General features: G+C 37.7%; 1 protein-coding gene across 3 annotated transcripts; it reads right to left on the bottom strand.

Moving 5' to 3' along the window:
• Nucleotides 1-12,977: 12,977 nt before the first annotated feature.
• Nucleotides 12,978-67,915, bottom strand: GABRA1 (gamma-aminobutyric acid type A receptor subunit alpha1). Of its 3 annotated transcripts, none has more exons than XM_081957410.1 (10): nucleotides 67,685-67,915; nucleotides 65,426-65,514; nucleotides 61,074-61,186; nucleotides 40,324-40,391; nucleotides 33,786-34,006; nucleotides 32,676-32,758; nucleotides 32,064-32,207; nucleotides 27,526-27,678; nucleotides 19,660-19,862; nucleotides 12,978-15,988 (listed from the first exon to the last, which is right to left on the bottom strand). In XM_081957410.1, exons 2-10 carry the CDS (start codon nucleotides 65,491-65,493, stop codon nucleotides 15,674-15,676), a joined length of 1,368 nt encoding a protein of 455 aa, XP_081813536.1. In that variant the 5' UTR covers nucleotides 65,494-65,514; nucleotides 67,685-67,915; the 3' UTR covers nucleotides 12,978-15,673. The 3 variants fall into 3 exon arrangements, with proteins under 3 accessions (XP_081813536.1, XP_081813537.1, XP_081813538.1); XM_081957411.1 differs by lacking the exon at nucleotides 67,685-67,915 and adding an exon at nucleotides 66,440-66,566; XM_081957412.1 differs by lacking the exon at nucleotides 67,685-67,915 and adding an exon at nucleotides 66,355-66,372.
• Nucleotides 67,916-72,089: the final 4,174 nt, after the last annotated feature.

The raw sequence follows: 72,089 nt of genomic DNA, 5'->3' as shown, positions 1-72,089 counted from the left end.
ACAGTCACCGGGCTAAGAGACTGATGCCATGAAGACCTAAAGCTTACCTCTGTCCTTCAAGAATATCCACTTTACTCATCCCAGCTGTTACTGCTGCTAAACCACAGCCACTTTATATCCCAGTGTTCACTTGGGCTCAGTTACTGAAAAAAATTATTTTTTTTAAAAAAAAGCAAACTGTAAGACAACAGCTTCCTAAAACAGCTAAGTAACAAACTTGTGATGTTTGATTGCAAGTTATAATTGGGGCAGGGGAAGTGAATAAATTACTGGATTATTTATCAGATTGTTTGGTGAATGGAGAATGTCAATATAAAAAAAGATAAATAGCTTCCCCAAATAGAAAGAATCTCTTCTGGATATAGCCTGAATTAATTCTCACTGAAGCATGATGATTATGGTTTAGTGTTCATTGGCTATGGCTGAAACAATAGTCCTTCAGCAGAGCTTTGCAGAACTTTTCAGCTAAACTTTTCCTGACAGTGCGGTTATCTGCTAAAGCAAAGCAACAGGTGAATGCAGCTCATCTCAAATCTATTTATAGCAAGTGCTCGGGCATTTTTATTAAAGGGGGATTCAGGCTGCCAATAAAGCATATTTTAAAACCTGTGAATAGATGGAGATTGATTTTTATAAGGTAGGAAAAATTGTTTAAAGAAATTGTTTTTTTTTTTTTTTCTATCTTGGAAAATGTTTCAGAAAGAATTTTTTTTGCACGGCAGAATATAATGCAACAGATTATGTAGTTGAGTGTGAAACCCAAGATGACAAGCTTTAGTTCCAGAGTTCCTGGTAGGGAGGTATATGAAGGTTACCTAAAATGCCAGAAGAGCTTTTTATGTAGGGCTGAGAATTTGGAATGAAAGGTTAAAGACCTGCCACACCTATCATCTGGATTTCACGCAAAGGAAATATAGTGCAGTATAGTGCAGGGGCAGGTGGGCAGACCCACCTGATCATCGCAGCAAACCGGTTCACTCTCAGTTGATTGTCAGAGCTACCGGTTTTCCAGAACCTGTCCGAACCAGCTGAATCTCACCCCTGAATAGTAGCTAATCTGATCTGCAGAATTGGTGTTTCCTTCATTGCAGTAGGAAAGATAGAACAATTGATTGACACCCATTTTTATGTACAATGGAACACATATGCAGATCCAAAAGGAGAGAAAAGATAATCAACAAGTTTTCTTGTCTAATCATCTACAGCTATGAACCAAAGGAGCATCATACAAAGCCCTTCAGGTTTAAGGCAGAACCTGATGAAGACAAGGTCAGATAATCTTATTTATACCATAAAGAGCATATGGCTCAATGTTACAGAATGTATCCTATTGATATCCTTGTAGCTTGGCTAGGGCTACAAAAGGAAAGGAAAAGAAATAGCCTAGAGAAATAAGAATTGTGAAAAAGAACCTTCATCTAGGTTTTGGACCAGGCTCATTAAGCATGTCAATCAAATAGTACAACCACTGTACCACTCAGAAAGACCTACTACACTGTATAAGAAATTTCAGCAGATTTTCTTGAAGAAAAGTTAGGAAAATGGGACACAATATGTATGTATATGTGCATACATGTTTGTGTATGTACTACGCCAGCGGGTCTGTGTGTATAGGTTGTAAGAGGTAGTTGTTGTACCTGCATATATTATATTTTAATGCTTTTAACTTTGTTTATATGCATGTGATTTAAATTTAGTTATATATCCATATCCATTTCTTTTTCTAGAAGAGTATTGTGGTCTGGTGCCGGCCTGCGGAGCTGGCAGCAGAGTCAGACAGTGAGGAAGTTGGGGAGAACAGGGGCCAGTCCTGAGGGTGGAGGAAAGCTCAGATGAGGTCTCTTCTTCAAGAGGGAACTAGACAGAAGTAAGGCAGAGGAACAGCTGGAGCCTATTCCCAGTGTGTGCATGCCCAGAAGACAAGAACAACTAAGAAAGCAGGGTCGATTCAAGAGTAAAGCCACACCCTGGAGGTGATTGGCCCCTCCGATAGGAAACAAAAGAGGAATGAACAGGGTTTTGCAGGAAACAATTCGTTCATTGGTCTGGAAAGTTCTCTTTGTGAGAAACTCTGTCCAAGTTTTGGGTTGCTCCATGTTTGGACACTAGTTATCAGGCAGCGCTCCTAACGGGATAAGTTGCTTGTGGAAAAAAATCCTTTGAAAGACTGTTTGATAAGCCTTGCTGACTGTGAATGAAAGGAATTCACAGACATGTAAATAAAAGAGGTTTTATTGGGACTAAGACTTTGCTTTTGCTTTCTAAGGAAGCCTGGATCAGAACAAAGAGAAAGTTGAGAGGGTACACCAGCAAGGGAACTGAAAGATGGTGGTAACCTGTAGTCTGGATTGAAGCCTTTCCAGACCTTGGCAATAGCCAAGGTGTCTCCGACCACAGCCCTAAGGTGTTTTGTTTTGTTTTTTTGCTTAGGGCAACAGTGGCCTATGGGTTAAGTCTTCTAAGTAAAAGCTACTTTCTTACAAGGAAGCCTTGAAAACATTAAATTCCACTCTTTTCCCCCCTCTTGTTTTCTAATGCTAAACTCCCTGAGACTTTTGGGGAATTTACTGATGAATTCATATCAATAAATACATAATACTTCTCCCAAAATTATTGTGTCTTGGGTTTTATTCCTATTACTTCATTTGCATCCATGCAGTAAGAAGTTTGCAGATTGTATGAATGTCAGATGGAGAAGCTGATTTAAACTTTTTCTTTTCGAAAAACTATTCAGTTTAGAATTGGAGTTTTTTCTGTTGCATTCTGACCCGGCACGTAATTCCAGGGTCAAATTCCATTCATTTAGCTATTGTTGTTTTATGGAAATCAATCTTCATAAATCTCAGGTTTTCTTCTTTTCTCCCACAGTAATGAATTTCAAGTCTCTTGCATTCTCATCTTCACAATGTTTTGCCACTTACTCATTACAGCAGTGATGCCAATAACTAGGGTATCAACTCTGCAGTCCTTTTGCAGATGCTGTGTGGCCCTACAAAAACTCTATCCCATGCATTCACTGTCTCTTTCCTTTTGGTTCAGGGGTCTTCTCTGCCATGGTCAAGAGAGTCTTCCCCAGCATTCCTTTGCTAAAGTTGTCAGCCTAAATCAGTGCCATCTTTTTCCTCTCAGCTGAGTTAGAAAAACAGTTAATGAGATGTCCCCTGAGCCCATCTACTGAGTCAAATGATTTATCCTCAGCTGCTGATTTATTCAGCAACTCAAGGAATTGTGAAGGGATTTTTCTTTCCCAGAAGGAGAGCTACACTTATATCCACACAGAACTTTGCAGATGTCCTGCTGCATTCTGTGGGACCAGTTTCTAAATAAAGCAGGCAAAGCAAATTGGATTCTGGGCTCAGACAATAAGATGAACTTAATGATGTTGGGTGGCACCAAGCTGGGTCAGTGAAGATAGAAGTTTGTGCCTAAAAGGAGCAGCCTGTGCATTTAATCTGCAACCTTTTGGAAGCTCCCCTTGAGGCAGAAGGAGAATGCAGTGAGTGAAGCCAGGATACCAAATAGTTGTAGCTTGTTGTCATGTTAAACATAGCTTAAAATATGGTGATTTAGGCTAGCATTGTCTCCATGCTGCTTGTGTGTCTGAATCCACAACCACGTTTCAGCATGCCAGTCACTTGAGCATGCTGCCACTACTGAATTTGACCTGGTGTCTTTGCTTTCTCGCTTTCTTATCTGCAACCTTGACTTTCCCTTACCATCAGTAAGATCCTTGGGTATTAGCTTGAAACAGCAGACTTGGAACAGTTGAGTGTGTTTAGTTTGAAAAGAATTAAATGAATGGTTGACCTGAATGGCTGTACAACCCCCCGCCTCACCCCATCAAAAAAAGCCTAGAATATAGGACACAGAATAATGGTATTGTTGTTATTGCATCAGGAAATCAGAGTCTGGTTAAATATTAGGGAAACTAATAATAAGCATACTGAAAATGAAGCCAATTACCTAGAGCAGGGGTGTAAAACTGACAGCCCATGGGGCAGATGCATCACACACAGGTCACGCCTACCCTAGCTCCACAAAGGCAAAAATCAGTGTGATGTGTCACATGATATCACATGATGTGATCAAATTTGACACCCGTGATCTAGAGAGTTCATAATTTTCCTTTCATTGGACAGGAGAGACGAGAGAGAGAGAGAGAGAGAGAGAGAGAGAGAGAGAGAGAGAGAGAGAGAGAGAGAGAGAGAGAGAGAGAGAGAGAGAGAGAGTGAGTTGAGGTAGATGCTTTGACATGATGTTTGCACACATCAAATCTCCAAGGTTTCACTTACGAATATTTCTCAGGAATATATAAAATCACCGGAGACCTAGTCTTGGACCATCAACATGCAATACAAGGCAAACCATTCCAAACCCGATTGCAGAAAATATGACTTCAGCAACAGAATGGTCAATGCCTGGAATGCTCTACCCAACTCCATTGTTATATCCTCTAACCCTCACAGCAACAACCTTAAACAGTCTACCATGGACCTCACCCCATTCCTAAGAGGTCTGTAAAAGGGGCGTGCATACGCGCACCAGCATGCCTAACGCCCCTGTCTTACTGTCTTCACCTATTTGTATTCATTTCTTTCATTCATATCCATGTTTATATTTATACCTGCTATCTTGTACACGTTTGACAAATGAATAAATACAAAATACAAATATATTTGTTTTATCACAACTCTCCCCATTAAAGGTGAATCTTTCTTGAACGGTTTAATGCTGATGTACAGATTGTCCTTGACGTATGACCACAGTTGAGCCCGAAATTTCTCTTGCTAAATGAGACAGTTCATAAGTGAATTTTGCCCCATTTTACAACCTTTCTTGCCACAGTTGTTGAGTAAATCACTTATCATTATTAAATTAGTTAGAGGATTGTTAAGTGAATCTGGCTTCCCCAATTGACTTTGCTCATCGGGTGTCACAAAAGGTGAACACATAAGCCCCGAAGGACAGTGTAATTGTCATAAATATGAATCAGTGGTCAAGCGTCGGAATTTTGATCAAGTGACCATGGGGAATGGATGCTGCAATGGTCATAAGTGTGAAAAACAGTCATAAGTCACTTTCCTCAGTGCTGTTAACTTTAAATGGCCACTAAATGAACTATTGTCAGATGAATACTGCCTATAATGAAGCTCTGCCAGCCCTTGGTATCCACGTCATTTTAAGAAGCAACAGCTTCCCTGGATCTTTTCGTTTGCAACTTGATCAAAATCTTGCAATACTTTCTCAGATAGCCTCCCCTACTGGCTATCCTGATTGGGAAATAAGGTGAGTTGTAATCCACTGTAGTCTAACCTCTTAATGATAATTTACATTAAGTCAACTATTTGACTTGTGAGGATAGAGGAACTGAGTTTGAGGTGATTTGGAATCTTTGTTGCTTATGTTCTAATAATGATTGAGAGCAAAGAGAAAGAAGATGTTTATGTCTATTAATTTTATACTTTGCATCAGTTCCTTTCTACAGCACAGCTGTGGTTTAAAAAATGGTTGATATTAGCCCACTGAGTCCTTGTAAGTTAAATTCTGAGGCATGGCTGTCTCCAAGCGAGAGCTTTCTGATGCTGACATAGGACCCCTTGGGCAGATTGCTCTTTGCCTGAACTCATTTCAGCTTTCAAGCCCCTTATGGCACAAACAATTATTATTTCAGTTTTACGTTTTGCCTGTCTCCTGACTCATAACGATCTTTGGCAATAGTGGCAGATAGATAGGTGTATGTAGAAGGTTTGTAAGATTAATCTAGGGACAAATCATCATGGATAAAATCTGTCCGTGTAGTCTTGATGGAACATAATCAATCAATCAAAGACAATGTTGCTGATTCTGCATTTGCTATTTGCTGCACTGATACATTCCACACGATGCATTTAAAGTTTTACTCACAAACTTTGCACATTAGGTCATAGCTGGTCATTGCTGCTGCTAGCAGGACAATTTCAATATTTTCTATCACAAGATCCTCAAAATCTTGTCAATTCTGTTTTTCCCATCAGGTAAATTTCCATTAGTTAATTCATTTTAAATTAATTGTAGTGTTTATAATGCACCACATATTTCAAAAGAGCCACTTTGGTGTAGAGGTTAAGGCATCAGGCTAAAATGTGGAGACTCTGAGTTCTAGTCCTGCCTTAGGCATGAATCCAGCTGACCTTGATGCCAATCATATGCTCTGGGCCATAAGGAGGAAGCAATGTTAAGCTACTTCTGAAGTCTTGCCAAGAACACTGCAGGGACTTATTTAGGCAGTTTCCAAGAGTCAGTCCTGACTCAAAGACACCAGACAAACAAACCATATTCCTCAAATTGACTAACAATTATTTAAAATTGAAATATTAAAAGTATTTAAATAGCTAAATAATTGACAGTCAAGTATCAGAGTAGTTCTCTTCCAAGTTAAAGATGCTCTCAAGTCAAGTTCCTTTCTTGATGACATGTGGGCAGACTAGTCACAATGACTAGTCTTCCGCGGGGAGGCGGAACCAGACGGTCCCAGATGGTTCCGCCGGAGGGGGTCTGATGGAACCAGATAGGTTCCAGGCGGAGTTTGGGCCACCTCCTGCAGACCTGTCCCGCTCCCGGGCAGAGGACCTGGTGGCCGCGTGGAACAGTGCGGCCGCCGGAGCCTTGGACCAGGTGGCAACGATCGACCCGGGCCCCCTGGTTTAACGGGGAGCTAAGGGCGATGAAACGCCACAGGAGATGCCTAGAGAACAAGTGGAGATCCTCCCGCTCCGAATCCGATCGAACACAGGTAAGAGCCTACTTAAGGACCTACCTTGTGGCAATAAGGGTGGCCAAACATCAATATTGTGCCACCCTTATAGCATCCGCAGAGAACCGCCCTGCCGCCCTGTTTTCGGTGACCCACTCCCTGCTGTCGCAGGGACAGCGGGACCCCCCATTGCAGGGCAGGGCAGAGGAGTTTGGGGAATACCTGCAGGATAAAATTGATCAGATCCGGAGGGGGTGGACCCACTCCAGTACTCCAGAGGGGGCGTCCGAGGCTAGTCTTGAGATTCCACGCTGGGAGGAGTTTGACCCTGTTGTCACCGAAGATTTGGACAGGTTGCACGGGCGACTGCGAGCCACCACATGTTTACTGGACCCGTGTCCCTCCTGGTTGGTACTGGCTTCCTGGGAGGGTTCACGAGGCTGGCTACTGGGACTGGTGAACACTTCGTTGGGTGAAGGCCTTTTACCAACCGCCTTGAAAGAGGCGGTGGTGAGACCCCTGCTCAAGAAGCCTTCTCTGGACCCAATGGAGCTAGCAAATTATCGTCTGGTCTCCAACCTTCCTTTTTTAGCGAAGGTTGTTGAGAGTGTGGTGGCTCAGCAGTTCCCGCGCCACCTGGAGGAAGATGATTATCTAGACCTGCGCCAGTCCGGCTTCCAGCCCGGTCACAGCACGGAGACGGCCTTGGTCGCATTGGTGGATGATCTCTGGAGAGCAAAGGATGGGGGTTGTTCCTCCATCCTTGTCCTATTAGACCTCTCGGCGGCTTTCGATACCATCGACCATGGTATCCTATTGTGCCGTCTGGAGGGGTTGGGGATCGGGGGCACCGTATTGCGGTGGTTCCGCTCCTACCTCTCTGGCCGGACGCAATGTGTGTTGACAGGGGAGCAGAGGTCGACCCCGAGGCCCCTTACTTGTGGGGTCCCACAGGGGTCGATCCTCTCGCCTCTCCTGTTCAACACATATATGAAACCGCTGGGCGAGATCATCCGTGGTTTTGGGGTGAGATATCATCTGTACGCTGATGACACTCAGCTGTATATTTCCACCCCAAACCACCCCAACGAGGCTGTTGAAGTGATGTCCCGTTGTCTGGAAGCCGTGCGGGTCTGGATGGGTGACAACAGGCTCAGGCTCAAACCCTCCAAGACAGAGTGGCTGTGGCTTCCGGCACCCCGGTACAACCAGCACATTCCATCGCTGGCCATCGGGGATGAACAATTAGCCCCGGTGGAACGGGCACGCAATTTGGGCGTCCTCCTTGATGCCCGGCTGGCTATGGAAGATCATGTGGCAGCCGTGGCAAGGGGGACGTTCCACCAGGTTCGCCTGGTGCGCCAATTGCGACCCCTTTTGGACCGGGAGGCAATGCACACAGTCACTCACGCGCTGGTGACTTACCGCTGAAGGTAGATGTAACTCAAGCTTCAGAAAACTGGAAAAAATATTTGAAAGGAAATATTTGCATGTTTGAGTAATATGAAAACTAAACTTACAATTCTTGATTACCCAGAACATTTAAAGTATATTCGGATTAATATTGTGAAGGTTCACCTATTGAATTCCCACTCAGTATAGGATTTTGGCTGTAGTGACAGCAATAGGTAGATTTATGGCAAGACTAATGTGTGCCATTCAGGGAGGTCTTGGACTATAATTGCATCATTTCCTAGTGAAATAACATAGCTGCTACTTTTTGATTTGTCTGATTTATATGCTTTGAGCAAAAAGTTACATTCGTTGAATAATATTCCCAGTTCAGCTTATTATGTTATAAAGGCACATGAATTTTCATTTCCTATCTGTATTGAACTTGCATTTCCAAGCCCATAAATTTACCTTATCTATCAAGTGAACTTTCTTGGTTAATAGAACAGTAATGATAGTAAAATAAAGTAATAGTTGATAAAACCCTTTGTGAGTTGAGGATACATAGGGATAATAGCTTGTCTGACATTCTTTAGAGCCAATATTTACCTTTACAGCTACTTATGGCCTCCTGAGACCCATCCATTGTGTAATTCCCATTAAGAGCTGGTAGTAAAACAGCCTGTTGTCTTACTATTTTTCCCATTAAGAACACCAGTAGTTATAAATGTCTTACATTTAGATGTATAGCAGGCATATGTTTTTATTCTCCCTAGAGGTTTGTCACTTCTTGATTTATCGGTCACATTTTTTTCCCTTTTTTAATTGTCTTTTTCTTATTTCCATTTTATTTCACTTCCTTCTTTGCACTAGACATTCATGACAAACAAAAGCTTGCATCTAACCACGTGCTCACCCATCTCTTTTAATCCATTTTTTTATTATCAACTTCAACGTTATATACGTACTTTGAGAATAGTATTTTGTGATCCCTAATTTGTAAAGAACTATTTCTAGACTACTGGAGTTCTGGTGAACTGACAAACTTCTAGGTCAGATTCTATAAAAACTTTCCTGGCTGGGAAAATACCTAGGAAGTGTAAGTTTATGGCAGCAATAAGTGAATCACGTATATAATGATTATAATAGCAGATTTTGAAGAAAAGGTATCTCCCTATTCTCTCTACTTTGGTAAACATATTTTTCAGTTGATGAACTGAAAATCCCTAATTTTCTAATTCTGGCTTCTTCTTTTTCATCCTATTATTAATCAGATTCACCATGGATGATGTTAATAACATCCAAGACCATTCCTTTCCCAAGCATTTCATTTGTTGGTTTCTTTCTGCTTATTTCAAGGCCTGAGTTTCTCATGCATCTCCCCGAAGGCCCGTTGCCAATTTTCCATGGTAACTACAGATACAGACTCTGGAGTTTTCAGTCCCATTCAGCAGATTGGGTGCAGGAAAAACAATAATGAAATAATTGAGGAAGTTCCTTCATCCTGGATCCCAATTTGCATTAATCCATGCTTTACCAGAAGGGCTTGCTGACAAATGTTGAGAGAGCATCATAGCCCCCAAATAGTGTCAATACAAGCCCATTTGCTTTTGACTTCAATTGCTTGGTATTACTACCATTGATGAATGTCCATGAAGCTTCTCAGTCATCCAGGTCATGGTTGTCCCAAAAGTGCTTTTTCAAGAGGCAAACCCAAGACGTTTCTTGGATGAGAAGCGAAATGTCTTCAATGAAAAAAACCATTAAGTCCAGTTGCCTTTTGAAAAAGCACTTTTGGGACAACCACCATTGATGCCCTCCCAGCTACAATTTGGTACCAAGGACTGACACCCTTGATGAGCATCCCTTCTGTAGGTTCTGGGTTTTGGAGCCCAAGTTTTCTATTATGTAAAGGCAAAGATAGAAAATGTGACAGCAGTTGTTACTGCTGGCTCCTGGTGCTGTACATGGATACCAATTGAACAATGAAGCAAAAAATATATATTAAAAAATGTGATGCACAAAAGGAAGGGAAGGAATGAGGTAAAGTCTAAGGATGTGCTTCAACAATTAAAACAAATTAATATTTTATTTTAATTATTAATTTTTCCTTAGATTGTATGCCTGGACAAAATAAATTAAATAAAGAGAACACTTCAACCTGCAGAGTTATGGCTACAGCTAGTGTAAGACAAAGGAAGAGAAGTTTTCTGAACAGTTAAAGGAAAGATTAGAAAAGAAAGCAGCTAATTGGATCTGGAAAATTTCAGCTCTTACAAAAGATGGAAGGACTACAATTCTCCCTTTAATCTCTGAAGATGAAAATGGTCCTTAACCTTTTTGGTGCACAAGGCAGAATAGGATGTTCCATCTAGCCAAGGGTCATTGCTTGTTTAGTAATGATTCATAATTATGCATTTATGAGATTTACAATGTTTGAAAACAAGCTTTGAGATTTATATGAAAAAAGCTGCACAGTGTCAAAGTGTCATGAAGCAAACAACCAGCATTTGAAGAGGGCAAAAGTATGCCTACCAAATAAAAGATACTTAAATCAGTATGGGCAGTTAAACTTGACCAGAGAAAAAGAAATACTAGTTGTCCTCCTTCTAAATTCATTGCCTAGAGGTTACCAAGCATGTTAATTTTGTGATTAATCATTTACAATTAATTTACATAATTCTGAAGGAGAGGATTGCAGTTCTCATCTGAAGAACCTGTTTAGGAAAAAAGAAAGGAGGTGCTTCATTCATAATGGCTCATTGGCAACTCAGAAAAGTTGAAGAGCAACAAGGCAAACCTGTTTCCAGCATATTTTTTTTAAAAAAGTCAGATAGAGACACGCCAATGAATGGAAGAATGAATCTGAGGGAAGAGGGGGTGGAGAGAGAGAGAGTGTGTGTGTTTTGAGAAGAGAAAAAGGAAGAAACCTGGAAGATGTACTGGAAAAAGCCAGGGGGGAGAAGGACTGAGAAAGGGAGATATCTTGGCACCTGCAAAGGCAGAGACAGTGTTCTTCTGAGGCAAAAAAAAAATGCTGTGGCCATAAGAGAAGTGACAATCCTAATCCAGAGGTGGAATTTAGAAACAGCTGCATTCCTGATCCAACTGCAGTCTCCTGAATTATCACCTCTGACTAGAAAGGAGTATTATCTTAATTAAAGCCCCATAAATTTCACAAGGTGCATTGATGTCAGGCAGGCTTGTCATCTGACAAGAGAGACAGAAGGACCTAATCATAAGTGGTTTATTCACGGGTGAGCACTACACAAAGGTTGTATTTTTTAAAAAAAACAACTCTTCACTTTTTCCATTAATTTCCGTATCAGGATATATCCAGGAGTCTGGATGATGCATTTTGGATGGGTTTTCTTGGCAGTATCTAAGCCTCCCTTTGAGACCCAGCCAGAGTATCAGTCATCCAATTTTGAGACCAGATATTTTGGCTGGAGAGAGCACGCCAACATACCCTGTTATTTTGTTAGTTTCTTTTTTCATATGAAAGGATATCTTCATTGGTATACCCACATTCAGGAAGTACCCATGTCATGAGCTAATATTTTTGGCCAAGGCCGCAACTGATGAAGTAGGAAAAACCGCTTAAATGAATTTCTTCATATCTCTAATATATATTCAGTTCTGCTGCATTTTCTTGATTTTTGGCACAAAACTATTTTATGTATTTGGTCAAAGGACAAAGCAAAACCTATTTTTGCCTGGTTTGTATAATACTAGATCATAGTTCCTCTTGATGGTTAAGCTTAGAATGCATCATTGGTTTTTATAGGGTGCTCAGTAATCAGAACTGTCTCATACCTACTAGACAATATTATAAAAGGAAAAAAAAGTAGAGATTTCAGTGTTTTGTTGAAAAGTCTGTAATCAATAGCTATGTTGTGAATACAAAGCGTAGTCTGATGTTTTAAAATTCCCACAGCAGTTCAATCAAATGAGATTATCAGCATCAGTGATGTTTTAGTTTGTCTATCTCTCTGCAATGAGATGAAAATCCAGGCTCTGACATCTTTTAGAAGCTCTTAGTTTGACCATTTCATTTGAATGGAAGAATTTGTAATTGGATGTACTAAGACAATGATAGGGTAATATTACTAACCGCCACAGGAAATCTTAAGAACTCTTATGCCATTCTATTTTATTGAATTAATTTGATATTTGGCAGTGCCAAAAAGTGTAGCTTTTCACAGTCACATGTTAGGTTTTTTAAGCAGTTTTGAGGATTATTTTAAAATCAATGAGCATTAGGGAAGAAGCTGCAACACCTGGAAAGAAGGGAAACAGAGATGTGTGGTTGGAAAAACTCATGTGGGAGAAAAGGATGAAATATAAGATGATTGATTATTATATTTATGATAAGCCTTCCATATCTGCTTCAGCTTTTATTTTTATTAGACCTTATGAGAATTATATGTAGTAGATAAGAAAATGTCTTCAAGTCGTTCACTGCTATTGGATTGGATGTGAAAGGCTGGAATCAAAGCATCTGAAGGAACACTCACCCGTGTTTTATGCTTTCATTTGGTTGTTCTCTTCTTGGGTTTACTATGCATTTAATAGTCCATCTCAAGCATAAAGCATGGGTCATAAATCAAAGGAAACACATCAAACAAGGACTATGTTGTAAAAAAAAAAAACAGAATAATGCTTCAAACAATATGTACAAACAGCAGGAGCTGCTTTTTTCTTTTCTTTTTCACATCTCTTGTCAAATTTTCTCTGACATATAATCTTAATCATTCAGTCTTTCGTACATAGCAGAGCAAAAGGGACATTGGCCTGCATGGTCATTTATAGACATAAATAAGCCAAGTAAAACATTCACTTGTGTTACTCATAGTTTTTGTTTTAAACTTTATTAGTATAATAGAATTACAGTTCAACATAAAATAATGAGATTTTGCTAAACTCTGTAAAGCATTACATGCATCTGCCATAAACAATCTCTGTTATAGATTTAGGTCTTATTGCCACATTGCTGCACTGAAGTGCAATAAACATTCAATGTCATCTTGTTTTAAATAATATCAGGAGTAAACAGAAACTGACCTCTATAAGAGTGTATCATTATTTTCAAGGAAGACTTACTATTATTACATGGTTTAGCAAAGCATTGTAAAAAAGCTACACAGAGAGTACCTTGTCTTTGATAACTGTGCAATCAGATTTATACAGGATACTGTTCACAGAGACTAACAAACTAAGAGATGAAAGAATGCAGAGCAAAATTGCAGAGCAAAATAAAAAAGCAGACTAGTTAAGTAATATTCATCTCTAATGTGCCAAGTGCAGGCTGAAAGGAGCCAAATGGATAACTCTGAAGGTCAAATGCCCTTTATGAACACACTAGATTAAACGCCAAAAGAACAAGATAAACAAATAATGAAGTGAAATTCATATTTTATTTTGATTATTTTTCTATACATGTATCTACACATAATACCAGAAGATAACACATCCTCTTTAGAAAGCTTCAGTCAGATTAGCTCATCAAGTTTAGACAGGACTAAATGGTAGACAATGAAGCATTAGGGTTTTGTTTGTTTTTAAAGTCACTTTTTCTAAGGAAAAAGTAAACTATTTCATTTGTAGATACTTACTGGGCAGCAACCTTTTGATTTATTGAGAAATAGTATATAAAACATTGCCTGTAACATACATAGATATCAATCTCACGATTGTGTTAGCTATTTTGACTGAAGGTCCATACAACTTTTTTTTAATATGCATTCATTACCATGTGTTATGAATTCTGAACCCTTATATTAACACTTTCCCAAATCCATGCTTCCACTCAATTTTTTTTTCTTAAATATTCATCTTGGTAATTTGATTTCTCCCCCTCTTTAAAATATTTTTTTCAGCAGAAATAAATCTGGGTAGAATTATTTTGGGAATACTAATAACTTGAAAAATGGACATTTTGTATTTAAAGCCCTTACATATTGTTCCTACAAATATATTGCTACAGTAAAAATGAAATGTAATAAGTTTTACTCAATAAAATGTATTTTCCTGTACATTCGTTTGTGTATGTTTTTTTCTGTATTTAATGCTACATATATTACATCACTTATTGTTAACAGTTATGTTTCAGCAAATATAGCAATAATATACAGATGACGTTTGTCTTAAATATTTTACCATTTTCCTACCAAATATAATTCCATATTTTTGTATTCACGCATTACCTGAGCATACCAGTCGTTAGCCTAATAGTATAACTAGATGATAAATTTCAAATTGCAAGCTATTGTACAGATAATCACTTTACAAATGGAATATATCCTATTCCAAACTCTCTTCCTTGTCTTTTTTTCTACCTTTTCTTTCAAATGCCACTGACTGTTCTTAAAAAAAAAAGTGCAGGTTCTAAATGTTTCTTTTAAAAATGCAACCTATTAAGAGTTCAGAGAACTAACCCCCACATGGCATAATATGAACATAAAAAAGTAAAAAAAAATGTACAGTCTCATGTAGTATATTTACACATGTTGTTGAAATAATACATTTCGTCTTTCTTTTTGCCATGTGTTGCAACCTAAAACTTTCCAGTGCAATCTCTCTACTTATTGACTTGAAGATATGGCCCCCCACAGTCCCTGGATAATTCTCAGGTAAGGGTGCTCAGGACTGCAAGCCTCATGTACCATTTGATAAAATAATACATTCAATGTACCTAGAGATTGTTAAAGATTGTTTTCCTTCGAAAACAAACAATCAAATCAACAAAAGCCTTAATTTCAAATACAGAAGCAAAAAAGAATCGACCCTGTATTGTTTTTATCTAACAGAAACGAAGAGATTTAGATCTGCACTGAATGTGCCATTGGTTGATATTATCAAGTCAAGTGACCGTCTGATGTTTAAAATAAGACTGAAGTGAGAGAGCATATTAAAGCATTCATTATATGAATCGATGTGCTATTCTGTGAGAATATCTACCATTAGGAAATAGACTGTTTTGTATGTAAATATGAACATTTAATTTGCTTTAAAATTGGTGGTTGGGAAGTTCAGCAAATAGGAAATCTAAGAAAAATACTATATTTTCTGGAATCCAGCACTTTGGATAGATGCATATCCTATAAAAGAATTCAAATAAGCAGCACTCCAAAAATGGAAACTAGAATACCTTATGTGCAACATGAACATATATAAAGACAGTTTTACCTTCTATCATTTTGCATAAAAATATTTCTGCTCTGACATGTACAACATCCCTTCTGGGAACATCCAGTGGTAAGCTATTGACAATTGATTTGGATTTATTTTATATTTCCCTCTCTTGTTCAAAGTCACGGTTTAGAATCTGGTGTCTACATCACATTATTACAGCCCTAGAATACAGAGTTTAATATCTTTTCTATTATATATATGTATATATATATAATATACTTTTGCTTTATAAAATAAGGACATTTCAATTTCTTTAAGACAGAGGCAATGAAGCAAATGAGAACTGCTGTGTGTTTAGAACCAAAAAGCAATTCCCAGTGCAAAACAGATGGACAACTCTTATGGATGATGGGGCTAGTGTGGAGGGTTTTTGTCCTTAAGCTGGGGCTCTCTATTTAAGTAGGTAGCCCAGTACACTAAATTAAAAATCCCAAAGAGCAGTGGGAATGCTATTCTTGATAGTCGATCAATTTTGCTGACACTGTTAAAAGTTTTCTTGGGTTCAGGTGGCTTTGTTTCCGCTTTCACTTCTTTGGGATCTATTGTTGCGCTTTTAGCAATGGTAGCTAGTCCAGGGTCTCTTGCAATATTTGGGGTAAAGCTGGTTGCAGGTGCTGGTGCTGTGAACGAGTTGTTTTTCATAATGAGAGGATCCTTCACTTTCTTTGGCTAGGAATAAAGAACACAGATTTTAAACGACACATCATTTCACCCATTTAAAAGTATTTCCACTCTGGAATGTGAATACTTGGTTCAGCTCAGATATCATTCAGATAGCCACATATAAACAGACCCCCCCCCCCTTTGTCCAGATATTGTATGTTGTCAAATAGGCAAGGAGAAAACAGAATCAAGAATATTCCATATTTTCTATTGAGAAACCAGTGTTTGTTCAGCTGTCATCAAAGAGACATTTCATTAGGTCAAAATGGTTCCCATTCTGGCTTATCATAGTTCTATATCTATAAGTTTAGAACTATAAGTTGTGAAAAGTTATATGAATGGAAAAGTTGTGCTGTCAATCAAAAGACCATTGTGAATGGTTGATGCAGTGAGTTTTAAAAATTAATCAAATTAAACCAGAATTTTTCTTATTAGAGCCTATGGACAGTCCACTAGAAAAGGTTCATACACGATATGACATATATATAATGTAACAAACTATAATGTAGCTATTATAGATACAAGGACGGAAGAGTGAAGATCCATAATGGAGGAATGGATCATGAAGATGGCAGAGCTGTCAGAAAAGGCTAAACTATCTTGTTTTGTTTTATTTTTTTAAAGGAAGGACTATTGCCTTTTGAAAGATTGGAAACCTTGAAAAGATTGGATATTTTTCTGAGAATGGGTAAAAATGAATTAATTATTTCAGAATGCATTGATTATAAAGTTTTGTTTATGAGAAGAAGGGGAACTTGATATGTACTTTGGGAGAGTAAAATGGTAATTACTATGATTGCAACTGCTGCAAAGATTACAAACCATTTCTCTCTCTATATATATATATATATCTTTTTGGTGTTGTTACCTCGCATTTGCTTTTATTCTTTCACATTTCACATTTTCTCCCTTTTCCTTTATTTTTCCATAGGTATTTTTTTCAATGTTATGCCAAATTTTCTTTTAATAAAAATTATATTTTAAAAAAGAGTTAGGAGTGGCATGCCAAATAGGTGACAGGGGGACCCTTGTCCAGAATACAGCTTGACTAGCACAAAAACAAAGCATCAAATGTGTTAGATATTGATTTGTATTTTAAGAGAGGAGAGGGAGGGAGGAAGGGAGAGAAAGAGAGAGAGGGAGGGAGGGAGCACAATATTCATCTTCAATACATGGAAGGGCAAACATAACCTAACACTGTAAGCAGCATATACAATTTCTTTTTAAAAAAAACTTGCCCTTTCCAACTTTTCCCTCCCACATACTTTCTACACAACAAATCTTTTTGTTTCTGGTATTATGCTTGAACCTGTCAGAGGACATCTTTAGTAGCAAATTCTGTACTCATGGAAGTTCTCTTGTCTACTGTCAGCAAAGATGGATCCTAAACTGGTTGTGTATTTGTTTTTGGAGTTTCCAGTGATGTATTTTTTTCAGATGGTTTGTAGTCCCCCCCCCCCCATATTAATATTTATCTCTGGAACTGCTGAAATTAAATATTAAATACATAGATGTTTAAACAATATCTAAACAAATCTATTTCACCAAGCTTTTAATTGTTAGCTGTATTCATGGTTGATTTTAATTTTGGTTTTTTATTTAAATTGTATTAATTTGATATGTTTTATATTTCTTTTGAAATAAATAGAAAGATAGAGGTAAATGTCAGTAATAAATGATTCACTGATATTGTTGAAGTTAAATAATACATGAATAGAATAAATCATTTAGAAGTCTTTTGGATAAAAGGTGCAGCCTCTTTTCATCTGATAAGCAAAATAAAGACTGTTAATCCTGTTTGCAGAGCATGATTCAAAAATCGTTAAGGTCAAGGATACTTTCATTAACTGATTTTGTGCAGCACTGCTTTCCAAGTTCATTATTATTATTATTATTATTATTATTATTATTATTATTATTAAAAAATCTTCTAATATCCTTATAATCCTACATCAGGTAAAAGGACCCTAAAACCTTGTCACTTCATGTTAATTCTTATAAATGAACTTCAATGGATGAAGCAATATGTCATTGAGATCATTACTGGGCATCTGGGTGTCCAAGATATCATTCACTTCTTTCATAGATCTGGGGACTGGAGTGTTCTTTTTAGTAGAGCAACATTGATCTATGGTCAGATCTTGAATTTGGTCATAATTCCTTGGCAGAAATAGGACTTTGTTTTGCAAAGTTTAATTTCTGATGTGTCAGACTCACAAGCTGTGCTGACAAACTTTGTGAAGGAATGTAGAGTAAAAATTGAGAAGGAATGAGCAATCAGGGGTGGGGGGGAGGAATCTCAGAGGCTGAGATTCCATCCTGAGAAATAGGAAATATGAGGGGAAAAAACCCCAAATGATCCTACCTAGATTTTGTTTAGTGTCAGAAAGGATAGAGAAATTTGGATAAGCTTTAAGGATTCTGTTATTCTATATTGCTACAATGAAGATATTTCTTGTAATCTCTGCTTGTGTCTATTTCTTGACCTGGACTACCATGAATGATTGAGCGATGCCTACACACTTCTGTTGGGATTATTTTAAAAGCCAAGGAATAGTTTCATTTCCAAAGCCTTCTTCTGAGGAGGATGTGATAGGGAAATCAGACCTCCTGTGCTCTAGGTTATCAAGTATTGCCATATTTCACATATGTGTGAAATAGCCAAGTTCTGCTTATTTCATTTTTGGCTGTGTTCTCAGAATCCCTGCTTTCTGCAATTCTTCTCCCCCGCCCAAACTCAAGAGTCTGAATCACACATGCATATACATCACTTCATGTCCTATGGCATGATGAATCATCACTCAACAACTTGCTGAATGTCTATTGAAAAGTCTTATTTTTAGATGATAATAAGTGGGTGGTATAAAAATTATTTTTGGGGATTCTGATGAGTGATAGCTGTTTCATATACATCAGCAGTTGCCTGATAATCCCTGAGTAAATAGCATGCATGTGTGATTTTGTCCTCAACAGCAATCTGGACAACAGCCCAAAGCAATGAAATGTCCATATAGATTTAACTATGGTTTTAATTATCTAATGAACTAATGCATTAATAAATTCCTTGCTTCTTAATATCTAAAGTGAAATTTTATCTTTTTGATTATTTCAAAAGTCATTGTTATTTCTTCCCTTGTGATTGTGAAAATACAGTTGAAAGTAGTTCAGTACAGACATATATCTAAGCCAATGGTTTGAAACTTCAATAGATTTGCTTTTAAATAAACTTTTATATAACAGACTGCAAGTCTGAGAACTTTTTTCAGTAGGTTACTATTAATATAAACATGTAGTGTTATATAATAGTTTGTTTAGTAGGTTTGTACTTGTGAAACCCACTAGGTACATGAGACCATGAAATCAACTCCATAGGAAGATTAAAACTACTTTTATTGAGATTGCTATAGTAACAGCATTTTGAAAAGCCGACTGTGCTGTATCTCTTTGTTCTTACAGTTCAGGGACTTAGGGGGTATCTGAGCTGCTTATGAATGTCATTGGAGCATTCTGGATTTAGAAAATGCTTTGGCCTCTTTGCCAAGCAATAGTTTTTTACTATCTCTGTCAAAGTCATCTTCCTTACTCTTCATATGCTATGTTGTCCATAGCATATGAAGTAATAACAACGAGCAACCCTTTCAAATACAAATAAAATATATGAAGATCTGTTTTATTACCTTTTCTGGAACTACACTCTTGCCATCCCATGCATAACCTCTCTTTGTAAAGTAGTTCACTGTGGCAAATTCGATCAGAGCTGAGAAGACAAATGCATAGCACACGGCTATGAACCAATCCATAGCGGTAGCATAAGCTACCTTGGGAAGAGAATTCCGTGCACTGATGCTCAAGGTGGTCATTGTTAGCACAGTTGTTACACCTGAAAAAAACAACAAAACAAGTTTTTTTCCCCGATTTTCCCATTTTGTTGCTACCTTTCGCTTCAAGACAAAGAATTTTCTTGCGCTTGTAGATCTCTGAAATTTTTTTTGGCAAGCCTTTTCAGAAGTGATTTGTCATTGCTTCCTTCTTAGGGCCAAAAGAAAATGACTGGCCCAAGGGAGGCAAAGTATTCGTGGTTTTCTAGTTTCTACCCTGATGCCTTAACCAACCTTAACCAAACTGGCTCTCTTTGTTTTCCCGAGCCTGCTAAAAGTAACTAAGTGATTATGTCAGATGGAACCTGGGATAAGTTGTGAATTCAATCAAATATTCTAATCAGTAGTAAAACACATCTTTCTGATTCCAAAATGCTATTGTAATAAAGCTATTGCAATGGGAAAATTGAGATAATTGAGATCCCATTCACTGATAGAAAGCAATAGAAATTTGAAAATTGTAGTCTACAAAAGAATATGGGTTCAAACTAGATACTAGTTTTTCATTTGGTGATTTCTCCTCGGTAAATGTATGTAGACTTATTATTATTGATTGATTGATTAGCCTATAGGCCATATCAACATACAAGGTTCGAACATGTGTTACCAATAAAATCCTATATAAATAATTTAAAATAAGAGTAGGGTAAAATCCAATTGTTATAGGATAAAATACAATAATTTAATACATAAATATGTGAAATAGAATAAAATGACATAAAATTATATTTCTATATCACCCCTGCAATCTACCTCAATCAAGGCCAAATATGCCGATTTCACTGGGACCAATTCAGCTGACACAATTTCTGTGTCATTTTCACATTCTGGCCACACATGGGGTATGTTGTTTTAATATTGACCTCCCACTGGGCTATACGTTTAATATATGGATCAAGGTACTTATCTTTCACCCCTTTATACAAACAGCAATTGAATAATATATGACTCAGATCTTCTATTGCTTCAGCTCCACAAATACACCTACATTCATTGTATGGGATAGAATGGAATCTCCCAAATCTAAACATTGTATCAAGCTGTTCAAATCTTGCTTGCATAAAGGTCTCCCTGAGATGTTTTGGCATTGTAATTTTAAATAGTTGTCCATTTGGAAGGTGTGCTTATATTTGCTCAGTCATTTCAGGCTACCAGCCTTACTAAGTGTGGCTATGTCATTTTGAGCTTCTATATCCATGATTTTTTGGAAAGTCTTTTTTTTTTTGTTCTTCTGTTACACAAGGAGCAGTAAGACCACAATTCTTTATATAATTTGTCAATTTAGTTATCTGTATGTAGACTTGAAGATTCAGAACTTAGAGTAGAGGCAGACTCTTACTACTCCTAGATAATAAACTGTATATAAAGGTGTTGTGGTCCAGCAGTGGGTGGCTGAACTGTTGGTGGACTCTGACAGCGATGACCATTATGGGACTGCTCTGGAGCATGAGGAAGACTCTGGAGGATGTTTGGAGTCAGAGCAAAACTAGAGAGGCTTGTTGGCCACCAGGTGGCAACTGAGTCAGGGAGCAGTGAGGAGGAACAGAGGGAGGTTGTCCCTGATGTGCGTGTGCGTAGAGCTGAGAGGAGAAAGGAATAGCTGTGGAGAAGACGTCATAGAAGGAAATAGGGACAGCTGGCTAAGGTTGTGGCCCCTCCCAAAGAGTTTACAGGTGGAGTGATGGGAGGAGAATCTTTGCAGGAAAAAACAGTCCATTTTACTAGCCGTTGAGAAAGCATTCTGTAAATCTAATCTTGGTTTCTTGAAGATAGCGCTCTAGGCTCCTAGCTAAGGGGTGGTTTTATCTCCGTAATTAGTTGTGGAAGACAGCCAAGCCTGTGTCTGCATATTCATTAGAATCACGGGACAGAACAGTTTGTTTCCTGCCTTAAAACAAAAGCTGTAAATATCATCACCATGGAGCAGCTACATGCCGAGAATGCCCAACTTTCGCAACAGGTGGCTGTGTTGGCTGCCCAGGTGGCACAGCTACAAGCTCACCCTTCTCCACCCCCACCTCAGAGGAAATGCCCGGTTGCAGTGCCTAATAAATTTGATGGCAACCAAGCCATGTTTCCAGCTTCCTTGGGACAATGCCAGCTATTTATCAGCTTGAGAGCAGAGGATTTTCCCACTGATCAAGATAAAGTGGGGTTTATGATTAACTTATTCTCCAGCCTCGCAGCTCATTGGGCGATGCCACTGCTGGTCCAGGCTAGCCCTTTGCTGGATGACTTAAGGAGGTTCTGTGACCACCTCCGGTTAATGTATGAGGACGGAGAGTAAGACGGAGACGGCTACCCAACTTCTGAAGACTCTGAAACAGGGCCCGGATTCCTTGCAGGACTACATCAGTGAATTTAGGCTACTAAACCAGGATTCGGCTTGGAATGAGGCAGCCCTTATGGACACATTTGATGATGGGTTGTCAGAAGAATTGCAGGATGAGCTGGTGCGTGTGGATAGGCCACCAAATTTCAACGTGTTGGTCCACCTGTGTGTTTGGATTGATGCTAGGTTGCAGAGGCGGGGAATTTGCCCCATGTCCCAGGAGAACAGGGTGGTTCCGGCCATGCATGAGACTCCAATTCCATGGAATAAGGTGCAGCCAAACCCCGCTCGTCGATAACGGAGAAAGACAGACGGTGCTTAGGGGGGGTTGTCTTTTTATTGTGGGGAATCTGGACACATGGCAGCCTTTTGCCCCAAGAAGAGACGAGGGGCATCAGTTATGGGACCTACACCTAGACCCAGAACAATTTGTCAGGAAAGCCCCCCCCCCCCCGATCTAAAGAAGACCTTGGGTCAGGCATGCATCAATTCAGAGCCATGTTCAGAGACAGTGACTTCCTGACACCTGATCCTGGCATCCCGAATAGTTCTGTCCATGCAAGCCTTGCGCCTGGTCATCGGGACTCATGAGGAAGCGATCCAGTTCTACGTTACCTCTGGCTTGCATTTCCCCATGGTCTTGGACTTGGCTTGGCTTCGGGGACACGACCCACAGATCTACTGGTCCCAGAACCTTGTCACCTTTCCAGCCTTGCAATGTGTGGACCACACCCGTCATGTCTGTGCAGGCCAGCTGCTGAGTTCACCCAGGGTATCCTTGCCTTTTGACATAGCAGATTTTACAGACGTGTTCAGTGAACAAGAAGCAGACCACTTGCCACCGCACTGGCCATATGATTGTCCCATCGTTTTGATTCCGGACACGCCGCTCCCTGTGGGTAGTTTGTATTCGATGTCAGACCTGGAGGTGGCCGCATTACGGGACTTTTTGGACAAAAACCTAGCTCGGGGTTTTATCAGACCCTCATCTTCGCCATTGTCTGCCCTGGTGTTGTTCATCAAAGAGAAGATTGGAGATTTGAGACTCTATTGTGACTATTGTAGACTCAATGTGATCAGGGTGCGCAATCAATATCCTCTGCCCCTTATTCCTAAACTGTTGGAGCGGCTCAGAGAAGCTAAGGTGTTCACCAAATTGGATCTCCGTGGAGCCTACAATCTTGTCCGGATCTGACCCGGGGATGAATGGAAGACAGCATTTGGCACCAGGTATGGGCATTTTGAGTACACGGTCATGCCTTTTGGGCCCACCAATGCCCCTGCCGTTTTCCAACATTTTATGAACGACATCTTCTGGGACCTTTTGGACCAGTTTGTTGTCATTTATCTTGATGACATCTTGATTTACTCGTCCTCCCAGAAGAGCCATCGGCAGCACCTATGTCTGGTCCTACAACAGCTCCGTGAGAATCGCTTGTATGCAAAATTGGAGAAGTGCCAGTTTTGGCAGTCCAATGGAAGGACGGAGAAAGTGATTGGGATATTGGAGCAGTACTTGCACTGTTTTGTGAACCAGCAGAAAAATGATTGGGCAGACTACCTGGCAATAGCAGAGTTTGTGTTCAATAACTCACAGCACACATCCACACAGACAACGCCCTTCTTGGCCTATGTGGGGTATCATCCTCAGTTCTTTCCCCTCACATCCATCGACTCACTGGTTCCTGCAGCTAAGGACTTCCTGTTGGAATTACAGGTGGTCCATCAAGTGGTGCGGCGATATCTGGATAAAGCCAAGGAGGACTATAAGAGAGTCGCGGATAGGTCTCGGCACACAACGCCAGCATTGACTGTGGGCAATCGAGTGTGGCTGTACACTAGACACCATCCATCAAACCAGCTGGTCAAGAAGTTAGACCACAGTTACCTTGGCCTGTTTCCTGTTGAAGCAGTCATCAATTCGGTCGCCTATCGCCTGACTTTACCACGTTTGATGTGAGTCCATCCAGTCTTTCATTAATCTCTTCTTGTTCCTGAATGGCCGGCTTGTCCTCTTCATCAACCCAATCATCCCCAGCCAGAACCCTGTGCTGATAAGGCACTGGCTGAGTACAAAGTTGCCTGGATCCAGGATTCCCAATGGCTGAAAGGACGGTTCCAATACCTGGTGGAGTGGAAAGGCTGAAAGCCATAGGATGTTGCCTGGGAGGATCCGACCTCCGTGCACGCACCTAGTTTGGTGCAGGCCTTCCATGAACAATTCCAAGCTAAGCCACACCCTGAGCGTCAGACCTGGAAGAAGGGCCCTGCAGTGAGGGATAGTGTTGTGGCCCAGCAGTGGCCGGCTGAGCTGTTGGTGGACTCTGACAGTGATGACCATTATGGGACTGCTCTGGAGGTTGAGGAAGACTCTGGAGGGTGTTTGGAGTCAGAGCAGGAACTAGAGAGGCCTGTTGGCCACCAGGTGGCATCTGAGTCAGGGAGCAGTGAGGAGGAACAGAGGGAGGTTGTCCCTGATGTGCGTGTGCGTAGAGCTGAGATGAGAAGGGAGCAGCTGTGGAGAAGACATCATAGAAGGAAATAGGTACATCTGGCTAAGGTTGTGGTCCCTCCCAAAGAGTTTATAGGTGGAGCGATGGGAGGGGAATCTTTGCAGGAAATAACGGTCCATTTTACTAGCCATTGAGAAAGCATTCCGTAAGTCTAATCTTGGTTTCTTGAAGATAGCGTTCTAGGCTCCTAGCCAAGGAATGGTTTTATCTCTGTAATTAGTCATGGCAGATAGCCAAGCCTATGTCTGCATATTCATTAGAATCACGGGACAGAGCAAAAGGGATTGGGGTAGTTGTGGCTCAAATGGAAGAGCAAGTTGTTTGTTCTCATCTTAGACTAATCTGCAATGATCTTTCTATGCCATATTTTCCATTCTGTCTGAAAACTAATAATGGGTGGGGAATTAAAATCACACCCAGAGGGGAATAAAAGTGAATGGAGTGGGAAATTGGGCAATTCATCAGACAGGGTGAGATAGTCTATCAGTGACAAGTGATCATATTGCACTCAAAATTTGGGACTGTATCAAGGTTTTACTTTACTACTTATTTATCACTGATGGTGTGTCGTTTTGTTTATATCTGTTAGGTGGGTTTGGTTTGACAGAAAACCAATTGTTTAAGATGAATTAAAGTTACAGTGTGATTTGCTGTGATATAACAATCTTAAAGAGAAATGGAAGGCATTTTCTGTTCACTAGATCATTTCTGAAACCTATCTTGAATTCTCCAGCTGTTTTTTGCAACTGGTCGACTCAGATTCAAAAGCTAGCTATTAATATTGATTGACTTAGAAATGAGGAAAGATGCCAATATAACAATATATTTTGCATGTTCTATAGCATTGCCCCTCACCTGCTGTTGAATAGTTTTCTTTTAACTAAGCACTGAGATTTTACTAAGAGTAAAAAGTCTGCATCTTTCTACCGTTGCCTTAAATCACTACCCACCAGTTACCTTGACAACTGCAGACATCTCATGTATTAAATATCTGCTAGAGTATATTTTCACTGTGTCAATTGTTAGCCAAAACTTACTGCAATCAAAAATATCTTGCACTACCCATATTCAGAAGCATTATTTATAGAAAATAATCTTATTTTTTCCATTTTCCATCAGCTCTGTTCTGAAATGGCTCAGACTGCTACTACTGCTACTACTAATACCCCCTTTACAATTCTACTCAGAGAAAGGATTTTAAATTATTTCAATTTAGTTATATAATTGAGATGGATCCAACCATTCTCATAATTGTAAGCAATTTGATCAACTCTATTTTCCATCTCTCTCGTTTCAGGTGCTTACATAAAATATTTGAAATATTCTTGTTGGGTAACTTAAAGGGGCGGGAGAAATAATCTCCACCCAACTATAAATGTTCACATAGAAAGACCAATGAATTCAATACAACAAAACAGAGAGTTGAGGGAGAGAACAATTGAATGAACTGAAAATTAATGAAGGGCGAATTTTAGCACCCTATGCCTATATGTAACACTTTTAGGAAACCTAGGGCTGTGATGGATAAGATAACAATGGAAACAATAGGTATGATCATGTCACACTCACATTTGGGCAGGGACTTTTCTCAAATGTAAATGAGCTATTCCTGTAATTAGGTATTGCTGAGTACCCTAATGAAGTTGTCACACAGATATTACCAGGAATCATTCAGACAAGCCAAAATTAAATCCAGACAGAAGCAATTTTGGTAAAAAAGAAAATTAAACTTTGGGCCTGTGTTGAATGGTAATGAGTTTGTCCAGAAGCCCAGGTTCTTACTTCGAATGTTCTACCTGGTACTAGGTTTGCAGTTGATGGGTTAAATGTTGGATGCCCTTACTTAACTTCAGGTAATATATCAACCTCAGTTTTCTTGGGCTTATTGGAATTAGTGATGGTTATCCATGGTGCAAAATACAGCAGCTAGTTTACCAATATATGGATTATATGACTATTTTAAAAATCTGGTTGGACACCATTTGTCTACCAGATGTTTTAAAGAGTTCAATGTTGGCCTTTAAATCCCTAAACAACTTAGTGTCTGACTATCTGAAGTATGGAAGACCTGTTCAAAGGTTCTCCCATTGCCAAAAGCTTACCTATCTGCCTCAGTATTTCAGATATGAAATATACTTGTGAAGGAAATGTGCTTAGCACTCAATTTACCAATAAAAATAGTTTAAAAGCCTCACCAAACTTTTGTTAATTGAACTGAATTTCAAAATATCAATCTAATAAATGAATGTATGTTAAACAGAAATTTTAAATCAGTTTTTTTTATCTAATTCCATGCAGTAATGTTTCGTTCATACAAAACACTAATGAATAATAGCAGTAGATAGTTAAACAACAAACCAATCAATAATACTATGCTTTAGTATTTAGTTATTTATATTGTACAAAGCTTCCAATTGGTTCCTTCCTTTCACAAAGTCAGTCTCTCTCTCTCTCTCTCTCTCTCTCTCTCTCTCTCTCTCTCTCTCTCCTCCCTCCCTCCCTCCCTCCCTCCCTCCCTCTCTCCCTCTCCTTCTGTCTCTCTCTCACATAAACACACACAAACATGCACACCACCTACCATTTGAGACAGATTTCTTCCTTCATTCGAAAGCCTTGCCCAGCATGTCCGAATACCCTGATGAAGCCAATGCATCACCTCACCAAGAAATATTATCTCATTTTTTGCGGTACAAAATGCCTCACTGAGACAAAGTACTGCTGCCACGGACACCTTAAGTGTGATATTTTAATCAAAGAGTATTAATGTCACATGCATTAATGCTTTTGAACAATTCAAACATATTTGTGCAAAACACTCACCAAACACAGTTCTTGCTGGAACAGATTCTCTGTTTAGCCAGAAAGATACTTGGGATAGAATTACTGTCATTATGCATGGCAGGTATGTTTGAATGACAAAGTACCCGATTTTTCTCTTCAAATGGAAATGGGTGGTCATCACAACATATTCCCCTGTATTCAAAAGGAAAAAAAAACAGTGACATTTCTTAGGATATAAATAAGGAAGAGGGGAGGAAGAACTCCTTGGAAGTCTTCCATCAGAAACACAGAAATTCAGAAATTAGTGTACCTTTGTTGCATTAAATTATTCTTATTTATTTCCACAAGCACTGACCTAGATCATCAAGAATGAGTCCACATTCTAGTCTTTTAGAAAGAAGCAGTATCCTGCAAAAATAGAAACAGCCCCTCCCCCCCTCAATATCCCCACAACTCCTTACCTTTGATTCTAAAATATTCTTAGGTGTAGACGTAACATAGCCACTTGTGGCAAGATGGGTGGCAAATATATTTAATAAATAAAAATAATAGTCGTTAAATAAATATTTTCCCTCAGTTCAATGGATTTTGCTAGTGATCCAGGATTTTCTCTCCTTTCTACTGCATGTGATTTATTTGACTTCCATAGTACAGCTTGCTACTCACTGCATTTGCCAGTTAGGACATTTAGAGGTAAAGAATAATTCCCCAATCATCTGTTCTTTTTTTTTTTTTCAGTCCATATCATGGCTTCCTTGTCTACTTGCTAGTCATCAGGATGAATATAGCTCATCTTCCTTGCAGTGGTAGGGGTGGTGAATCTCTTGTGAATTAAAGGAACTACTTGGCCCTTGAATGACATGTTGAGAACTGCACTATGAAAATGTGTGAGTGAAAGCCAGCACTTGGATTTCATATCATTTGCAGCTAATTAAGGAGTTACACTGTTCACATGATTATTCTCCTTTCACTTAAAATGTCAATCTGGTAATTATTTTTGGAGGTACCTGGAGATTCAACCAAAGTTCCTGTTGTTATATGTAGGCCTGAAAGCCATACATGTGATATGATTGCCTGTAACATAAAAATAAGATTCTCTTTTGATACCCAGAAAGAATGCAAAACTTAAGATCATGGTTTTTTTTAATGATCACTAGCCTTATACAAAATTTAGGAGGACATTGTACTAAGCCATCACATGGTTTGGCTGCTTGAAGTGTGGAAGCATCATTCCTCGGCATGCATGTTGATGTTGTATTTCTTCGATATCAGTCCAAATGGCATCCCTTTTTTATCAAGAAAAGGCCATAAAGTAGTTGGATGACCTACAAAACAGACTATGACTTTTTGATGCTTCATGCAATGTCTTTAAAGGATTAGCTTTCTTTCTTTGTAGAGCTCCTCTTTGAATGGTTTTATGCAATTCTAATGATGATCACACTATCTAATCATTTAGTTTCATAATTGAATGCTTACAGAGCTTGGCATAGAACTATCTGCAGGAAGGATGAATGGGCTGACATCTTTTAATGAGAAGCAATTAATCTACAGCTACTTTTGATCCCATTCTCTTTCTCCTCACTGTGCCACTTTTAGATTTCTTGTTTATGTTTGTTTGTTTTGTAAATCAAGGAAAAGTATTCAGTCAAGCATTGGTGGTGGCTGTTCACTATTTAATGGCTTTTGTGAAATGAGTGTTTTCAACAAATTAAACAAGCATTTTTATTTTTATCTTCTATCACTATTAGTTTAAAATTTAATATCTTGAAAATCAAATTCCTTAGGGTACTAGTAATATGGCATTACATTCAGCACTGACAAAACAGACGCAAAACAAAACAAATGTTAGCTAAAAAAGAAGCGAGAAGATTGAAATCAAATAAAGAGTCTGCTTCCAAAATTAGAACTGACATATGAAGTAGTCCTGGGGATTCGAAAAATCTAATTTCAATCCGGTTCTATTCAAGATCAGGCACTGGTGTCTAGGATGAACATGAAGAATGATGTCATCATCATTCTTTTGATGCTGACAAAGATGATTGTTTAGTCTATCCTTTGGGAGCATTGCAAGGAATATGACGGTCTTCTCTCTTTTTATGCCCACAGTCATAGTCTTGTGAAGTATACCACGTTCACATGTATACATTGCTCAAAGTCATCTGGTGAACTCTATGTTGAGGAAAAACTGGATATGGATCTCCCTCCGCCCAGTCCAAAAATTTTAATTATTTCAGTGTTGGGATATTGCAAGTATACTACTGGAACTTTAAGTTCTGTTTGATATTTGCTGGCTTGGAAAGTTATCATTTGCTAACATTTGCTTATAACACTTGAGCATAAACCTAAAGAGGAGTCAATGGTACTCTATGAACTTGATTATTTGCTTTTACTGAGCTAGGCCCATAACAGCATCATTGCCATAATCCTAATCTCATTCCAATTCCCCATCCATACATTTTTGTTAACTCATGGAAGCAGTCTTGGGTAAGACATTTCAAGGTCTTGAGGTAAGCAAACTAAAAACAAGTTCCTATATCCTGCCTTAGGAACCATTACTTCTAAATCCATACAACAGAGCCATTTTATCATGATTTCAAAAAACTGTACTGACAATCTCCCATCACAAAAGAGGTCTCACCAGCCACATGGGAAAATCTAAATAAATGTATTCCTGCTCAGCTTTCATTCATTTCAGTGACGTTTGATGGGTAGTGTTTTGTCCAGCTTTCACTGAAGAGTACAGCAAATCCTGTTAAGTGTTCTAGCTTTCATTTTGTACAAGTTTTGAGAAATTTGATTCAGATTGTCCTTCTTAGAATTTCATTTTCATGATATAATATTTGTTAGCTGACTTGATAAAACATCAACTACCCAAGTATTAAGTAATTTTCAATAAATTTGGAGGTTAATTCTACAAATTACTTCAATTCAACAATATATGAGAAAACCATAAATAATACAATTATAGTACACAAACTATTGTATTTTTTGTTTGTATTCCATTCACAAAATCATTAAATTGTAACCCTAATATCTATAAAGTATTGGAAACCTTTCAGACAGCCATATTCTGCAAACCAACTAAACTAGTATCGATTCAGAATCTTAGTTTTTCTGAAACCCACTGTACTACCTTAAATTTCAATTATGTGTCAGTGTCTATTGACACATAGTCTTCCTTTTACCCATTTTTCTTTCCTGTTTTGTAACTTAATTTCATTTTTCTTTATTTTGTACTATTATTACCACCACTATCACTGCTACAATTCAACACCATAATCATGCTTTAAATGTAATTATTGAAATTGTTCCTTTTCTAATAACAGTGCTTCTAGTGGTTTTACTGAATACTTTCTGTTACTAATCAGTGCCAACTTAATGCCGAACTTGTCATTAACCATAAATAACCATGATTATTGTATTTTAGGCTATGATGCTAATTTTGTTTTGATACCTTTGCAATTCTTCCCACCCACCCCTGGCTGCCTCATATTTGACAATATGTATAAAATGTTGTGAATAGGGCTGGAATGCTAACAAGTATCTTCCATTAAGATTACTTTTGGGAGGTGATTCTGTAAACTAGTTTTTAATTTTTATTTATTTGAGGGAATTTTTTGAATATGTAGATTGCAGGTCTATGTAATTGTGAAATTTTTGGTTGCCTTTTCATTCGTGACTGATGGAGGAAAATTTTAGATACACGTAGGCATGGTTTGGGCTTACTATAGTGGCTGTACGGTTTTGCTATAGTAAACTAGAATAATATTCCTTTATAGAATAGAAACAAAAATAGTGTTGTAGAACGTAACATTTCTGAAATTTATGTTATCAAAGAGACTTCCAAGGATCAGTTTATTAAATATTCATATTGATCAATATTCTAGACATTACCATATGTTAAAGGTCCATATCCATGTCCGTACCATGCCAATGCCTCAAAAGCCTACATATATTTGTGTACCTTCAAAGGATTAAGGCATGTACTTTGAGAAGCTTATGGTTTTTTGGAGGGAGGGGGCATTGATTAAGTTTATATTGCTGAATATTCGGTCTGAGCAACATCTTGCCTATTGCAACAGTCCCACTGTGTTTTTCTTTTCAGACTCTTCCTTTTTTGTGTTATGAGAAAATAAACTAATTGATTGCTTTGAAAAATCCAGTGTCTGTGTAGCTATAAGCATCATGTGTTGAGCTTTACTGTTCACGGAGGATATCAAGCTGAGCAAGGTGTAATGAACCCGGAGGAAAGGTGGAACATTCTTACGGTTTCTTTGCTGGGTTTAATGAGATCTGAACTTGGCGAGAACATTATTTGAGTACAGCCAGTTGTTTGTTTTGTTTTTCAGGGGCACTGCAAAACTAAGATACATTTAAATAAAATATGTTATGTGTGACATACACAATTTTTAGAATACAGATATTTAAAGAGCAAATTACAAATTGTTTGCTTTAAAAAAGAAAGAAAGATGGGCCTTTAAAAAATGCCAAAGTCATCTAAGACATTATATTTTTGACGTAACACTGTGCTGTCGTATAAGCAATGGACATGTAGCAGCACTGGGGGTTTTGCTCACCTGTGCTGGATTGCACAATTCCAGAATCCACTGTTTGTCCCATGAGATCATATTGATTCAGCCGAGAGCCATCTTCCGCAACAACAACAGAACGTGCAGGTTCATGGGTCCATTCATACATTACCTCGGATTTCGTGTAAGCATCTAGTTGGTTAAAAAAACAAATTTCCAAAGTTTCTTTAATATCCCTGGCCATGTCAATTTGGACAAATACTTCCCCCCCCCCCATTGTTGCTGTTTAAAATATCCTGTTCATCTCTATTTCTTATATGCAGTTCAGAATGTCAGAAAACAATTGAGCTAGCATACAGATTGACAATAAATCAATCTTGGAAGTAAATCCTATATTTTCTGTATGCAACAATGAAGTTACTAAAATATGTTTTCTATAATAAGATGTAATCACAGGTAAGCAGAATTGAGGGATCACAGTGTCCTCCTCAAATTTCTTCGTGTCCACGTGAAATACTGTATTATGTTTACCCATGTAGCTATCTACAAAAAGCTGCAATAATTGGAACGTATCATAGCTATAAGCCAAGGCCCTGTTCTAACTGGTCAATGGCCTACAAAAAGGGAAAAGCTGGGAAATAATGATCAAAGTCAACTTACAGCTTCCAAATTTCAATGGGCAAGCATGTGCATCCATGGGAAAGTCTTCTAAATGCATTGGGCATTCTGCTCTCACTGTAAGTCTGTAAACAGGCCAAAAGCATTAGAACAAATTTAGAATATAACGTGGCTTTGATGGAAATGGTAATAGAAGGTGTCTATTTTACTGCATTTGGTTAACAAACTGTGTCAAATGATTATATGCAGCAAGGTTAACTAGAAAATTTGGTTCACTTGGTTTAAAAGACCATTTGTTTGTTCTATACAACAATTCACTAAAAGAAACCTCAAAGTTTATGCTACTTTTTGCCCTAAAAAGCAAGCACTTATTCCAGGATCCATATCAACTCCCATTTATGAAAACAGGTAATTGCAATGCGTAATTCAAAAGTGTTTCTCTGTGATGCATAATATGCTAAGATAGATTTATGCCATGGTTGTTATATGCCTCCACAATTGTCCCACTTTTTTCACCATTTGAGCACAAAGAATACATTTTTATAGTGTGATTATATTAACCTTCTTAAACCAAACTTTATCTAATTTCCAAGTGTCACCATTACACAAGATATTCATTTATTCTATTCCACAGTAGGGACTTTGTTTGATCTTGGCCAAGAAGACTGGAAATGTCCCTCATCCTTGTCCAAGCCAATGTGTATTTTACTTGATTATAAAAGGAGCACAAAATCAATCATTTCCCTCCTTGAAATCAATATGGTGAAATGAAGTCCTACTTTCTATTTGGAAATAATAGGTTGATAATATATAATTGTTTACATTACACAAACTACCACTCTATAAGATTGAATTGTAATCTCCAAATTTCTTAAGATAAAATATGATGTTGTTGCTTCTATCACAATGAATGTAGTAAGCTCAACAACAAATGAAAAGACGAGTACAAATTAGAAGAAAAATTGCTTAAAACAGCTACATTCTATTGATTCCTTTAAAGAGATTCATATTTTACTATCTAGTGCAAGTTGTGGAAAAATATATAAATCATTAAAGCAAAAGAACATTTATAAACAAAAACAAAAAACATTTATCTTGAAAAGTATGTAGGATTTTTTTTCATAAATAAAATACCACATCCCTGTCTCTTACCTCATTGTGTAAAGCAGTGTCCCATCTTCTGTAATCCGCAAAAGTTTGTTAGGCATAGTCATGTTGTGAGCGACTGATTTCTTTCCATTGTGGAAAAATGTATCTGGTGTCCATATTTTGCTAGCCATTAAATTATTCAGTCGGAGTACTTGCATTGGTCCTTTGAACTTCAGCCTTTCATCTTTCCAGCTTTGTCGGAAAAATACATCTATTGTATATTCCTAAAATTAGAGAATTGTGAGCTTTGAACATACTTCATTTATGAATAGCCCCATTGAAGAGCTCAAGGCTTTCTGAACAATACTGAGCTTTAAGAGGTTCATACTGTACATCTGTGTTTTGTCATTTGTCAAAGTCATAAAACAGATGAACAGAAGTATGAATAAAGGTAGCCCTTTATTCTGGGAAAATAATGGATTCCTAAAACTTCCAACAAATTTTGGTTAGCACAATTATGTCTTGTACTTTACAAGTATATATATTATTTCAACAGCTTGCAAAACCAATTCTATTTTAAGATAGAATTTTCAAGCTCTAGGTTACAACTCCAGGGAATCACAAGCAAATTTGAGGGAGATTCAAGTTTAAGCAGGGCTTTTTCATTTAGAACAAAGAAGAAATTTAAAAGAGTTATTCAGTTAGAAGAAATAGAAATGACACACAAAAAGCAGAATTTTATAGTCTTCACCTTTGCACAGAGAGCATAGTCTGGAACAAATTCTGGTAGGGCTTCCACATTTAACATGTTCCCAGTCTACCTTTCATACAAATGATTATCCAATCTCTTCTTAAAAACGTCCTGTGTTGGAGCATTCACAACTTCTGGAAGCAAGTTGTTCCACTGATTAATTGTTCTAATGGTCAGGAAATTTCTCTTTAGTTCTTCTCCTTTATTAGTTTCCACCCATTGCTTCTTGTTCTACCCTCAGGTGCTTTGGAGAGTAGTTTGACTACTCCTTCTTTTTCATGGCAACCCCTGAGTTATTGGAACATTGCTATCATGTCAACCCTGGTCCTTCTTTTCATTAAACTAGACATACCCAACTGTTCTTTATATGTTTTAGCCTCCAGTCCCCTAGTCATCTTTGTTGCTCTTCTCTGTACTCTTTCCAGAGTCTCAAGATCTTTTTTCCATTATGGCAACCAAACTTGGATGCAGTATTCCAAGTGTGGTCTTTCGAAAGCATTATTAAGTGGTATTAATGCTTCACGTGATCTTGATTATATCTTTCTGTTTATGCAGCCTAGAACTGTGTTGGCTTTTTTTGGCAGCTGCAGCACACTATTGTCCACTGTAACTCTCTGTGAGATCTCTCTCACAGTTACTGCTATTGAGCCAGATACCTCTATACTATATCTATACATTTAGTTTTTCTTGACTAGATATAGAACCTTACTTTTTAAACCATTGAACAGAGCCCAATGTTCAAGTCTGTCAAGATCCTTTTTATCTTAAGCCCATATTTTGGAGTGTTGGCTATTCCTGCCAGATCCCCATCAAATTTGTTGAGCTCCCCATCTATCCCCTCATCCAAAACAGTGATAAAAATGTTGAAGAGTACCGAACCTAAAACAGAGTTTTGGGGTACTCCACTGCATACTTCCTTCCATGTAGATGCAGTTCCATTGAGGACTACATGTTGAGTGCGGTTGGTCAGCCAGTTGGTGGTGATAACCTATATTTGGTCAGCCAGTTGGTGACTGTATAACCTATATTTTTCTATCTTATCAAATAGTAGGTTGTGGTCTACTATATCAAATGCTTTATTGAAGTCCAAGTAAATTATATCCACAGCAGTCTTCTGGTCAATTAATTTTGTCACTTTGTCAAAGAATGCAATATGTTTTGTTTGGCATGATCAGTTTTTGACAAACCCATGTTTGCTTTTGGTTATGGCTTTGTTTGCCTCTAGGTGTTCACTGATTTGTTACTTGATTATCTTTTCCAGAATCTTCTCAGGTATTGAGGTGAGGCTGATAGGTCTGTAGTTTCTTGGATGTATTTTTTTTTCCTTTTTTGAAAATAGGAACTACATCAGCTCTTTTCCAGTCCTCTGGCAGTTCCCCAGTGCTCCAGGATCTTTGAAAGATATAGTTCAGTGGTTCTGAGATCACATCTGCCAGTACATTCAGTACCTTAGGGTGTAATTCATCCGGTCCTGGTGAATTGAACTCATCTAAGGTGGACAGGTGCTCACTTACCATTTTCTTGTGTATTTTAACTTGTATTCCTAATCTGTTTTTTATGGTACTGTTTTTGATTGGACTGTTTTTTTTTCCTTTTGTGTAAAAACAGATGAAAAAAAAACCGAGTTAAGCAGTTCTACTTTCTCCCTATCGCTTGTCACCTTCTTGCCACTTTCACCCATTAATGAACCAATCATTTTCTTGTTTTTTTCTCTTTTTACATGTTGAAGATTTCCTTTCACTTATTTCTGACTTTAGTCTCAAGCCTTAGTTTGACAAGCCAGCAGACAGCTTGTCCTAGCCAAATAAAGGTAAGGTCTGAAGCACAGTCTGATGGCTTACATATGCAAAGCTGGAACACTGGCTGAACATGTCCCTGTGGTGCTCAGGCAGCTGGCAACAAATTCAGGATTTTCTGAAATTGTCACTATAAAGAACCAGCAGAAATTCTAAATGACCAAGAGACACCGTCTCCAATCTAAAACTCACACTTCAGAACTAATGCAAAACTAAATATAATTTTAAGCTTGAAGTTTATTTTTCATTTCCAGCTAAAAGGTTTGATTTTGTACATTTTTAGAGTTCAATTATTGTTTTATTTGATATATAGAGTAAAATTTAATTATTATAAATAAATGGCATGTTTTCTCCGGCTATTCCTTGCTTCTATTGGGGAGAAAAAAATGGAAGAGAATGCAGAGATTTCATGTTAACTCGCCATACATTACATGAAGATGGAAAAATCCAAGTTTCCAAGATTCCCCATCAAGCTGTGAAAATACTGTACTGAAAGCCTTGGTCTTGCCTACTGTATGGCAAATAGCTAATTCTTCCCGTCTCTCTGTCTCTCTCAGAGAGCATATATCTATGCAAATTGACTTGAGAAGAGGATGGCTGGGCTGCTTATGTCATGTGAACTGTAAAATGTGGCTTGTGCAGCCATTTATGTAAATGGCAGCACTCCATTTGCTGCTAAGGCTTGGGTGATACCCAGTTTTCTCCTCAAGCCATTTTAGATTCAGAAAGTAATTTAATCACATATCTGTCAGCAGAGTTCACTGACTGTACTGCAGTTTAGACTAAAAGCATCTCCATCAAAGTACCTTGCTGCTGATTGGGAGCACTATACATAGACTAATCTTATAGCAACAGTATAATAGGATCTTAAAATCAGGACTGCGAATAAGGCATTAGATGGGAAACCAATGGAGGATTTCTGGGCACCTGCTTGCTGAAATTCACATTGTATATTCACCTGAAAGTTCCCAGGTCCTTTTTCTGAATAACGTTTGCTGTGCAACAGTGAATAATTTTACAATGACTATTAATGAGTTTCAGAAAGTTCTGAGGAGTTTGACTCTTAGTTCAAAAGATTGAGAACTAGTTTTCTGCAAATGACATTTCTTGAGAAAGAAGGGACAGACATATTTCTAGCTACATATCTGTGAAGTCAAACATTCTCTTGAAAATTCCAATTTCTCCTGTAAAACCCTGTCATTACACCCTAAATCCCAGCTTATTGTTATTGCAAGCAGCATTAAATGTTATGGCATAACTACAAAGTAGGAAAAAAAACAGTATTGTTATTGAGAAAGCTTATCTTTTTCTTCTTCTTCTGAGTCCATCCTGAATCAGGCTACTAAGAAAGTTGGGGTTTTCTTTACATTGTATATTATGTAATACTCTTCATGAAGTCTCTCTCTCTCTCTCTCTCTCTCTCTCTCTCTCTCTCTCTCTCTCTCTCTCTCTCTCTGTCCCTCCCTCCCTCCCTCCCTCCCCCCTCTCTGTGTGTGTGTATTATGTTCCTTTATATGCTGAGAAATTTCTTGTGTTTAATTCCATTGCTAAAAGATTATTACAGGAAGATAGAACATCCAAATCCTTTAGATTAATAAAGATATATATGTCATGGTTCCAAGTAACGAACCCAATTGAATCAGGACTCTGAAGCTTCAAGCAAGCTCAAAAGACCTTTTATTGAGTATCAGCACATAGAAAGGTGAAGCTAGCTCTAAGTAATTCCCATGCTTTAGGGTAATTAAAAGAACAGAAATTCCCCTTCCCTCAGGTGTCCAAGATCACATTAATCAATCAGCCTGGTAGCTGCTTTTCCCTTGATCTCAGCAGATGTTCATTGCCATGGCCTTGGTTCTGATGCTGAATCTGCTCCATGTTTTTTCTAGCAGGGTTAAGGCACCACATTCCAATACCTTCTGACTTCCCCCTTTCCCCAAGAGCGGCATGGCTAAAATCCTTTCGAAAGTTGAATATGATTATTTAGAGATATAGATTATATAGAGATATAGATAGATAGATGTCATATTCATCATCATTTTAGTCATTATCTATCTGCTAAATGCAGGACTGCATGATGAAGGCCTCTTCCACATGTTTCCAACCAATACAGTCCTGAGCTTTTTTTTTTTGCCAATTGGACCTGATATATATATATACAGACAGACAGACAGATAGATGATAGATGATAGATAGATGATAGATAGATGATAGATAGATGATAGATAGATGATAGATAGATGATAGATAGATGATAGATGATAGATAGATGATAGATAGATATAGATATAGATATAGATATAGATATCGATATAGATAGATAGATAGATAGATAGATAGATAGAGATAGAGAGAGAGAGAGAGAGAGAGATAGATAGATAGATAGATAGATAGATAGATAGATAGATAGATAGATAGATAGAGATATAATCAAGACCATATTGGTTGGAAACATGTAGAAGAAGCCTTCATCCTGCAGTGGATAGATAATGGCTAGAAAGATAATAATGATGATAGATGTAGATGTAGCTATAAATATATGAATTAATCTAAAGCAGGTATATCAAACTCTATTTCACTGAGGGACACATCAAGGTTGTGTTTGATCTCAGGGGCCAGTGTGGGCCAGAGTGTGTGTAGCCAGCTCATTGTCACTCATGTTGGTGGTGCCTGTGGCAGCTCAAGAGCTCTGCCAGTGAAAATGGGCTCCCCAGCTCAATTTTTAGCTGCCACGGCCTCTTGCAATGGTCTGTGAAAATGGAGCTTGGGAGGACCACATGCGACCCTCCCGAGCTCCGTTTTGCTGGCAGAAGCACCCCAGGCCAGTCCTTTTCTGTTTCTAGGGTGGCCCCTTGGTCCAGTTCTAAGTACCCCATGGGCTGGATTCGGCCCCCGGGCCCTGAGTTTGACACCCCTGATCTAAAGGATCTGGATTCTCTGTCTACCTGTAATCATCCTTTAGCTTTGGAGTTAAATCAGGAAGATTCTCAGCAATTAAAGGAACATAATAAATTTCCAGAAAGATGTACATAAGGTAATGCCTATGCTGTCACAGTGGACAGAAAATTTCATCAATGAAAAATAAGGCATTTAATTACTGAGAAAAAGCACATTTGCAACAGACATGCCAGTTTAAATTGGAGAGCTGCTATAGTTTTGGGAAATGGGGCTATAGAAGAGAATATCTTATATGTAATTCAGGATTGAACTATGGAATTCTTGGTGCCCTCTGAGCTTGATTGTTTGTTTAGATGTTTCATTACCTGACCAGGTAACAGTAGTTTGCCCTACCAGTTTTTGTAGGTGTTTTCTATTACTTGTTTGAGTACATTGCTTCTTAAACCTTTCATTCTTTTTTTTTTGCTAAGAAATCTTATATAATAATGTTTGTTCATCAGCAGCCAGAATGTAGGAGAATTCCTTTGGACTCAAATGTGCTTCCTTGTGGCTTCGTTCCAGCAGATAATATATAATGAAATTCCTCAGAATTAGTCCTAAGCTGGAGCTTTAATGCATCACAATTTATTGCCAAGCATTTAAAGACCTGAGTAATCAAGCCTGACCTCAGAATTACAAAATGTTTACAAGGGGGAAAAGAATTCTTTAGAATCAAAAGATATAAGTGGAAGATCAATCTTTTAAATATAACAAACGAGAGATAGAGCGATGCAGAATTATTTTATTGCCATTTTTGATCACTGGCCTGAACAATCATAAGAAAACAGTATTTATTCCAATCTTTATTCCCCCTAAGATGGTTTAGGCTCCAAACGGCCCATTCTCATGTGAGATGTTTCCCTTCCATTTGCTGCTCCTAGGCCATGGAATGAGCCAAATATTATAAATGTTTCAAATGAATTGAATCATTAAACTGTGGATTGCATTCAAGATGAATGCCTCTGTGCACTCAGAAACTGTCAATTGCAAGGCTGTAAAACTGCTGGAGATGTAGAAAGATTTTTGGACACGAGCAGCGATAGGTACATTCAGAATTCCACACTGTTCCTGAAGGCTAAACAATTCTTAACATACTGGAAGGCAGTAGAGCATTACTTACCATATCATGATCTGAAACAGGACCAAAGCTGGTAACAAAGATGTCAGTCTTCACTGCAGTTACACGCTCTGATGAAGCAGGAAATTGGGACAGTGAATGCCTATCATTAACTTTCTTTAAATTCAAGCAACATATTCTCTTGTTCCAGCAGAAAACACATTTATTTTTATTAAAGATACCAAAAGGAGGTGATAACTCTGTATTAGATGCTTTACATGTGCAATCTCTGAACTGTCCATCTAGACTTATGAAAGACTTATAAAACCTGCCTCTGGAGAGCTGTTACTACGTGACTACATGGGTACATCATACAGAATCAGAGAGACCAATAGTCTGATGCAGTTGTAGCTGTCCATAGTTCATCCATATCAATATTTAATTGGTTAAGTTTAAATCCATTAAATCATTGGCAAACTATATGTGATCTTCTGCATACTATACACATTTCTTCTCAGAAGGAATTCCATTTCAAAAGAACCTCAGAAGGAACCTTCAAAGCTTTGTACAGGTAGTCACACCTGATCATAATTAAGCCCAAAATTTCCACTGCTAAGTGAGGCAGTTGTTAAGTGAGTTGCACTTCATTTTATGACCTTATTTTACCACAATTGTTAAACACTGTGGTTATTGAGTGAAACACATGGCTGTTAAATGAATCTGGCTTCCCCCATTGAGTGTGATTTTTCAGAAACGGGATGGAAAGGTTGCAAATGGTGATCATGGGATCCCAGAATAGCACTACCATCAAAAATGTATGCCAGCTGCCACGCACCTGAATTTTGATCAAGTAACCATGGGGATGCTGCAAAAGTCGTAAGTGTGAAAAATAGTCAAAAATCTCTTTTTTTCACTGCTCTTGTAATTTCAAATGGTCCTTAGATGAATAATTCTAAGCCAAGGACTACATGTACAGTCCTCTAAATTTACAACTCAATTTGATGATTCAGAGGACCATCGTATAAAATAAAGGTCAGTGGTATGTATACAATCCTTTCCCCATAACCGTCTTGGAAGAGAAAAAATAAGCAGACATTTCATAGTTACCATCTGGTTAGGAAGGCGATAATAATGGACCAATAATTCAATATGCTATTATATAAACTGAAAACTCGAGATAGTATAGACTTCAATATCTATTTTATCAATCTGTCTAAACATTAAAGAAAGATGCCAATATAGCATTGCCAACTGTGACTGTAATATATTGTTTCTGTTTTGCTTTATTGCTCCCAGGACCAACAGCCATAAGAAGGATGCTGAAAAGGCACTGTGATGGTAGAATCTCTTAATTAGTCATCCAATAAAATTGGCATGGTCTAACCAAATCTCCCTATGAGGATATTAGAGAATGGAAGGGGTTTCTTAAAATTTAATTAGGTTGTGATGTAATGCTAAAGACTGTCACAATGAGAACTAACCTGTTATTGTTAGTCTAAGGTGATTCCCCCCGAAATATATTCATCCTGGGAAAAAAATGAATCTTTTCTGAGCTTAGCAATCAGTACCAGAACTTAGAGTTCTGCATGATTTCAATGCGAGCTGGTTAGACTTTAAACTGAGCCAGCAATGGGTACTTTCCATTTCAGATAGGGTGAATTGAAGCAGAGAAACAGAAGGGAGAGAGTTTTTAACGCTTCATTTGACTCGCACTGTCTGTCTCAAATTATTCTCCATTTAAAATGCTTTTTACTGAAATATATTTTTAAAATAAAACTATAACTAAAGAAAAAAACTTGGGCTTTCTGAATTTAGCTAAAAAGATACAGGGATAACCATAGTCTTCAAATGGGACACCAAACAGGTTCTCATTATTTCTAGTGTGTTGTTATTCAAGTTATAAAAGAAAAATTCTTAGGTCTAGTAAAAAAACACTTATGACTATGGTCTATTCTGAAAATAGTGAAAGCCTAGGAAAAGAAAAGAGTTTGATAATTTGCTATGGTTTTTTAAAAAAAAAAACTATTTTGAAGGTGTTGTAGAGTTTCCCAATTATTTCAAAATAGAGCTGGATCTCATCCCAAGTCAAGGGGAATGTAACAGGGACTCAATCTGCTAGGATCTTTGAATGAAAATAGCTGTAAGCTAACTGTAATGGTTGAAAAGGGTTTTATTAAAAAATTAACTGTTGCTACTGATTTATCCTCATGGTCTTTTCCCATTCTTACTGAAGCTGAAATCTGACTATACCCACTATTCAGGTATTTGCATTCGAAATCCCTATCTAATCACCCCATCCCACCATGATGCTGAAATTTTTTTTTAATGTTTTAATTATTTCTCTTTTGTGCTGGATTCAACACTAGAGCCTTTCTGCAGCTGAAGAAATGTTCTGGCTTGGAGAACTGGAAGCAGCAGCCAGTGGTTCAATGCCATTTTTCAAATATTATTATTATTTGTGTAACCTTCCAATAATGTAGATTAAAATGAAACGGGTATTACAGAGTTGGAATTGGCTATCTCATAACCAGACCATCCATAAATTTCTTCAGCTAGAGGTTCAATTGGATACAACAATACTCACTTCCTGGAAATACACCTGTATCATCAATTTAAGCTTCTCTTTTGATGAGGATGATAAGGTTTTCTGCAATTCCAGAAAATCTCATTTTCTAAAAGGAGTTCTTTCTTTTTACCAACTCCAAATATATCACTTTCCTTAAAAAAATATTTTCTTAATCCAACTGTTCTTCTTTTTCAGTTTCTGATTTCTCTTTTTCTTCTTTTTAAAAAATATACATTATATTGCCAAAAGTATTCGCTCACCCATCCACATAGTCAGAATCAGTTGTAAGCGAATACTTTTGGCAATATAGTGTATTTCATTCGTTATATAAGGCAGCTCATTTTCAAACAAATATTTTTTAAAAAATAAAAATGAGCAATGCACTACTCAAAAAAGAAAAAAAAAATACAATAACACTAATAAATTATTCCCAAAGACAAAAAATCCTATAATTAAAATATATCCCGTGCACCCAATTTACAAATCTTCAAAAGTTGAAACAGCTTTCAAGATTTCACCCAGCCTGTACAATGATTTTTTTTTCCAAAGGGAAAGATAATGTGACATTTTCCGATTGTCAGAAAATATAATTTTCTCAAAAATTGCTGGGTCGCACATCTCTAAAATCAAATCCTTTATATCTGGAGTTATGCTATTTTTTCCATCTCCTAACAATTATTCTTTTTGCTGTTCTTAAAGCATGAATAACCTTTGTTCAGAATATGTTAACTTCCATGAAGAAGGTATATAATTTAATGCAATACACCTTACTTTAAAAATCAAAGTTTTCCCAATAGTTTTCGTTGCCTATTACAGTGGTGGGCAACCCGCGGCTCGCAAGCCACATGCGGCTCTTTACACCCTTTAATGCGGCTCTTCTGTGTGCCGGGTGCCCGCTCCCCTCCCTCCTCTCGAGCTTCGGAGGGAAGCTTCTGCAAAAGCCCAGGCGAGTGACAACCAATTTTGGTCCTATGACTGCAGAATGCTGCAAAATACCATAAATGCAGGCCAGTTGTTGAGTGTTTCAAATATGATTGGAACACTCAACAAGGTGACCACAGTGTGTGTGTGTGAGTGAGACAGACAGACAGAGAGAGGAACAGAGAGAGGGAGTGAGGGAGGGAATCAGAGAGAGACTGACAGACAGACACACACACAGACAGAGAGAGACAGAGAGGGGGAGGGAGGGAGAGAAAGATAGACAGACAGAGAGAGACACACACACAGAGTGAGTGATTAAGTGAATGAGTGAGAGACAGACACACCCACATACACAGAGTGACAGAGAGAGAGGAAGGGAGGGGAGAGAGACAGAGGGAGAGACAGAGACACACACACACACACACACACACAGAGTGACAGAGATGGGGGTGGGAGGGAGAGAGAGACAAAGAGCCAGAGAGAGAGAGAGAAAGAAAAAGAAAAAAAGAAAGAAAGTGGGAGAGAGAGATGAAATTAAAAACAACAACATACAAACCTGACTTACTCAAACTATCCAAGGAAATGCAAGGCCAATGTTCACATTAGTGGTTGTGACTTTGTCAGTCAATGTCAGGATGTAATTTTCTCTACATTGTAAGGCAAATTTTATGGAATTTAACGTTATCGATAAATAATATAGTTCTAAAGTTTTTGTTTTATTAGTTGTGTTATTTGTATCCTCCCGACCTATGTGGATACTTGCATGCAGAATATTCTCAATAAAAACTTATTGAAACTAAAAACAGTGTACCATCCTATGTATTTTCAGTTTTAAAAATGTGGCTCTCAAAGTAAATTTCAATCGTGGTTTTGGCGAGATTTGGCTCAGTTGAAAAAAAAGGTTGCCCACCACTGGCCTATTATATAACATTATGCAAAAGGGATGTGTAGAAGAACATTAGAACTTTCTAATTTCTGATTTATACTCTTGGGGGCTAAAATGTCATAACAGTGAGGTTAGGGGCAGGGAGGTTTTGTTTATGGTTTGTTTGTTAAGGCACACATTGCCCACTGGTTTTATCTGCATTGGTTCCATCTCTTCCTTCTCTTGCACATCCAGGATGAGTGAAACCAACTCTTTCCCTCTTGGTTCTTCTTTGTTCTCACTTCCTTTCCTTTCTGAATGCAGAGTTTATATTCCCTGGGATCAATCAACTGGTATAGCCTTTAACTTATGCTGGAAAAGATATTTGTGGCATTTCAATCTAACTGCCATTGTAGATCCGTTAATTTCAGCCATAATGTACAACACACTTTGTTCTGACTATTTTTAACATTGCAACAAATTGTTTTTGAAACAGCTGAATTTCTTGTTTTAGGTGTATAAGAGAGTGTATGTTGAGTCCCAAAACATGCAGGTTAACTGCACTTAGATAATTGAAGAATGGGTGGGGTTTCCATAAACAAATGCTTTTTCCCACTTCAGTAGAACTGCTTGCTATTTTGCAATTCTAAGATCTTCTAGACCAGCCTGCACTGGACAATAATACTTCACTATTTTGCTGCTTCACATACCCAAGGCAGCTGAAAGAGGAAGAGTATACATAGCACAACCCATTGACAGCTGCCTGTCATCCTCCAGAAACCAAATTATAGGGTTCTCTTTGCTCCTGCTCAATGGAGTCATGAACGGGGAATGCCAGCATTGTGTCCAAATGATTGTGCCATGTTGAAAAAATCAAGCAACAAACAACTTTTTGAAAGAGAAGATTAAAAAGTTATTATAGCATATTGGTAAGATTCAGATTCAAGTCCCCACTCAACCCCAGGAGAATACTCGGGTCAGCTTGGGCCAAATTATAGGTTATTTCTTTCAGCCTAAACTCATTCAAATGTGTGAAGAAGAATGACAGGATATTAATTTTCTGTAAATGGTCAAAGTTGGAATTGTTACCAATAGGTAAAAATCCCTTCATTAATTCATAAAGCAATTATAAGTTCCTTATCTGCAATGATTATATTAACTATCTTGGGTTTTTTATTTCACAGATAATTAATGTAAATGTGAACAAAATATATTAGGAAACCTCTTTGCATCTTGATAGATAGTAGTCTTTAAATATTACCCTTTAGGCAAGGTTAACCCTCTTAAAATGAATGTGTTTCCTAGAATGTTATATACAGTATTTGCAATGGAATTCCTATACCCACAACTGCAGACTATTTTCAAACCTTTAATGCAATGTATGATATTTTGTGGAGATTTTAAAGATACTTTTGGGAAAAAAATGCAGATATAACAGATATAACCTTGGAGGTCTTCTAGTCCAACACTGCTTAAACAGGAGACCCTACACCTTTTCACACAAGTGGCTATCCAGTCTCTTCTTAAAAACCTCCAATGATGAAGCACCCTGGAGGCAAACTGTTCCACCGGTTAATTGTTCTCACTGTTAAGAAATTTCTCTTTATTTCTAGGTTCCTCCTCTCCTTAATTAGTTTCCATCCATTGTTTCAACACTCTATTAAATAGGGTGGGTAAGATTTTGTTTTCCAGATCTTGAATTACATCATCTTGCATACTTATTGGTTAATTCCAAATTATGAACAACTTCACTTACTGGAGATTTTCTGTCCTGGGGTCTTGTCTATAATACTTTTAGTCAGATGGGTTGTATTGGAATCAAAATATAACAGACTTCAAATGGTTCCTCTCACTGGCATAGATTATTTATAAGAAATGGCATTTTGATTCCTTTTTTTTTCATGCTAAACTGATGCTATATGATTACCAAAATCTCAAGATTTAATTTAAAACAACCTCTGGGAAATGCAGGTTTAAGTCAGGAACTGAACACAGTGGAATGAAGAATTAAGGATTTCTATATTGGGATGAGCTTTAACATCAATCTCAAAACCTTTAACACATTTTAATGTGTCCTACTCAACAAAAAACAATATTTCAAAATTATTAGTTTCCCTTGCATTAAGTAACACCGTGAGTAAAAGATCCCATTGTTAGGGAAGCAATAAGATCAATTCTTTCAAACACATTTGAACTGTATCCTGTAGATGCTCTATCTGGGGAGAAAGTTATTCAATATATTATTTTAAATTTAAGACATTTTCAGATGAATGTATTCTTTTGCATTATATTATATTGTATATTGTTCTCTTTCTTACCCATTTTATTTTATTATGTCCATCTGTCTTTTTAACTGGTATGGTCTCTCCATGTATGGCACTGACCTTCTTTGTGAGATTGTAAGCAATGGTTCAAAAACATGCCCTTTCTTTAATCAAACTTCAACCTTCTTTAATACAGATAAATGTATATGCTGATCTTTTCAACAGAGTCTTGTTCCATATTCGCTGACATGAAGCTGTAACTACTTTAATTGATTTTTCTCCTGCAACTTTATACACTTCAGTGGGCAGTTTATTTAATACGTGCCTTTATATCATTTCAATAAAAACATGAATCTAAAACATTGACCTGCAAAAAGCAGTGTTCAATAAATTTAATGTTAATATATGTGTCATAATTTAAAGAGAACCACCAAAGCAAGAGAAACAGCCACATATATCCTAAACACATATATCCACTCCATCTCAATCCCTCTGTAACTGCTTAAATAGTCATATTTTCACTATTTTTTCCAAACGTTACCGATCAGAGTACATGATTGCATTGCAGTGATTTCATTTCATTATTTCTGGAGGGGAGGGAAAGGATTCTATAAGGTGGGGAGGAGGGGGGGCTTCGTCAGAGAATGCTTGTAAGATCCCCCAGCAACATGGAAACTCTCAGGATTGTTTCTATGCCAACATAATACATTTTTTTCTTGCAGTAAGTAAGCCCAGAGATATCCAGTCCTAAACTCTGTAGAACTTCATAAGATATTACTAGCCATTTATTCCTGGGCACAAATGGTTTATCAAGGTAGTTTTCTAAAATATGTCGATTAAATGACAATATTTGATATTCCTACTGTAATATGGCCTCATCACCTTTCAAATCGGCTACTGTAATTTACTGTATATGAGCTGCCCCTGGAAATCACCCAGAAACTTCTGCTAGTGTAAAATGCAGCTATCTAATATTGGATATTAGGAGTTATCTGCATTCTACACTAGCAGAAGTTTCTGGATGGTTTCCAGGGGCAGCTCATATACAGTAAATTACAGTAGCCGATTTGGAAGGTGATGAGGCCATATTTTCTCAGCATCTGGTGTATATCTATTTTTAACTTGTCAACTGATAGTTATAAATAATGTTATATAGGATGTGGTCCCTGTATGCATCCTATCTGTGCCAACATTTCTGTCATTCTAGCATCTCATTATTGTTTATACTTTCCTTTAATGCAAATTTCCTTTATTACATTTCTTCTATGATTACACTTGGACATTCCTTCCTTAGCAGAGTTTTTCTGAACTTCTCAAAAATATCAGTCATGGTTGTTTTTTTCTTTCTTTCTTGTTAGATTGCTCTGTTTAGTGACATTCTTGATTGTATTATCTTTTCTTGTTTTTTCTTGCTTGATCTGGAAAGTCTGCACTGATTTGTTATATGTCTTTCTTGTTGCCCAAGGCTTTCATTCTCCATGTATCTTTCATTATCATGATAAGTTCTTCTGAAAGCCACTTGGATTTTTTCCTCTTTGACATTTTGGAAATACATTTTTTTCTTTTTTTCAGTTTTCTACTAAAAGCTTCCTTAGTTCCAAAGGTTCCCCTCATAAATAGGTCATAAATAAGCATACTAAATCTGTTCCTTGGCTAGGTCATATATTCTGATAGTACATCTTCTGCATCATCTTCACATTGCAATGGAATGGACAAATATAGGAGGTCAAGAAACCTTTAAGTTAATGTGTAAGTTCAAGTCTATAAAATATGGCCTAGTGTATTGTGATTCCCATCATTATATATTTATGATGTCAACTTAGGAGTTAAAGTAAACAAAAATAGTCTCTCTCCATAGCAAAATCAGTTCCAAATTTTATAAATGTTATAGTTTTTTGCGGGAATACATCCGATCTCAAGGGTTGACTAAATGAAGATTATATTGGGGCATCTTTCTCTATAGTAATGCCAACACAATAGAACCATCCATTTGAAACCAGACTTGCCACAGCTTTTAATAGGCTGACAACATTAATCTATCTACAATACAATACAATAGCAGAGTTGGAAGGGACCTTGGAGGTCTTCTAGTCCAACCCCCTGCCTAGGCAGGAAACCCTACACCATTCCAGACAAATGGCTATCCAACATCTTCTTATAGACTTCCAGTGTTGGGGCATTCACAATTTCTGGAGTCAAGCTGTTCCATTGATTTATTGTTCTAATTGTCAGGAAATTTCTCCTCAGTTCTAAGTTGCTTCTCTCCTGCCCTCAGGTGCTTTGCAGAATAGTTTGACTCCCTCTTCTTTGTGGCAACCCCTGAGATATTGGAACACTGCTATCATGTCTCCCCTAGCCCTTCTTTCTATTAAATTAGACATACCCAGTTCCTTAAACCGTTCTTCATGTGTTTTAGTCTCCCGTCCCCTAATCATCTTTGTTGCTCTTCTCTTCACTCTTTCTAGAGTCTCCACATCTTTTCTACATCGTGGTAACCAAAACTGAATGCAGTATTCCAAGTGTGGCCTTACCAAGGCATTATAAAGTGGTATTAACACTTCACGGGATCTTGATTCTATCCCTCTGTTGATGCAGCCTAGAACTGTGTTGGCTTTTTTGGCAGCTGCTGCACACTGCTGGCTCATATTTAAATGGTTGTCCACTAGGACTCCAAGATCCCTTTCACAGTTTCGACTGTTGAGCAAGGTACCACCTACAGTGTACTGTACCTCTGCATTTCGTTTTTGTTGCCTAAATTTAGAGCCTTACTCTTTTCACCATTGAATTTCATTTTATTAGATAGTGCCCAATGTTCAAGTTTGTCAAGATCCTTCTGTATCTTTAGCCTATCTTCTGGAGTGTTGGCTATTCCTGCCAGCTTGGTGTCATCTGCAAATTTGATGAGTTCCCCATTTATTCTCTCATCCAAATCATTGATGAAGATGTTGAAGAGTACTGGGCCCAAAACAGAGCCTTGGGGTACCCCACTGCATACCTCCCTCCATGAAGATGCAGTTCCATTGAGGACTACACGTTGAGTGCAGTTGGTCAGCCAGTTACGAATCCATCTGGTGGTGATGCTGTCCAACTCACATTCTTCTAATTTATCTAGTAGTAGGTTATGGTCTACCTTATCAAATGCCTTACTGAAGTCCAAGTAAACTATATCGACGGCATTCCTCTGGTCCACTAATTTTGTCACATTATCAAAGAATGCAATAAGATTAGTCTGGCATGATCTGTTTTTGACAAATCCATGTTGGCTTTTGGCTATTACTTTGTTTGCTTCTAGGTGTTCGCTAATTCGTTGCTTGATTATCTTTTCCAGAATCTTTCCTGGTATTGAGGTCAGGCTGATAGGTCTGTAGTTTGCTGGATCTGTTTTTTTATTTGGCATGATCAGTTTTTGACAAACCCATGTTTGCTTTTGGTTATGGCTTTGTTTCCTCTAGGTGTTCACTGATTTGTTGCTTGATTATCTTTTACAGAATCTTCCCAGGTATTGAGGTGAAGCTGATAGGTCTATAGTTTCTTGGATGTATTTTTTTCCTTTTTTGAAAATAGGAACTACATCAGCTCTTTTCCAGTCCTCTGGCAGTTCCCCAGTGCTCCAGGATCTCTGAAAAATATAGTTCAGTGGTTCTGAGATCACATCTGCCAGTTCCTTCAGAACCCTGGGGTATAATCCATCCGGTCCTGGTGATTTGAACTCGTCTAGGGTGGACAGGTGCTCACTTATTATTTTCTTCCCTATTTCAACTTGTGTTCCTAATCTGATTTTTGTGGTGGACTGTTTTTTTCCCTTTGTGTAAAGACAGATGCAAAACATGAGTTAAATAGTTCTGCTTTCTCCCTGTTGCTTGTCACTTTCTTGCCACTTTCTCCCAGCAATGGACCAATTGTTTCCTTAACTTTTTTCTTGTTTTTAACATGTTGGAAGAAGCATTTTTTGTTATTTTTTTTTACTTTTGTGGCAAGCCTTTCTTCATTTATATGCCTATTGTTGCTCATTTTTATAACTATTATATCTTATGTAAAAACATATAACTTTGTAATGTAGAGCACTCATAAATGTCAGATAATTTCTTCCCAGATTTTCCATCTGTAGAATATATCTCCAGCTTTGCCAAACAAAACTATCTAAAGGTTAAATACAGCTTGTGGTAAAATTAATTTCACCCTAAATAACTACAGCTGTGGCTCTGAATTGCAATTATTTCAATTCAGTGGGAAAAGTCCTTAAAAATGGAACTCCCCCTAGTCATGTACATACATTCTTTAGGAGAAAAACTTAGTAACAGGGGACATATCACCATCAAAGCACATAAGCAGCTATACTGTACAGCTATTTGTATCATCCATTCACTGGGACATCTGGGCTGCTTTTATGTGGAGTAGCGGTTAAGGCTGGATTACCAATTGGGGACTCATGTTCTAGGGCTCCCTTAATAGGCTGAGTAACTTCGGGCCAATCACTTTAACCAGCTTTAGACTGAGAATTTTAAAAAAAAACATCTATTTGCCATATTCTGCATCAGCCGTAGCTTCCAAATGTTCTTCAGGTGTAGCACATAATAGTAGCACATTGCATTCACCCACCCATCAGATGACAAAAGCAGCAATGGCGTAAGGAGAGCCTCCTGATCAAGAACAGTCACAACCAGCACAGTAGCTGAAGTTGTGGAAATGCTTTCTTGACCACATTTGCTAGCTGTTCCTCAAGCAGGAGCTGAGAGGCCATAAACACCCTTGGATTGGGCATCAGTAGTCATATTAGCAGGCCGCCTTAAGGTAATAGGATTTGCATTGTTTTGTAAACATTGTAACCTGCAGTACACAGGTTAATTGCAGCAATATAATAAAGTGAGTCAAGAATACAAAAGGAGAGATACAGAAAATGAGAAAGAAGAAAAGAAAAAAAGACTACTGAGAACAAAATATCCAACCCTCAACCTTAGGCCACAGTTTTCTAGAACCTTTCCCAGGGCGTTCTTTAAAAGGCAGGTTTTCACAGATATAACCATAAAGTGTAATAAATAATTGAAAAAAATGGCACTGATTAAGAAAGGACAGGAGTAGAACTGGGAAAGGGTGGGGGGGGGGCAGTGCAGCTCCTTGAGTTTCAGCCAAATGAAGCATTAATATATCATGGATCTTTTGCATTTGAATAAAATAAGTATGTACAGTTTCTTTCAGGGCTGGTGAAATAAGTGTGGTAGAAACATTGATTTCTGTCATCAATAATTGTAAAGTATTTAAAGTAGTATGTTTAAATTTAGCCCAAGCTATGCTCTCTTCAAATACATGGATCTCAACAGCTCCCAGTATTCCCTACCATCGTAATCATAGCTGACAATTACAGAACTGAAATTTATAAGCCTGGATGATGTTTGGTTTGTGTAAGACTGAGATAATGAAGATGGGAGCCTCAAAGTCTAGAATTCTTATTAAAAATATACAAGAACACAGTCTAGTTAAAAAATGTAAGGTGTTTTTTTTTTTGCACAAAAGATCTGTATCGCTGCAATGTTTCAATGTAACTATTATTCTTACAACTTGTAGAAAACAATTCACATGTATAGCTTTGTTTGTTCGTTTGTTTTAAATAATTCATTTTCGTCTATTTTGCACAGCCATCTACTCCTCTCCTCTTCCATAATCACAAAGTTCCCATCATGAATCAGCAATCTATAAAATGTTGTTTTTATGTAAATCATTTCACTAAACATAAATTGAAAAGCAAAGATGATACAATAATGCTCAGGTAGAAATAGGTCTGCCTGCATTATTGTGATTGGATACATATTACTCTCCTTCGATAGAACAGAATATTACACATGAAAGGTTAAGTCTAAATGTCTTGTCATGGAAGAAATAGAAGCAATCTACGCCATTTTTACCTCCGCACACCCCAAATATATTCCAGAAATTTGAGGGACACTCCAGAGTGGATTGTAATATTGGACAGAGGAAAAAAGGGACAAATTGAATTTCATTGGCAGAGGAGTACTTAGCATAGTGTTGCATATAACCCAGATAGGAGAGCCACCATACAAATGAACTTTAGAATACTTAATGTCTTTATTGGATTATATATAGACACATCTTTTGGTGACCTGGACTATTACTAAAGCATCATACTATAAGACATGTAGAATTTTACTCTTTAGACTAATGCAGATGAAGGTTCTTTGGCTTCCGCATTTGTCTACAACATAGTAAAAATAACATTATCTTGGAAAGTGCCTTATTAACTGTCTCTTAATTAAGGTATTATAAAATACTACAGTAGGAACTCATATTACAGTTATATAAAAATGAATACATATTTTAAGTATATTATTTAAGAATAAATATACCATATTTGTATTATTAAAGAGGGAGAAATTAACATTCATAAAATTGATATAATCGTTTAGGTATTTTGTTAACTAAAAAAAATGGAGACCAGATGTAATAGATTCCTTACTTAAAGTATTGTTCAATTAAAAAAAAAATAGGCAATGTTACTTCAGCCATTTTAAAATATCATCAGTCTAAGCCAGTGGTTCCCAAAGTGGGGCGTACCACCCTCTAGGGGTGGTGGGATGACTTAGGGGGGCACTAAGAGGCAAGGGGGGTGGCAGGGGGGTGCTAAGTGGCAAGGGACTAGATCCCTAGATGAACTATAAGGTCCCTTCCAAGTCTGTCATGAGCTGTAGGGTAGGAGGCGGGCAGCTGCCTTAGGCCATGGCTCTTATCTCCAAGAAGTGGACAATGCCCCCAAGCCTGTCCCTCCCTTTCCTGATGGCTCACCTGGAACGGCGGGTGCCGGGCTGGACGGCCAGCCGCAGCCCTTCCCCATGCAGTTCTGTCCCGCCGATGCTGCCCCATGTTGGCCATCCTGCTTCCTTGCCCAATTTGTCTTTCTCTTCATTCGCTCCATAACAAACAGAGGATTGCACAGCCTGGGCTCCATCTCCTCCCGCCGCCTCTCCTGGCCAGCGGTGGGCAAGGCAGCAGCTGCTCCGGATGCCCTTTAGGGACCCAGACAAGCCTTGGTGCAGGGACCGGGAGGATGGGGGGATGCGATCCAAGGCCTACTTAGGACATGTGTCTCTTGGCCCCGAATTCTCCACATCCCGCAGAGCCCCAGTTGGAACACATGGCTGATGCAGAGGGTCGCAAAGCCCCCCCAGCCCTCCCATCTCCTAGGCGACGAGTGCCACCCACCAATCCCGCCTGCTGAATGGGGGGGGGAGGACTCAGGTGAGGACACGCAGGAGGTGAGGGACACTGCTGCTTCCTGCAGGCTCGGACTTAGCTCGGGGGGGGATGGGGGCCTAGATGGGTGACTGCTCCGAGCATCCAGGGGAGACTCGCTGCTGGGGCGGCAATCTCCTATGTCTCCCTGGCATTCCATAGGGAAAAGCTGGTTCTGGGCACCTGGAGGAATGCCGGGTGTGCCCCCCCCACACTCCCTGGGGATTGGAGAAAAACACTAGGGGTGTATTTCTGAAACCCATCTGATGTGCCCCCCTCTCCACCAGGCTCACTGGGAGGCAGCCAGCACTTAGGGTCACAACTGAGGCCAAAATTTTTGTTGTTGAGTGAAAAATTTGTTAAGTGAATTTTACAACCTTTTGTGCCACAGTTACAGTGAATCTCTGCAGTTATTAAGTGAGTTATATGGTTGTTAAGCGAATCTGGTTTCCCTGTTGTCTTCGCTTCTCAGAAGTCACAAAAAGGCATCACATGACCCTCGAAACCTTTGTAAAATGAGCCAGTTGACAAGCATCCCAATTTTGATCATGTGACCTCAGGGATGGTGCAATGGTTTTAATTGTGAAAAATGGTCATAAGTCACTTTTTTCAGTGCTGTTGTAATTTTGAACATTTACTAAATCAAGATGCTGAGCTTGTCGACCGAAAGGTCAGCAGTTCAGTGGTTCAAATCCCTAGCGCCTGTTGTGAGCTCCTGTTACTTGTCCCAGCTTCTGCCAACCTAGCAGCTCGAAAGCACATAAACAATTTAAGTAGAAAAACAGGGACCACCTTTGGTGGGAAGGTAACAGTGTTCTATGCACTTTGGAAGATTTTGGAAGAAGTGCAAAGAAGAGCAACTAAGATGTTTAATGGCCTGGAGACTAAAACATAGGAAAAACAGTTGCAAGAATTGGGAATAGGCAGTCTCAAGAAAAGGATTATTTGAGGGGCTGCCACAGAGAAGAGGAGTCAACCTGTTCTCCAAAGCAGGATAAGAAACAATGGGTGGAAACTAATCAAGGAGAGAAGCCACCTAGAACTAAGGAGAAACTTCCTAATGGTGAGGACAATTAATCAGTGGAACAGAAGTTGCCTCCAGAGGGTACTTGTGGGTGCTCCATCACTGGAGGCTTTCAAGAAGAGACCGGACAGCCTGAAATTGTCTGAAATTGTATAGGAGTGCTCCTGGTTGAGCGGGGTTGGATTAGAAGACCTCTAAGGTCTCTTCCAGTTCTATTCTGATTGAGTAATTGAGGTATCTGGCTGCTGCTATGCTGCTCCTTCCCTTCCTAGAATCTTGATCATTTGCTGCTTCATACAGAAGTTGCCTATCAAAAGGCAACTGTGTGAGACGCTTTTACAATCTTTTTGACATGGTTGTGGAGTTTTTTGAAGACAAGAATGCTTTGCTCAGTGGTGAACTCAAAGAGATCAGGCATGGCGTTGCTTATTTATCAGAACTATTTGCAAAGTTCAATGAAGTGAATTTGCAGTTGCAAGGAAATGAGGTCAATCTTATTAAGGCCAAATCTGTCATATCTACGTTTATTTCAAAGTTAACTCTATTCAAGCGCAATATAGGCCGTCGCAGGCTATACCAATTTTCAAGCTTGTCTGAGCTAGAAGAGAAAGGTGGGATACAAGATGATGATTTTGTGACCATTTGGACATGCTGCATAAAGATATGTCTGAGCGATATCAGGATATTCTTTTGATGGAAATTCCAGATTGGGTGATAAATCCATTTTCAGATACTGAGGAAGATGGGGTAGTGGAGGAACATCTCATAGAGCTGCAAAGTCTGCTGATACTTTTATTCAAAATTTCAGAAAGAGGATTTCTGTCATGTGAGGTCTTTGTAGAATATTAAAAAGGTGGATTGTACAATAAATGTGGTATACATTTTTCTCAAATATTGTTAATGCTCTTGATGAGAAGAGCATTCTGAGTTTAAGAATAATCTTGACTTTAAAAATAATTTATTGCCTTTTTTCATAAAATTGATTGACAAAAATATATTAAGATATAGAATTCATATCAATAATCAAGACTCTTATTCTATCAATTCCTGTTACTCTATTCTTTATCTGATCATATTTATCCACATGTTTACATTTTGGGTGGGCAAGGAATGAGACACTGGGAAAATCAAAAATCAGAAATTGTTTCCACTTTGTGTTTAGAATTTGGGAAAATATAAATTTCCTTATCAAGGGAAGAATGGTATTGCCCTAACAGATTGACAACTTGCTAATAAAACTACTTGTTAAGATTCTAACTGATCTGAGTTAATACTTTTATTTGAGAGCACTCAAAGTAGCACTTCAAATTTTGGATGTCTAAATAGCCATCTTTTTGTTTGTTCATTTCTTTATTGTGTGTTTTGCCTAGTTTCAGTTTGATTTTTCTTTAATAATTATGTGTAAATGATGAAATAATCATTTGTCACATATAAACCAAGAAGGGCCCTGGAAGTGTTTAATTTAAGAATAGAATTTTAGGAGAAATAATCATTTTAATCATAAGCAGTAACACTGAATTTCAGTAAATGTCACTGTAATCTCTTCAATAATAGCCATACAATCATTCAACTTATATTATTTCCATTGTCTATGAACTGATTTAAGTTTTCTAATCTGGGATATTTGTTTAATGAGATGTAAATTAGACATAAAAGGATTTCATTTTAATCTATTCCAGCATTCTGCATATTTTAGTATAACTAGAACCAAAATAAAACCCTATGGTCATTACAAAACCGTCAGTTTCCTAGGTACCAGAGAGTGACCTTCAACCTATTTGTTCATTCATGATTCTAGCTACCAAACTGATCTTCAATGTAATTCTGAAGCTGTTTAAGATGAAAAAGAAAAATGGAATTTAAATTTGATTAAGGGTAAAAAGAACTCCACTGGCTATCTCTCTCACATACAGACACTCATACACCAAATCTGCTCTGATCACCTATTCTGATATGCACACACAGAAGTAGACAATTCCACAAAGTAAATGGATCATAGCAATAGCCATAGCACTTAGACTCATATACTGCTTCACGGTGCTTTAGAGCCCTCTCTAAGTGGTTTACAGAGTCAGGCTATGTTTTCATGCTATCCAGGAATGTAACACTTCCATTTAGATAATCACTGAAGCCAAAATCTCTACATAGAGTACATGCACACATAGGTACAGCCTGCCAGAGACAGCTTTTAAAGCACTGAGCTTATCAAAGCAGACAGTGTTTTGATGCTGCTTTTGCCCATGCTAAGATGCTTTGTGAAGCCTCTCTTTCCAAAGTTGTGAGAAGGTGCCGTTTGTATCGCACTTTCAAGCAGCTCAATCAATGCAAAAGAGATGGAATTGTTTATCTCTTAAAACTTCTTAGAAAAAGTTGCAGTGAAGTAAAAAAAACTGCTAAAGACATCATAAACTTGGCAAACCTTGGGCTTTTTGCCAGATTTGGAAAGGCCAAATCTTCCCCTCATAGACACAGCTATTCAGGTATGACTTGATCCAATCACAGCTCTATCAAATATCTGCTTTCCCTGAAACAATTTTAAATGGAGGTCTGTGAAATTGCTCGGTTTTCTGTACTGTATATGCGATCAATCAGCGTTTCTTATCAAGGACTAATATTTGATAATAACTTGATCTAACTCATATATTCTCTTATTAGTTATTATTTTTAGGGAGGTGGGATTGCTAAGAGCCATTTATTCCTAGTATGTACAATAATCATAATTAAAAGGTGTATATTTTGTTTTTTTTTTTTATGCTTTAGTGGCCAGCATCATCCAGAAAACTGAAAATATCACCCCTCCTATGGATTATTCTCAGGTTACTACATGTTTAGTTAGAAGTAACCTGCAGTGGTGGTATAATTAAAGAAATATACATCGAAAGTGCCCTTATCTTACTGTATTCTCATTTGAAATTATTACATTTTTTTTCAAATCATAAGGATAATAAGGAATTATTTTGAAGACACAATTAAAAAAAACTACAGGGAGCTTCTGCCTGAATCATATCATTGCATATCGCATACCATATCATCACATGTGCACAATGTATCTCTCAGGCGCTTGTGAATTTGCAGACATCAGTAAGGCGCCAACTTTCAGTCTTCAAAGAGACTGAAAATGTTCTGCGTGCTATCTATTATTTTCAGTCTGTGTGATTCTGCTTTGATTCCTCATCTATTCTACCTTTTACAGACTTTCTGTAGCAAAAAGAGATGTTATATAAATGTCAGGTGAGCAAAACTTCTACAAATGGCCACCATTGGTAGACATGCTGATCCAAGTGTTAGAAATGGGTACTGATTAATGTCTGATAACCTTGAATAAGGAACCATATATTTGTACTATAATTAGATACTCTGATCTCAGCCATGTACAGGAAATAAATCTTAGGCATGGAAGCCAGAATGTACGAAGAATTCCAAACCATCTCAGCTATAATAGGATGCCCTTGGGCTTATTCAGTTGCCCACAAGGTATAGTCACGAACCAGTATCTTTCTGGGCCCTTTGATTTTCAGTCCTACATTCAGAGCTATACAAATCCCAGCTTGAACAGCCCTGAAGCATTTTAATCATATGGCATCAAATGTCCATCCTGAAATCTGAGACACAACATTTGCATAAATTTTTTTCCTCTTCTTAAATGAGATGCATCTGCATTTATTTCTATACTGTACTAAATAATACCATTAGCCTCTTCCTCAATGACTGATGTAGCAGCTACATTGAATTAATCAGGAATTGAGAAATATTTATTTTTAAATTAATCCCACAGAAGCATTGTTATTTCGGAAGAAAATTGGCAGAAGAAATATTGTTACTTTAAGACAACCAAATAATTGTTGGTAATCTTACATTTTACTTTCAAAATTATATTCAAAATTCAAGAGATCAGTAGAATGAATGATGAACACTGCTTAACTAAACTGGACACAATTTGATCAAATATCTTATTCTAAATAGATTGCAGAAAGTGATAAAAGGCACAGAATATTTAGTTAACTACAGAACTCTGTAATGATTTTTGGTGACTATTAAATGTGGCAGTTGGTCAAATCTTTAGATTACTATGAAGGATGTGAGAGAGTTGAAAGCACTTTTTACTATTTTTACTCTTAGCAGATGCTTTGGGATCTAGACAGACCATACTGCGTTTCTGAAGTGAGGCCTGCACAAACAAACAAATTACTTTTTTCTTTTGCTTTTGGCGCAGCAGTTGCAGAAACGAATGAACAATAACTTAAGCAGGTACAGTTTGCATCCATCTGTATGAACAGAACGGCTTCTTTAGTTTATGTAAGTGACCATCATCTAGTAAAAGTTCTTACGGGAAGAAGAGGGAAAAGCTTGCCCTCAAATCTTGCAATACCATGGATTCCCTTCACCTCCTACATTGTTCCTGAATTTTCAATTATTATTCTTTCTTTTTTTAACCATTTTAGGATAGATAAAGCTTATAGGATCTTTGGATACAAGCTATTTTTTTTCCAGGAATTATAATTCCTGAAGCAGATAGACCTCTCAGCAATCTACTCAATTTCCTCCATTTCAACATATATGGCTTTCCTAGTCTTAGATTTCTTGTTCCTTTGAAAGTCAATGAGATCATGAAATATTACTTTCGGTTGAAATTCGCATTTCTAGTTGATGTATAAAATAGTAATCAAAACTGCAAACAGCACTATAATTGGCTTATATTTAGGGTGACAAATCCTGACTATTCCAGCCATGCCCACCAAAAATCTCACGCTTCCACCCATCCTTGACCCTAAACACACACATGCTAAAAACAGGAAAATAAAATAAAATCTACCCCTAAATATTAGAGTGTACTGGAGAATTCCAATAGAAAATGTAAATTAAATGTTAATACTAGTGACTAGAACCATATGGAATATTAACTGTCATGAACTACAAGTCTATGCAATTATAAATGCATGATCTAAATTACAGTTTTACTTTCCCTTTATGTTCAGAAATGTGTACATACAGAACTAAGAATAGGCAACCTTTTGCAAGCATCATACCCTTCCATAATACACATATTTTTAAGAATGCTTAAAAAATTGTGGACTAAATTAGGCAATACCAAAAAGCACATATTTGAGAGTAAGTGCATTCTACTTCACATGCAAACTGTGGAACTGTTAGTAAGACTCAGAACTGAATAAATTGTTATATTTCTTTTTTGAGTTTTTTACCTCAGATTCATTTGAATTGAACTGATACTGCTTAAACCAATCCGTCCGGAGGGCTAGCAGCCGGTCAGACACTTTACTATGAAAATGTCATCTTCTTTTTTTCTGAATCAAGGGAATACTTGAATGTAACATGCAATGTAAGTAATGGATCTCTCAATTTTTGTTTTGTTTTGATTGAAACATTATTTTCAGATTCAATGCAGGTTATAATAATGAAAAAAACAGTATGTTTCAATTCAGAATTAGAAGGGGTCCTAGAAAACACCTTTCTTCAGCTTTGCATCAAAGAATGTGGTATGTTTTCAAGGTAAAGTGTTTCCTCTGTCCATTTGTAACCGACCCTTAGGGGCAGTGAGTGTGCTCATCTCTGTTTTTTAGCTGAGGGAGCCAGTGTTGTTTGAAGACACTTCCGTGGTCATGTGGCCAGCATGACGATTCACTGAGGCACACAGAATGTTGTACAATTCCCACCGGAGGTGCCTTTTATCTACTCTTATTTGCATGCTTTCAAACTACTACATGGACAGAAGCTGGGGCAGGCAAATGGAGCTCAGGCCTCAAACTGGGCTTTCCAGCTGACAAGCTCAGTGTCTTTAACCATCTTCATCATTTAGTAATTTAATAATTTTACCATTTTATAAGTCTAGAAAACAAAATGGCTTAAATGCATAAAAAGCATGTTCAACAACATTGTTCTTGCAGATTTTTCAAAAATTGCAACAATACATACCTCCCAATCCTGGTCTTAGACGGTTATCATAACCATCAAGTAAACGATCCAGAATTCGAGTGAATATAGTTGTGTTGTCTTTAATTTCATCTTGTAAGGAAGTTTGTCCGTAGCTGAAAACAAAGCCATCATGTTATATGCTGATTAATGCCTAAAATAAAGATACTAATGCTATTAACTTAAATCATTAATCCACCAACAAACTTGTCCAATGACATTTCTGAATAATTCTTTTACTGATTAGTAGATTTGAGAGCTCTTCCGTTGACCTGGATTATGGGAGTATTATACAATTCCTTCTCTTTTCACTTTTCAAGTATTCACATTCTTTGAAAACCTTATGTCAAACCTAAATAATAAATTACACTTTTTTGTTGGGTTTTTATTGTTCAGCCCCTTTCTGATTTATAAATGAGTGCTTTGCAAGTATAACAAAACATCAGCCCATTACCTACCCAATCCTAAAATAATTTAGTATCCTTGCCTACACGAAAAATTCATGAACATTATGAGCACGGATGGCTCCATATAATGCAGCCTTTTTTACATACTGGTAAAGTCTACAATTGCTATTTTGGGGAAAAATGCAATGATTTTATTATGTTTATTACAATGCATTTTCTTTTTAATCTAAATATTTTGGACTTGTTTGATATTTGAATTGATTTAGGAAAGCAAAACGAATCCATTTCCTGGTGAATCGAAAATCCCATTTTTGGGTGACATGGATATTTTCCTCATTCTTCCCAGATTTTATAACAATAGCACAGGGATCTGTATCCCTGTTTCTTTTTCCGTAGTGCTATTGTTTGGCAGTTAACATTCCTGAAAGTATATACTGCATATGTCTATATGCATGTCCATGTCTGTGTGTCACAAGACATTTTAATACCTGTAGCAAATAATTTTCAGGTATTTGCAATAGCCATGAGCTAAATTTTGGTCTCATCTTCAGATCTGTATTGTTCTTGTTATTAAGACTGTTCTGTATTTTCTTTTCTACAGTAAATTACACTGTTTTCTCCTAATTATCTATCGTAGTTGTCTCAGAGCCAAATCTTGGAGTCCTTCCTCTGCCCTTTAACCAGGGAAGATCCCATTTGTAAAATATGATGTTTGCCAGTGTAAACTCAGCAGGACTTAGCCCTTGAACCTCCAGCTGCTTCCTTCTTCATTACTTTGTCACATACATTATTACTGAATCAGCCTTCCTTGGATATCCAATGTGATGTGATTAACAAACATAGTTTGGTGAAAAAATCTCTTCCAAACTATGGAGCTTCACAAATGTTCATCTAGGAAATATTTATTTTAAGCAATGAATTTGCAACTTTAAAAATTAAACTTCACTCTGTGAAGTCTGTGAGCTGTATCTAGCCGGTAATCATAATAGAGTATAGAAATGGTTTATAATATATATGCATATAGTACATGGGTGTGTATGCTAAAAATGTAAACAATGTGAAATCCCAGATTAGAAAAGCAAATTTGCTTCATATTTTTATAATAATTTACATGTCTTTAGCCTAATGATGCCTACATATCATTAGCAATAACATTCAATTGATCATTTATTAATAATACCTCAGCTCTAGAGGACCATACCTTATATTTCTGTTCAAAGTGTAAATTGGTAATCCAGTGGATATTTCTTCTTTTGATAGTAGAGAACCTTTCATATTTATTTTAAATTTAAATTTAGAACTAGAATGAGTTATCTTATACTATTTGCTTAAAAAGAAATGAGTGCCTTCATACATTCAAGATGGAATCCCACTTCCATATTGCATCATCTATCAACTATGTCTTTTTAGCGGGTTGATTGGTGGGTAGCATTTGAAAGTTATTTTCACTTCGGAAAATGAACTACAAGTGTGTCATTAATAGCTAAGACTGGCAGAAGGTATGAAACTTGCAATTCCCTGTATTTTTTTTCTTTTCCTAAGCACAAAAAATTCTAAGAAACCAATTAAGGAAAAAACAAAAGGAGGATAAAATTACAGACATTATAAAATTAGTTTTAAAGGTTCAAAATTACTATAAACTTGCATATTAGAATATCATCCCAGTTTGAGTTCCTTTGACAATTCCAAAGTCAGTATTAAAATCTGATTATTATAATTATCAACTGTACAACTTTTTAATAAGACAAAATATCTCCTGGTATTTTCACTCAGACATTCATTCAAATAAAGTGTAGTCAAACTCTCACCAAAATACAATGAAAGCCCATTCTTTTTTTTTTAATACAGGAGGTTAACTCATTTTTCTATGCATTGATTTTTAGTATACATTTGCACTATCTAAAAGCAAGCTGGATTGTCTTCTGAGGCTACCATTATTTTCAAAACCAACATAATTTGTTGAAAATCAGCCTGATTCTTAGAGGTCAAATTGAATTTTAAACTGGGTTTAACCATGGATACCACTCCAAAAGCCACACATTTCATTTTAATGCCTGAATATTTCAGTAAAACCAATTGGAATTTCCAGTGAACAGTGAAAGCCTTCAACAGCATTGAATTCAGTGAGCAAGCCTATATTTTTACAGATAAATATACATGTTGAAAAGGCAAGTGTGAATCTGATATACCAATAATAACTAGATATGTGATTAATTTAGGTATGGGATTTTAAATGTATCATAATTATCAAGCTACACATCAATAAAGCTGCTACTATTAGTTTCTAAAAAAAACAAGTATATTCATATATCTATTTATTTTACAATATAAAGTGCTCGTGTTCAGATATTTATGTATTCATGTGGGTATTCGTATGTTTTGCTAGCATTTAGTACCTTAATAGCCTGATTCAAAATATTATAAGTATGAAATACTGTTCAGATTTTTCACTTTTACTTAGCTTTGTATCAGAAAGGAAGGAAGGAAGGAAGGAAGGAAGGAAGGAAGGAAGGAAGGAAGGAAGGAAGGAAGGAAGGAAGGAAGGAAGGAAGGAAGGAATGGTCTCCTAGATGTATTGAACAAAACTGGTGTTCATTCAATCCTTGCAATTTTTTTCCCTTTGTGCTATTGATTTGTTAGTGGCTAAAAGTCAAGGTTGGACAAATGTGTTAGCTAAAAAGTGATTGTTTTTTAATGTAGAGTTTAAGCAACTTGAAGAAAAATGTCATTTACCATGTTTGTGTTTCACAGAAAAAAAAAGTATAATAAAACACTGTACACTGACTCCATCTACAGGTCATTATAATAGTAACACCTCGTACAATTTTTCAAAAACAGGGAAAATGCTTCTTGATTTTCTGGTGCAAATCTTGGTTCTGGTGAAACATGCAAGCCAGCACGAGATGTGGAAAAATTGAGAAAAGAAACAGCCTTTCTCTTCTCTCTTCTCTTCAGGAGATCAGCTTTTTCTTCTTTCATCACTGATCTGCTATATAAAGTATTATATCCTTTTATGTTATATTTTTTTAGAAAAATGTGGTAAAACTAAATTGGATTGCCTCTGACCCTGAGATTCTTTTTACCAACATATATTATTTGTAATAAGCTTACTTTAAATTACTGTCCTGAACAATAGCTATTACCAGTGCACCAATATTGGTATTTGTAATTTAAAGGAAAAGATGTATTTTTCATTCATTAGCTCTATTGCTAACAGAAATGCAGTCTATGTAGATATTCAGTGTAAGAAGACTTTCCATTTACTATTCAGGTAGAATTCTGGCAGGTGAAATGGATTTCATTCAACTAATATTAGTGACAGTCTCCCCAATGAAGTTATTGCATCCTGATCATGCAAATTGCCTGCTGATATGAAATGTTCCATTCATACGTATAATAACACAGATTATTATTATTATTATTATTATTATTATTATTATTATTATTATTATTATTATTATTATTATTATTATTATTATTATTATTATTATCGTCAGCCCACTATCTTTACTGAAGCCTACTTTCATGAAGAACAGCCAATATTAAAGTCGTTCAGTCTGGCCTCATTCATTCAGTAAAAGCACAAAACCATAGGAGCAGAAACATTCCTATGTAAAATGCTATATGCAGCATAACTGCTGGCAAACTTTATCTGCAAAGAGGACTATTTCTCTTTGTAGCTACATTGAAATCATTAATCTATTCACAGTTCAGATCCAATAGTCCTGGCTAAACTCTTTCTCAGCCACAATTCCACCTAAGATGTTTTGCAAGCTTTAGTTTTATTTTAATTTCCTCATATTTTGGCCTAGGTGGGATTTAAGCAGAATCAACCTCCCCCTCAAAACAGTTTGTGTGAATCAAACCTTTTTCCACACTTGCTTTTAAGCCATGATAAAAGACAATCCAAAATATTTTGTTTTTAAAAAAGCAAAACTCTTTTCCCACCTTTTTCCAGGTAAGGTGCTCATAAGAAGAACCCAGGCCCAAAAACGGTCATAAAGGAGATGCATCATTTTGCTAGTAGATTATGGAAGCTGTAAACAATAGAAAATCATAAGTAAGCATTCTTTGCTTTGACAAGTTATTGGGAAATACAACAGGTTTAAAAGAACTTGTGATGGTTTTCCCTAAAAACAAGGAGCAATCTCACAATGGTATGATTTTCAGAGGGAAAGGTCCCTTCCAGGTATACTTATGTGTTCCATTTTCTTGAAAGTGGGGTCATCCCTGAGTTAATTTCATAGACAAAGGTTAAATCATTTTCTTTTTCAAGATCATTGGAATTCATATATACTATATGAATTGTTAAGTTCACAATTTGTACATCTACTTTACAATATCATAGAACTTAGAAACTATTTTAGCTTTAATGAGTGAGATCCCACCACTTGATTATCTCGGGGGTGGGGGGTGGGGGGGGAGGAGAGGAAAGGTCTTCTCCTAAAGCCCTTGAAAGCTCTAGAAGGTCCTGAAAAGGACAGAACTTTCTTCTGGAGAGAGATCCAAGCTTATACCCATTTAGCAAGCTAGTTGAACAACATCATACATTTTAAAAAGCTGAACAGAAGTATAAGATACAGAATTTCAGTGCTTTCTTTGACTAGTATTAGTTCCATTCATCCCCAAAGCATATGAAATGAATATGAAATAATGATGAAGATTATTGCATCCACATTGCCTTCAAACCTTTCCTTCCTTCTTTCCTTCCTTCCTTCCTTCCTTCCTTCCTTCCTTCCTTTTTAGAATATCCTGTTGCAAAATATTCCATATGGTACCTTTTGACTTAATGACTGAGTCCAGTCCAGTTTCAGTTAAGATGTTTTCTAAAAGCAAACCTGCCCTATATTTCCCACCACCACCCTTGCAAACTTAACTGGTAATTTTGCAAGGCAGCCTGACCATTGTAATACTCCTGTTCATAGCCCAGGCTTAGCTGCTTGCTCCTTGCTCCATACTTACTGCTGAATCCACTTCGGTTGCACTGTTTCTACCAGATATGTCCTTCCTCCTCCTCCCTCCTTCTCCTAAACCTCCTGACAGCCCTGAAGCTGAGTACAGTTTAAGAGAGAAGGAGAATGCCAGACAACATAACCACCATCGCAAAAAAGGCAAAGAAGAAGAAAACCTAACAGGATGATCCTTGTATAAAATGTCCAAAATCTAAAGCAAAAGGCAAGGCAAGGTGAACAAAATGATGACAGGTGTCCAGGTGGAGTGTAATAGACAGAGGTTCACAATGCTGCTTCTCCTGGAGGAAGAAGAAGAAGAAGAAGGGTGTTGCATCTCTAGGAGAGATCAAAAAAGCTCCACTTCTATTCAGCCTGAACTTTTGCACTGAACCTCCTCTAGCAAGTCATTTCAGAGATACCGGCAGATGGCAAGACACTTTCTTCTTACTCTACATTTCCCCCATACCGCCCTCCCTCCTTAAAATAATTAATGGGAATGGGGGCAGGGAGATACATGGCTATAGTTGCCTGTGGATGAGAGGGGAAAGTGGGAGATCACCAAGTGCGAAAACAAATCACACAAACAAACAAATCGACCAAACAAACCAATCTGCTCCTGATCCTTTCCTGCCACTCCATTCTACCACCCTAATCTTGGAATAATTGAAATAAAAGAGCAAAAGGGAAATCCCAGTCCATCTCTTCCCCACTATGGGCACATCCGTTCAAACCTGGAGCCATCATTCAAGAGGCATTTCTGCCTTGAGTGATTTTTTTTTTTTTTTTGCCTGCTTCAGAGCCAGAGATGGAGACTTGGTCAAAAGGGGAGAGAGGGTGGTATTTATGGATTTGCAGCCAGCATAGCAAGTTTGTGCTCCTCTCCCTGAGAAAGTCATCCATTGCCCCCAATCCATCCAGCTCTGGTTGGAAACGTCTGAAATAATCCCTCTTAATCCTAGGGTCTCCATTTCCTCCGCTTTAGTCCCCCCCCCCCAACCCTCCAATCCACCTCCTCTCCCCCAGTCTGATCAATTGCCCATCCACCGCTGCGGATTTTCACCCGGGGTCGGGGGATGGGGGAGGTAAGAGGGGAAAAGCTGGGTCCAGCATTCCGACGAGGTACCTGCTAAGGCAGAAGGCAGCAGTAAGGAGCCCCCTCCGTCCATAAATGCTCCGCCTGTGAAAAAGGGAGCGGGCTGGCAAAGGGAAAGGGGAAGGGAGGGAGCCTGAAAAAAGATGCTAGAGCGATACACACCTCGAGACCCTCTGGGCACGGCGTCGCCGATGCAGCTGAAAAGTCTGCCCGAGAGGCTCCACCAAGAAGCCAGGGCGGCGAGGAGGGAAAAGGGCGCTTTAGAGCACTGAATCTCCGCGGCTTTTCTCAGTCATTCACGAGCTCCTAGCCATCATGGACTCTGCCGCCGCCGCCGCCGCCGCGCCGCCGCCGTCGCTTTGCTCTTCGATTTTTAACACCCAGATTCCCTTTCCGTGGGATTCGGCTCGCAGCTCTACAACAAAAAGCTTTGCACTTTACCAAGACAGTAGTAGTACGTCCCGGGGTAAACCGGATGTGAAATAGGCTGTGACTTCATGCCAGAGAGATTTTATTTTAGAAAGGAAGGTGGTACCAAGCTCTCATCTAGAGACCAATCCGCCCATTTTTTTTCTCCAAATATGCAGCACAATTTAACTTCAGCGCTCTCGCCCTAATCTCTGTCTCTCTGGCTGCATGCTCAAATCCTTTCTACACTCTGCATCACGATGGCTGTTGCTGTTGTGGCGCTTACTGTGGCAGAAAGGAACGAAAATATTTTGGAGACCAGATGGAGGAGAGAAACTACACTTACAATCTTCAGAGAGTTGCAACCGAAAACTGGTGCGGAATAATGATAACCGTCACTAACACCACCACTCATCCGCCCCACTCTGCCTCCCTTCTTATTCAGTCTTTGGGCAAATATTCTCCCAGTTTATAAATATACAGGGTACATGGAAGAGATTAAAGATCTCTCTCTCTCTCTCTCTCTCTCTCTCTCTCTCTCTCTCTCTCTCTCTCTCTCTCTCTCTCTCTCTCTCTCTTTCCCTCCCTCCCTCCCTCCCTCCCTCTCTCTCTCTCTCTCTCTCTCCCTCCCTCCCTCCCTCCCTCCCTCTCCCCCCTTTCTCTTTTTTCATGCACCCATTTGGTATGTTTTCTGTGTGATTTCATTGGAAAGGTCTCGTGCAACCAGAGAGGCACTGGGTGCTTAATTCAGGCTTCAACAAAGATCTGTTCAAGGCATCAAATGCTTCAGCCACTCTACATCTTCGGTTACTCTTAATTGGGAGGTAACATTTGTCTAAATCCTTACAATATTGTGGAGAAAGGCAAGCTCTGTTAGGTAGGGGGCATATTTTGACAGGGATGTGTGTGTGTGCCACTTCTGTTTCTGAATGAACACATCACCTACTTTGCCAAATGGTGCAGGAGAATAAGTAATAAAGGCAGCATTTTTTTAAAAAAAACCCACTATCCTTTAATATTAGTTTGAATAAAAGTCTCTTAACAGCTAAGCATCCTTTTAATGACGTTTCTTTTCAAGGAAGCATCTCTCACTCTCCACAGTGCCCAGCACAATAAGAAAATCAATTGGACAATAACAAACTATTAGGCCTTAAATACTAGACTTTCTCTAAGTATACATATACCTTTCTATAACTATATTGCCTTCCTTCTCCTTTTTCTTACTACTCATCTGTGGAATTCAACTGCTCATTTTATGAATGGGTGCATTTCTAAAAGCAAAAAACAGCTGATTAACAATGGAGCTCTCCATGGTACTGGAAAGCCAAAAGGGAAGGAGGTACTCTTTTTAAGCAGCACCTAACCCTAGTGAACAGAATGAAAAGGAAAAAATAAAAACCCGGCCATTTGTGAATGCTTTTTTTTGCACAGAATGCAAATTTTTCCCAAAAGCTAATAACTGGGAAATTTTAAGAAAAATCATTGTATTGGATTTGGATACCGTGGTCTGTTATGTAGTGGGTGGACATTAAAAAAGAGATGATAGAATTGTCCTGTGCTGAAAATAAAAATCATTGGCAATAAGTCACGTGAATAAGAAAGCAATACCCCAAGAAGGTTAAAGAGAAGGAGAGAGTTAAACCGGGGGCTTTACTAAGACTCTGAAAGATTTGGGGGAGTAATGCTCATTCCATTTCATTCTTTCTCACCATACTATGTGTCAATGTCATTCCCTCCCTCTCTGGAAAGAAAATTGCATCATTTTTTAAATAAACCTCCTGTATTCTGCAAATATTCAGAATCTTTTCTGATGCTGAGATTTTGTAGTTCAATAATTTATCAAAGGATTTATATCCATATGAAAAAGTTGATGAAGATGTTAACCTCTTGGATAGACTTTTTGTTAGGTTTTAACTTAGTAATTTCCAAACTATCAGCGTATACCTAATCTTGGGAGGGTGACAGCAGCAGAAGTATAGTCTCTTCTCTGAAGCATGAGATGAGAGTAGTGGTAAAATATAGAACTCTGGGTTTTTTCTTTATTGTTCTTTCTCAAAACCAATCTTTAACTTTGCATATAAGTTAATTACACCTAAGGAAAAGAAGAACAAACCAACATGCTGCCTATACCTTTTCCCTTACAATTGTTATAAACCTCTGCATGTCAGGCAACTGTTATAGAGGAAAGGCTACTCAGTCTACAGAAGCTTTTTTTCTGTTATTTAAAGTGCTTGAATATTGGCATTCTAAACTCCTAGAGAATGCCTTAAAAAAGAGGATATATTCCACAGATAGTTGCCTACTTGGGTAAAAGACAAAAAGAATAGCAGTTGAGTTCATCCCTGTATCTCCTGCTACTACCATGTGGAATTTATGCCACAGAAAAAAAATAGAGGTCTTGAGAAAGAATCCTGCACTTCCAACAATATTAATACAGGAAACTCATGGAGCAATCTCATGCTCCAATATAGCAGCCATTATAACTAGTCTAGTGGCTTTCAAGATGTAAACCAAGAGAATAGAAGTGACATTAAGGAAACATATTCTGGGTATAGATTTGCCAGTTGTGTTTTTTTCTGCCTATTGAACGTCATGGGAGTGAATAACTTATATTCCTGCTGTTTGAAGAAGCGGCGGGCTAAATAAGTCCATTTCTATCATACAATGCTGACCAAGTATATCCAAGTAGGATGTAAAGGCAAAAGCAGCTTCCAGTACCAAGTACCATTTGCCTTTAATTTTGGTGGAAATATACAAGTCATCATGATGAAGAACCACTGATAGCTCTATCCTCCATTAATTTATTTAGTTTCCTTTTGAAGCCATTCCAATTGATAGCCATCATCAAATCTAATTCCACTGTTAAACACTATGTTATATAAAGAAGCAATTTATTTTATTATCTCTGAATCTTCTCTCAATTAGCTTTGATGAATGATTCAAATTCTAATATTGGGAGATAAAAACTTACCTTTTTCACATTTTTCATACTACATGATTTTTATATTACGCCTTTTCTTACCCTTCTAAGCTAAAAATCTCCATAAGGTAACATAAATTAAAAATCTCATATTTGTCTTGTTTGCTTTCTTCTGTATTTTTTTCTAGGTGAACATTCTGCAGTGAGATGACCAGGAAAGTGCTCAATATTTTAAAGGCAATCACGATATAATCATTTTAAAAGGTTTTATACTTGTATATTCAGTTCTTTTTGTAATCATTCAGTTTGATGGAGATGGAAATTTAGAGGATTTTGGATGAAGATCTTTTGAATAAGGGAAGGAAATATTTTTCACTAGTTTTTCCCCAAATGTTTTGATCTCTACCGCAGTGATATGGGTAGAGTTTTTAATTTGATCTTCAGTGGCAATGGATAAGCCAGGAATCTTTTAAATACCCTCTTTCTCTTTTTCATATTTTGTTATAATATTTTAAATGCTAGATTGATTTTAAAAGAAACCCATAGTGCTAGTTTTCCAATCAACTTATTTTTTCATCATACAGAGCTTTGTGCTGTTTGGATTAAAGTATTTTTGGTTTACTTGTTTTATATAGAAAATAGCCATATGGACCGCAAACGTATGTGGTTGCTTGAGATAAAATTCTTCTAAATTCAGTGAGCCTTTTGAATTAAACAAACAACTACAAAAATGATTACAAAGTTGCTAGTTATTTAAAAGGAAGCTTTGTTATTAGGTATTATTAGATCCAATTCAATATTGTACATGAGGACTAATGATACAATACTTCTCATTAGTAAAATATATGAGCATAAGAAGGCAGCTTATTTTAACTCTTTTTGGGGATGTAAAAAGAAAAAGATTATCTCCATTGAATGTCCTTGGAAAACTTAGAGAGCAATCCTAATGTATTAAAATAACCTGAAACTATGATATAGATTTGAATAGCATAGGACTAGTATACTTAGTGAATGGCAAATTATGTGGTCTTTGTCAAGCAAAAATATAACCTCATTTCTTGTCTGTCCAACCAAAATGCAATCTTCTAAAAAGCATTGTATCCCAGATTTAACTTAACCCACATAAATGCACACACAGAAAGGGGGGGAGGGAGAGGGGGAGAGAGAGGGAGGGAGGGAGGGAGAGAGAGGGGGGGAGTGTTTTAAATTTAGTTTCATATGTCACCTTGACCTTAAGTT

This window comes from Natrix helvetica (genome assembly GCF_964273705.1).
Source record: "Natrix helvetica genome assembly, chromosome: 1".
In the NCBI taxonomy this organism is placed as follows: domain Eukaryota; kingdom Metazoa; phylum Chordata; class Lepidosauria; order Squamata; family Natricidae; genus Natrix; species Natrix helvetica.
Note: the sequence above shows the minus strand (reverse complement) of the source record. Positions and strands in the feature narration are given on the sequence as shown.

Coding starts and splice junctions, on each gene's coding strand:
- GABRA1 (XM_081957410.1), bottom strand. CDS start 65,493: ATGATGCATCTCCTTTATGACCGTTTTTGGGCCTGGGTTCTTCTTATG. Junction 40,392..61,073: donor TCTAAGACCAGGATTGGGAG/GTATGTATTGTT, acceptor CTGCTTCATCAG/AGCGTGTAACTGCAGTGAAG. Junction 15,989..19,659: donor AGAGTGTAGTTCCAGAAAAG/GTAATAAAACAG, acceptor CTTTATTCCTAG/CCAAAGAAAGTGAAGGATCC.